Genomic DNA, 60,516 nt, shown 5'->3' on the forward strand with positions numbered 1-60,516 from the left:
TGAAGTATTACTCTACAAATCAGTGAAACATTAAAAACATATAAACTGAAATTTTAATACATTTAATATGCAGAGATTGATGACAATGATAAATCCTCATTAATACTATAAATAAAAATTATAATGACATGAAATAGTAAAATCTTATTAAAACAAAATTAAATCAAGCTTTGAAACTGTTTTCATTAAACTGAAATTATGTTATAAATTAAGATCAATTTTAAATAAACATTTAAAATTACAGAATATTAATCAATCAGGTTAACTTAATATTATAACAATAAGATTAATCTGATGATTTTGTTTAATATAATCAGACTAATATTTTATTATAATTTATTGTAACATGATTTATTATATCAGTTTTATAGTTTCAGTAACAAATAAATTATTAAAAATAATAATAATCCAGGATAAAAAATTTATTTAAAATATGCACAATTTGAAGACAAACAGAAATAATTTGAAATGTTCTTAGTTAATTGTGTTCCTTTGGTATGAAATGAATACAGTAAGAATACTAAAGTAGTTTTTATATTTGTCTTCAAATTGCATATATTTTTAAGATAGAAAAACATATCTGAAAGACATTTATTAATTTTTAATAAAGGAAAACAAATTCAATAATTTCATTTTAAAATTTCTTTTAATAATTCAAAATTTTGATTTAATTTTATTGATGAAATTATATAGTTAATTAATGATATAAATGTATCAATATAATATATATATATACCAGATACTGTACATACAATTTTCACTTGAATTTGAACTTAAGGAACATGATATATATTCACAGTTTCTATCATTAGCAAGTTGTTGATTAAATAAAAAGCTAGGAGAATAATATATCTGAAAAAAAGATATTTATTTATAAATTAATTCTAAGTCAAAGTTATTTAAACATTTTTTTAAATTGTACATACATATTACTGTAATAAATATAAAAATTTCTATACTGTAGTTTTAAAAAATGAGGCAAATAAACCAAAATTATAATGATGTTATCTTTAGTTTTGAGTAATTTTATTATTTACAAAAGTATGAAACATTTCATAGTTAAGCTATTGTTTTAAATGTACAGTACATGTGATAATCTGGGGCCAATACTGTTTGCTTAAATTGATTTTGGTTGTTAAAATTTTTAAATTTAATCAGTTTGTTTTGTTTGTAAAATTCAGATTATGAAACCAAACAAAAACTTTTTGTTTGTATTACAGTTATGAGTCAGAGAGAATTTCTTTCAATTTTGAAGGAAGTTCCTTCAAAATTGAAATGTTGACTTTGATATCAACTCAACAAGGAAGTTCCTTGTTGCTTCTCTCCTCAGGGACTGGAATTGTCCGAGACTATTAGACAACTAAGATTCTGTAAATAGGACCAAACACAAATGCCCAAAGCAAAGCGAACTGGAAACTGAACTCAAGAAAGTTCGTGTCTAAACTGAAAGAGTTTCCTGCCAAATGCAGGAAATCGAAGCCAGCCCCACTAATGATTCAGAAAAAAATAAGGAACCAAAATGAGGTATTATATTTAACTCAAATAAATAAACTCTGTCTCTCTCTCTTGTCAGAATAGACTTACGGGTTAGAATTAGATATCCTTCCATACTTGATTATCAAACCTAACCATTTTGTTCTTATAGTTTAAGATACTCCATTTAATGTATATATGATAGTTATGGTTTTGTATAATAAATATATAGTTATATCCTAAACTGTCATTTAGATTGATTTAATGCCTAACTCCATTGTCGGCCCACATATTTACGTAACTAACGAAATTAATGTTGTTAACATTTAAGGTAAACCCTCCTAAAATTCTGGTCAAGTTTAAATTATATCTTCAGCCACTCGGAAGATGAGATAATAGAATCACGAGTTGAGATGTAACATTTTCTTTTTTTTCAACTGGTGTCAGAACAGACAAAGAAAGATCTTACTGATATTCCTTTATCTTAATATTTCCATCCGGTAAGTGGAACAAAGTTGTACCAGAACTGCCCATTCTCACATACGTAATTATTTTTAGTCAAAATTCACTTTATAGCAGTGAGCAGCTTATGATGATGAAAATTATCATGTCATGCATCAAAGTTTTCAAAACTGATTTCATTATATAGGTAGAGGATAATTACTGGAAATTTATCAGCTTTGAAGATGCAAATTCAAGTAGGAATGTCTACTAATATCAATTATATCTTAGATTAAATATACAGAAAATTAATGGGAGAGAACTAAAGGAAAGTTATGCGTGTATGTTATGGACAATGTCTAAAGTCTAGCCAATTCATGAAATGGCTGGCCAAAGCCCAAAATATACAATAATTTACAATTAATTCAGGTTTTGGCTGGCCAAGATGGACTTAGTTGAAAAATTGGGAAAGTATTTCGGAGATTGTTATGAATAAAAATAATTTAGCTTTGTGAATGATATTTTTCTGTTAACTGGCAGTTTAAGTAATAAATGAGAAAAGGTTCAATGTCACAAAAAATTAATGTTTTAGTTTAAGCATATCTTTGAAAAATTGTATTATAATATTAAAATTGTTTTATTATAAGAGTAATACAAATATATTTATTATTAATTCATTAAAACTTGAAATTAGTAATAAAAAGATCATACCATTTGGCAATTGTTATCCTTTTCAAGTAATGGAACAATTACATTTTTATTAGTGTTATGAAGATCATGAATGAATATTGACTTCTGAAATGAAAATGCAAGAATAAAAATCATTTTTTTTAAATTCTTAAATTTTTTTAAATGCATATTTTTAATTTTCAGATATTAAAAATTATATGAAAAATACATCTACATTGAGATAAACTAAATTAATGTAAATATACATGTAGATAACTTAATAAGCATTATATATCATACATATAAACCATGCCATCATAAAATTCATTTCTTATATTACAAAAAAGACAACAATTTTAAAAATAAAACCAACTTTATTGGACCACAGTTTACAAAATTACAATCCAAAACACTATTGAATTTATGGATCCATCTTTGGAAACACACATGAAGTCAAAAGTTTAAAATACTGTATTTTCTCTATTTGTTTCTTTCTGAGGTCATGAGCTTGAAAATATGAGTCATGATGCTTTAACTATAAATGCCCATTGTGGGCCTAGTTAAACCACAATAAGTATGAAAAAACTGCCCTCTTTTACAATAGGGTGGAACAAATCCAAAAAGAAANTTGAAGTAAAAATTCAAAAAGATACATACAAGTCAAATGCAAAGGAGTTCATATCATCACACACATTGTTAGACTTACAAAGTGATGTAAAAATGGGGATAATAATACAGCAGGAAGATAATTAACATTTACTATAAGTTTTATTTTTTAGAATTCACTTTAAGTACATAAAAATATTAATTGATTTCAAATCAGAAATCTACAGAACTTAAAATAGTTTATACACTGTAAATCAATATGTAAATATTAATATTTTGTCACCTCCCTGCTGGTTTTAATAAATTCAGCAATACTACAAGGCATTGATTCTACTAATGGAATTCTGTCCCATTCTTCTGTCAGAAAGTTGAGCAGAAATCCTAAAGTCATTGATCAACTTCAAACAGAATTTGATGAATGTTCAGAGCTTCTGCTGACTCACTTTTCTCTTTAAATATTGCCAAATATTCTCAATTGGGTTTGTGTCATGGCTTCTAGCAGACCATGGCAGAATGTGAATGTGGTATCTTTGAAACTAAGCTTGTGTTACTTTGGCAACATGGTGAAAAAAACTGTCCTAGATGGGCTTTAAACAGTTTCAAGAATGTCAATATAGTTTTCAGTTATGATGGTGCTATTATAAAAATAATTTCCTGATGCCACTCACTGACATTACAACCCCAAATGCCAACAGAAGCAGCCTTTTGTACCATTTATGCAAAACAATCTGGGTAGTTACCTCATTTTACATTTGGATTACCTTATGCATAATATTTCCATACAAAATCTGTAAACATGATTTGTCTGACTATAAAATTTGTCCATATTTTTCACAAATAACTTTCTGATACCTTTTGTCCAAGCAAGACTACATTTGTTTACCACAGTAAGAAATGATTTTATTTAGCATGATAGAAACCATAGCTCATTCTTTTGATGTATCTCTGCATTGTATATACATGCACTGTTTTTCTGGCTCTGTTGTACCCCAATTTACCAAACTAGATGCAATTATATTCCTATTTTTATGAATGTACAAACACAATCTTCTACAGTCTATAAGATTGTGTTAGTACATTTTGTGCATAAATTTCCAGTATGTTTAATGTGTTGTACAATTGACTGAATTGTAGATTTCAGACATTTTAACTCTTTGGTTATTTGAGGTAACCTTTCCATGCTTCAGATGATTTGTCGTGTTATATCTTCATAAAGTGGCTTTCCTTAGGGCATTTTATCAAGTTAAGAATATTTTTTTGTTGTTTCTTTGCAGACACACTAAGGTGACATATATCAACACTTGGCAACTTATTGACTATTTATTCAGTTGGCAAACGTCCAGTCCCTACAGTAACCACTGGGCGGTGGACAGACCTGCGGTCCACTGCCCGGTGGTTACTGTAGGGACTGGACGTTTGCCAACTGAATAAATAGTCAATAAGTTGCCAAGTGTTGATATATGTCACCTTAGTGTGTCTGCAAAGAAACAGCTTAATAGTGTTGATATATGTCACCTTAGTGTGTCTGCAAAGAAACAGCTTAATAACAACAACACGGTTTCATCAGAATCAAAAAAAAAAAAATCAAGTTAAGAATATTTACATTACATTTATCTACTTGCAAACAACTATTACAGATTCTCAGTAGTCTTTCTTAAATAGATGATGTCCAGTGCAGTCCTGGACATTTGTGTGCCAGTATGAACTATTTCCCATATTGTAAACTTCAGCATCTCAAATTATTTGAGCTTTTTTCAGCAATTCTTGTTTGTTTTCTCATTACAGCTATGTGAATTATACTTTTAAACTCTTAGGAATCTTAAGTACAAACTCCTAGTAACATCTACCCAATGCAATATGAACCTAAGTGATTTAGGACCAGTGTACAAACTCCTTTGCACAATGGAAGAGTACACATTATTATAAATTTTGAGTTTAAATGTTGGAACATTTTAATTTTGAAACATTCAGTAAACCATTTAATTTGAAAGTACAGAACTTGAAGCAGGCCCATAAACTAGATCGAAAATGTTTGTTTCTAATACAGTATTGCTGGAAGACATAAGAAATGTGTGATATTGATTAATGTTAAGATAAGTTTTAGCTGTGAAAGACTCATTGCTCATATCTTTTAATCTTTAATTGCAAAAGACACTGTGGCCATTTGGCCTTTTTCATGTGTCACAAATATACAAAAAAACAAACAACAGAGGAACAAAAAGCATCTGAAAATCAGTAAAAAAAGAAAAAACACAAATGAAACAGCTAAGAAAAAAATTTTCACTGCGCTTAAACAAAAAAGCATAATTTATCCATTGAAGTCAAAATTCCTTTGGAAAATTTACTTCCCCCTCTTCCTACATTTTTTCCTCTTTTTTTTTTGGTGTATATCAATTATCTTATTTTTTCTTTTTTTTTTTAATTTTGAGTAGGCAGGAAAAAATCTTTGATCTGCAGAATTGTTGGTTTTTTTTCCAGTTAAAACGGTTTTTTACTTTAACGATCTGGCTGGGGGAATTTTTCTTATGTTTAAGTTGAATTTCTTCTTGTTAGTTATCTCTTGAAAATCTTTATATAACAAGTTCCAGTATTTTATCATTTGAAAGACTGGGCAGTTTGTCCAATTGAAAGTTTTGTTGAGTATTTTAAGAAGTTATGGTTTAGACAATAGCAATAGTTTTCTTTCCTGTGATGATTTTCAATATTGTTTAGGAGATAACTGTTGTGTTTTAAGCTTTATAAATTTAAAGGTGAGAAGTACAGTTTGCTTTGCATATAAAAATTTTATATGCATACATTTATATGTTGTCGATTTTTTCTTGTTGATAACAACTGGAAGTTGATTCATAGTACTTTAATTTGAAAATGGCTCTCATTAGATGATTGTTGTATTTGCAGATGGTTAGCGATATAGTTTTACACAGTTCTCCATATAGTTATACCGTATTGAATTTTTGTATATGATATAGATGTTTTATCATATTTACGTTTAGGAAATCCTGTATTTTTCTGATTATGCCAGTAAACTTAGTGACAGTTTTTGTTAAATTTTCAATGTGTCTGTTGTATCTGAGTTTATCATCTATTAAAACTCTGGGATATTTTATGCAGTTAATTCTTTCTATCTTCTTTTCATTTATTATTATTTGAAGTTGTTCCTTGCCAATGTTTTTATTTTTATTTACAAAGTAGAGATATTTTGTTTTGTTCTTGTTCAGTTTTAACATATCTGAGCTCATGTAATCAGTTAGTTTGTAGAGGATGCTATTTAATTCATATTGCACTACTTGGGGTTGTTGTTGGAATGTATTAGGACAATATCATCTGCATATGCTATTACTTTTGCTTCTGGCATCACTTCAAATAGGTGATTTAAGTAAATATTGAAGAGTAATAGTGCAAGTATTGATACTTGGGGATTCCAGTTTTCAGTGAGAAGCTCTTTTTGAATACTCATTGTTTACTTTTACTTGATATCTTCTGTTTAACAGATTTGACATTAACCATTGAAGAGGCACTCCTCTTAAGTCAGTATTAAAAAGTTTTTTCGAGAATCCAGAGATCTACGCTGTCAAAATCTTTTGATATGTCTAGAAACAAGGCTATTACTGAATGAGATTTGTCTAAATTGTTCATAACTTCCTGTTTGAAATGTAATAATGCATCTATTGTGGAGAAATTTTGCCTGTAGCATATTGATGACAGTGAATCACATTTAGATTGGCAATGTATTTCCAGAGTTTTTTATAAAAGATTTTCTCTATTATTTTTACTAGCACGGGGATGATGATAATCAGACAGTAATTTTCTATGTTGCTTTTAGACCCTTTATTTTTGTATATTGGTATAACCATATTATAATTTAATTTATTTGGGAAGGTTCCTATTTTGAAGGATTTGTTTATCAGAAAAGATAGAGGATTACCGATGATATCTACTATTGTTTTAATTATGTCCTGTTCCATGCGCTATTTAGATGTTCTGCGAAAATTTTGGTTATGATTTCGTTATTTTCAAGTAGATTTCCGTTAGCCTGTAATGATTTTATTTTAATATCATCCTTCTGTTTAGTTATATTAAAAGGCAGTTTTTTATATTTTTTCAAAAGTCTACCAGAGATTTGGTATTATGAAAAAGGTTATCATAATACATTGATTCTTCTGTATGAATGCTGATTCTTATTTGTTTTGACAAATTTTTGATTTCATATTCTATTTTAGTCCATTGTTCATAAGATAATTTCTTTATTAATTCTTTGAAAAGGAATTTTTTTTGTTTAATTTTCTTGAGAGTTTCATTAATAATGATTTTCTTTAAGGAAATTTTCTTTTTAAATGTATTAATTTCTAAATGTTTTTCTGGAAGGTATTTGTTAATGAATATTAATAACATAGACATTAGATAATATGTGAGTTCATCCACTGAAAGATCTCGTGTAATAATAATTCCAAGAGAAACAGGAAAGAAGAGCACCCTGTAATAATTTTATTGATGAGTTGTTTATTTTGCGTCATTTTATAAATCTTTTTCCTCCTTTCACTGTGTCTTTATCAGGAATAAAGACAAATAAAAGAATATCAATCAACAAAAGAAAAATAACATTTATGGAAAACTGCAAAGGTAATGATAATTGAACAAAAAATGATGAAAAATGTTAAGTGTGGATGTTAGAAATTTATTCTAACTCTTCATATCCTGTGAGCATTAAGAAAGTTTTTTAAAGAACGAAACATGGATTTGGCTATATCATAATGAAGTTACAAAGGTAGTCCAATATATTGGCCAAACATTTGTGAGAATTTCTGAAAATGTCTGGCTTGGATTCTCAGAATTGTAGATATACCTTTAACTGGAAAATATAATTAAAGATGAACAACAAAAATTTGTTAAATTCTTTACGATATATGCTTTGTAGCATCTTGTCATCTATTTGAATAAGTTTTCATTAGAATACAATGATCATTATGGTGCAAGACAAAGAGTTAAACATTATTATTGATGTGAGGGACGAATAGACCCTTAATAAAGTGTTATTTTAAATTTTAATTATTGAAACATTCCATCATCTAAATTCGAGCGTTAGGCTAAAAGCCATAAAAATTTATTTCCCATGGAGTTGGTTCCTTGTTGAGGAGGATCCAGCTAGTCAGCGATGTGTCACCCGGAACTTTCAATAAAGGACCCATATTGGACGCCAGACCATTAAAAACAACCACCTGACCTCATGGAAAAAACCCAAGAGGAATAACAAGAGAAAACAGAAAAAACACCCAAGGTCAGTCGTCTTCCAATGTCCGTCCACCAAAGTCGTCCTCCCGGATTAATACCATGACCAAGACTCCAGAATTAATTCCGTGCCTCTTTAAGGATATCATCCTGACTTCCGTGCCTTCACACCTCTGGGATCTTGTTAACGGACAAGACCCAGAATCATTCTATCGAACATTCCATTGGCGTCAACAGTGTCATCTGACCACAGATCTTTGACCCAAAAGAAAGGTATTTATCAACCCACGATTCGTTTGTAAACTCTCTCTCTCGAGTGGCTTAGTATAATTAGGGGCTATGACAGAAATCGAATATATCTGTATTTTCTTTAGTACTTATTAAAATTGTTATTTATTTGTTACTATGGAGTCCGAGTGAGTCACTTCCTTGTCTCTCTCCTCACCTCTACTTCGAATCCAACCGCTCACCTGCTACCGCTCGCTTGACATAACGTCGTGATTTCCGAGTCCTGCGAGACTCGGTGGTGTCACATCCTGACGTGATGTGACGTGATCCTATGGTCACATTATATTATTAGACAATATTATTCTACAAAATATAATGAGAGTTAGGCAGTTTGTGCAAATGCCAAAAATGTTTGGCATACATGATAGTTTATAACATATGTGACAAAGTACCAGTGGCGTACCGTGGGGAGGGCGGCAGGGGCGGCCCGCCCCGGGCGGCACTTTTTAGGGGGCGGCAAAATTACGTCTTAGGGGCGGCAAAGTGAAACCTGTTGACCTTTTTTTTTTTTTTTTACTTGTACAATTCATTCGTGTTAATATCCACCGCTAATATCCAATATAGCTATTTTGAACAGGTCGCTGCACTACCTCCGAAATTTTCATTGCTTGTTCTGTGACAAACTGAATTTTGGTCTTATAAATTGAAATACCTAAAGGGGCGCCGGAATTTTCCTCCGCCCCGGGCGGCTGACACCCACGGTACGCCACTGCAAAGTACAAAATAAGTAATGTGCAAATGGTAATTAAGTATATAAAAGGAAAAATATCTAAAGATAAGTAAGCAGAAGGAGAGAGAAATATAAAATATATTAATAAAAAAAGGGGGGAAAGAAAAAATTTGTTAGTTGGCTTAAGTCATTTTGCTATCTCTAAGTGTATCCTGATCTTTCTTTTACATAAGCAAAGTTGCTTTACTGTAATTTCCAGCAGTAGATTCAAATTTGCTTAAGCTAATTAATTCCAAAAAGTTCTTATCCTGATGATCCAACAGTTCTTGGTTTTACCAATCAATATTCAAGCCATTCATATGTTCAACATTATATGAAAGCATTTTCCTTTTTTTTGTTTCTTTTTCATTAACCAAAAAAGCAATATGTACTGTATCCATCTTGCCTAAATAGTCTGCTTTTGTTATCTCATACAACCATGTTGATTATTATGACAATACCAAAGATTTCCTTTTAATAACTTTAAAACATATAAACTTAAACTGGTCAACCAGTGATGACTAGCCAATATAAAATAAAGGAAATGAAATAAGAATGTGATAAAGAGAAGGAAAGACAAAGAAACACATAGTACTAAAATTACAAAAGCAAATAGATTTTATAGCAGGAGAAAGAGAGATAAATTTATTAATTATAAAATCAAAAAATGTAGGAAAATGCTGGAATTAAAAAATGTCTTTAGCAAATATTTTGATGTAAAATGTATATGAATTTCATTTATTTTTAATAATTCTGTAAATAATTTATCAACTATTTATACTCTTCTCTAACTGCACTTCATAAAAACAACTAAACTGGAGAGTGGGCAAAATATATTTATATTATGCCCACATGGAGAGCGGGCATAATATAAATATATTAGTAGGCAGAAGGGATGGTTTAAAGAAATAGGCACAATTGTGGCCTTTTTATGTTTGCAGTTATGTTACTTTATTTACGTATTTATTTATTTATTCATTCATTTATTATATTTGTATCTACCATATATTTCCTCAGATAAGATGATAGTTGAATCATAAAAAAAGGTCCTCAAAATTCAGGGTCATCTTATAGGACAGATACAAAAAAATTAGATTGAAATTTATATAAATTAAAATCATTACAAAAAAAGGAAAAACCATACTTACTTACTAGAAGAGAGTAGGTTGTGTCCACAAAATAGAATAGCCTATAGCCTATATGACGTTTTGTGAATAGTCAAGGTCATTACCTGAATGCCCAAATCATTGTGAATGTTTGCAACAATTGCAATGCTGCCAGATGCAAGAAAATAAAATTTGTTCATTTGAAAAATTACGAATAGGACATAATTCTGTACACGTTATACGGTATTATTATCCAGATGATGATCGCTGATCGAAACTAAATTCATAGGCCGTTGATAGTTTAGGGGTCGTCTTATGGGACAGATATATGCTAAAACTGTAAAACTTTGATGAAATTTATACCTTGTCTTATCTGAAGGTTGTCTTATCTGCAGAAATATATGGTACTTTATTTGTATATTTGTACGTGTTATTATTGCATATATATTGTAATTTTATATTTATGAGATTGCACACTAGAAAGTTCAATTTTAAAAATGTTCCAAAACAAAGTTCATTATATACAAATTGGAAGCATTTGGTTTTTGTTCTTGAAGAAAGTCATTAAAAATGATTGAAAGCATTCGAAGAGATAATAAAACAGCTGCATATTAAAAGGTTTTGTTTGAGATTTAGTTATTTCAACTATTTATATGTGAATCTTTAAAATGTTTCTTCAAATGAGCATAAAGAAGTCATATGACATTGAAAAAACATTTTTGACTAGAAACTGTTAAATCATTACAAATCATGTATGGCTGTTTAAAAATATTTTTTCATTCTAAAAGAAGTTATTAATTATTTTGAGAATGAATAAATGCACATTTGTATGAAATAAATTCCATTACAACAGTAAATATAAACTAGAAGAGGGAACTGTTCTTAATAAGAACATAAATAATTGTATAAAATATGTTTATTCTTATACAAAAAATTTTTTTGAAGTATTACTCTACAAATCAGTGAAACATTAAAAACATATAAACTGAAATTTTAATACATTTAATATGCAGAGATTGATGACAATGATAAATCCTCATTAATACTATAAATAAAAATTATGATGACATGAAATAGTAAAATCTTATTAAAACAAAATTAAATCAAGCTTTGAAACTGTTTTCATTAAACTGAAATTATGTTATAAATTAAGATCAATTTTAAATAAACATTTAAAATTACAGAATATTAATCAATCAGGTTAACTTAATATTATAACAATAACATTAATCTGATGATTTTGTTTAATATAATCAGACTAATATTTTATTATAATTTATTGTAACATGATTTATTATATCAGTTTTATAGTTTCAGTAACAAATAAATTATTAAAAATAATAATAATCCAGGATAAAAAATTTATTTAAAATATGCACAATTTGAAGACAAACAGAAATAATTTGAAATGTTCTTAGTTAATTGTGTTCCTTTGGTATGAAATGAATACAGTAAGAATACTAAAGTAGTTTTTATATTTGTCTTCAAATTGCATATATTTTTAAGATAGAAAAACATATCTGAAAGACATTTATTAATTTTTAATAAAGGAAAACAAATTCAATAATTTCATTTTAAAATTTCTTTTAATAATTCAAAATTTTGATTTAATTTTATTGATGAAATTATATAGTTAATTAATGATATAAATGTATCAATATAATATATATATATACCAGATACTGTACATACAATTTTCACTTGAATTTGAACTTAAGGAACATGATATATATTCACAGTTTCTATCATTAGCAAGTTGTTGATTAAATAAAAAGCTAGGAGAATAATATATCTGAAAAAAAGATATTTATTTATAAATTAATTCTAAGTCAAAGTTATTTAAACATTTTTTTAAATTGTACATACATATTACTGTAATAAATATAAAAATTTCTATACTGTAGTTTTAAAAAATGAGGCAAATAAACCAAAATTATAATGATGTTATCTTTAGTTTTGAGTAATTTTATTATTTACAAAAGTATGAAACATTTCATAGTTAAGCTATTGTTTTAAATGTACAGTACATGTGATAATCTGGGGCCAATACTGTTTGCTTAAATTGATTTTGGTTGTTAAAATTTTTAAATTTAATCAGTTTGTTTTGTTTGTAAAATTCAGATTATGAAACCAAACAAAAACTTTTTGTTTGTATTACAGTTATGAGTCAGAGAGAATTTCTTTCAATTTTGAAGGAAGTTCCTTCAAAATTGAAATGTTGACTTTGATATCAACTCAACAAGGAAGTTCCTTGTTGCTTCTCTCCTCAGGGACTGGAATTGTCCGAGACTATTAGACAACTAAGATTCTGTAAATAGGACCAAACACAAATGCCCAAAGCAAAGCGAACTGGAAACTGAACTCAAGAAAGTTCGTGTCTAAACTGAAAGAGTTTCCTGCCAAATGCAGGAAATCGAAGCCAGCCCCACTAATGATTCAGAAAAAAATAAGGAACCAAAATGAGGTATTATATTTAACTCAAATAAATAAACTCTGTCTCTCTCTCTTGTCAGAATAGACTTACGGGTTAGAATTAGATATCCTTCCATACTTGATTATCAAACCTAACCATTTTGTTCTTATAGTTTAAGATACTCCATTTAATGTATATATGATAGTTATGGTTTTGTATAATAAATATATAGTTATATCCTAAACTGTCATTTAGATTGATTTAATGCCTAACTCCATTGTCGGCCCACATATTTACGTAACTAACAAAATTAATGTTGTTAACATTTAAGGTAAACCCTCCTAAAATTCTGGTCAAGTTTAAATTATATCTTCAGCCACTCGGAAGATGAGATAATAGAATCACGAGTTGAGATGTAACATTTTCTTTTTTTTCAACTGGTGTCAGAACAGACAAAGAAAGATCTTACTGATATTCCTTTATCTTAATATTTCCATCCGGTAAGTGGAACAAAGTTGTACCAGAACTGCCCATTCTCACATACGTAATTATTTTTAGTCAAAATTCACTTTATAGCAGTGAGCAGCTTATGATGATGAAAATTATCATGTCATGCATCAAAGTTTTCAAAACTGATTTCATTATATAGGTAGAGGATAATTACTGGAAATTTATCAGCTTTGAAGATGCAAATTCAAGTAGGAATGTCTACTAATATCAATTATATCTTAGATTAAATATACAGAAAATTAATGGGAGAGAACTAAAGGAAAGTTATGCGTGTATGTTATGGACAATGTCTAAAGTCTAGCCAATTCATGAAATGGCTGGCCAAAGCCCAAAATATACAATAATTTACAATTAATTCAGGTTTTGGCTGGCCAAGATGGACTTAGTTGAAAAATTGGGAAAGTATTTCGGAGATTGTTATGAATAAAAATAATTTAGCTTTGTGAATGATATTTTTCTGTTAACTGGCAGTTTAAGTAATAAATGAGAAAAGGTTCAATGTCACAAAAAATTAATGTTTTAGTTTAAGCATATCTTTGAAAAATTGTATTATAATATTAAAATTGTTTTATTATAAGAGTAATACAAATATATTTATTATTAATTCATTAAAACTTGAAATTAGTAATAAAAAGATCATACCATTTGGCAATTGTTATCCTTTTCAAGTAATGGAACAATTACATTTTTATTAGTGTTATGAAGATCATGAATGAATATTGACTTCTGAAATGAAAATGCAAGAATAAAAATCATTTTTTTTAAATTCTTAAATTTTTTTAAATGCATATTTTTAATTTTCAGATATTAAAAATTATATGAAAAATACATCTACATTGAGATAAACTAAATTAATGTAAATATACATGTAGATAACTTAATAAGCATTATATATCATACATATAAACCATGCCATCATAAAATTCATTTCTTATATTACAAAAAAGACAACAATTTTAAAAATAAAACCAACTTTATTGGACCACAGTTTACAAAATTACAATCCAAAACACTATTGAATTTATGGATCCATCTTTGGAAACACACATGAAGTCAAAAGTTTAAAATACTGTATTTTCTCTATTTGTTTCTTTCTGAGGTCATGAGCTTGAAAATATGAGTCATGATGCTTTAACTATAAATGCCCATTGTGGGCCTAGTTAAACCACAATAAGTATGAAAAAACTGCCCTCTTTTACAATAGGGTGGAACAAATCCAAAAAGAAACTAAACTCAAAGTGAAACATTATGCTTATTTATAGTAAACTTTCTAAATATGTAGTTGATTTATTTCTGATTAAGACATCTTATTTTATGTAATAGTGGTTCATTTTGTACATATTTGAACTGTCACAAAAAGTATTGTCATAAACAACAATAATTTGGTAAGTTTCAGAAAATTTAAACAAAATTAAAATATTTAATGAGCACTTTCACTTGTTTCACTCAAACTTCACAGAACATTTAAATAAGAATAACAGAATTTCCTCTTTAAATTTTCTGATGAAGCTTGGGTGAAACAAACAAAAGCATGCATTAAATATTTTAATTTTTAGTTATATGAAATTTATGAAACTTACCTAGTCCTGATGAGTTTTAGCATCATTATATACTTACTAACAATAATTTGGTAATTATAATTAAAGAGATGTATACTAAACAAGATGGAAATTAGTTAGTTTATTATATTACTAAATGTATGAAATCTCAATATTTAAGCCTAAATAAAAGGTATTTAAAGTAGACAAAAATATTAGATTTGAATTTGTTAAAAATATATAGATTTTTTTGTTGTTTGAACATAACATAGATGTCAAGTTCAATAAACAGAAAGTGATATATATCATTTAAACACTGACTAGGACTCAGAAATGAAAATCTAGACAACTTGGACTTGCCAAGTCTCAAAATACCAAATTTTACAAAGTCCTACTTATATCCATCACAGTTCATTAAAGTTATTTTTTCTTTTTTCGCTATTATAATAATTATATCCTTCCAATTGCTCCTTGTATTAGTCTTAGAAGAGTTTTAGTAGGGGATAGACTGATAGACTCTTACACTATTTTTGAATAGTCAGAAGTACGTGCTATTCCTTTATCACACTTATTTGACAATTCAAATCTTTTATATAATGGAACATCTTTTAAATAGTTGATAATGCAGATTTGGTATTGTAATTTTATGCTTTAATAAGGCAAAATTTATTTTTGATAATGAAGATATTAGATCAATATATAAGCTACTAGTTAATTTGTAATACAGACAACTCATTCTTTTGTGCATAATAATTTGATACCCTTAAATCATTTACAACCAAATTTGGATTTCATTTTCAATACATTTTCAGTTGACAAACAAAAATTTTGTGCTGTTCTGCAAGGGTGCTTCCTATTAGTTTTTGTTTCAGTATCATAAAATATAGAAAACAGGCAAAAAAATTTTATTTTCAAAAATGATTTCTTCTTGAAAATAAAATTTTAGTGTCTGTTTTCTATATTTAATCTACGGTTTTAGCATTTTAAATGTTTTGTGCAATGTATGTTATTCACTATTAAAAACTAAATCTTTTTTCAATAAAAGCTTTTGTAATTTTTAGCTTCTTAGGAACAAAACACTTTTTTATAACAGTTAATCTAAAGNTCTGTTTTCTATATTTAATCTACGGTTTTAGCATTTTAAATGTTTTGTGCAATGTATGTTATTCACTATTAAAAACTAAATCTTTTTTCAATAAAAGCTTTTGTAATTTTTAGCTTCTTAGGAACAAAACACTTTTTTATAACAGTTAATCTAAAGTTAAAGACTATGTATATATCATAAAATGAAGTTAATGTGGCATATTTTTTTGAAATCTTCAAATTCAAGAAATTATCAATAAATCTTAAATAAAATACATAGGCTGTTTTTTTTCCTCCAATAGTCCATAAAACAAAGACTGGTTATCCAACTGGTTACCCAAATTATGGATTTAACCAGAGTGATCCTGATCAAACCCATAATAAATATAACAGTATTTTTTTCAGTTTGCAAGTATAAAAGAGCAGTAAATAAATAAATCTTTATTATAAAATTCAGATTCATTGATAACATGCCTCATTGAGATAAAAAAATTATCTTTTCAGTCCTAAAAATAAAAGCTTAATTGCAAATAAAGAAATTATTATTTATTGAGTATATAATACTATACAAAAATTTCTTACATTTAGATGTAATGTTTTGCAAAAGCAATTTTCTTCTTCAATTCTGCATTCAAAAGTATTATTTAGAATTTCAGCCCTAACCCTTTGATAAATACATAAATTGAATAAATTGCAATACAACTGAAGATCGACATTAAATCTATAAAGAAATATAAAAATTAGATAGAAACAAAATTCAATTTAATGTATAATTCATTTTATTTTAAATGCTTTTTCCTTTTGTTAAGGTTTATTTCTTAATAAGTTCATAAAATTTTGACTCTAAGCAGGAATATTTATAAGTAATTATTTAAAACAATTTTAAACATAACATCATACACATTTTTTGGTTGTACCCAAACAACAATCTTCCTTAATGTACATAAATTTCTTTCAGCATCTATGGAAAAAATAACAATATTTTAAAATTTTAATATTTTTTATCATCATTGTAAATTATGTTAAAATATTCAGTTTACAAAATTTACAGTAAAATCTGTATAAACCAAAACTGCATGGGACCAAATATTTTTTCTCTGGTAAGTTTTTATTTTGAACAGATTTCTTTTAATCTCTTAGAAAATTGTTCCATTCCAAAGAACTTTTTCGGTTTAGACAGGTTTCTGTCATATTCAGGTTCCATTTTGGAAAGGTTTTACCATATAAATTTTAAGCTTTTTTCTTCCTATTATGCAGTCACTAAAAGAATTTCATGCTCATCATGGATTTGGACAGGTCAGTAAATAGGCAGCTAAGTGGTAACAAATAAGGTCTGACATAGAATCAAACCAGTCATGAAAATTTCTGTCTGACCCAAACTCAAAGCCATGCTTCTCAGAACAGTTAGCTGATGCCTTTATTGTTTTGACCAACCAGCTATTAATAAATTATTATTATTATTATTATTATTGTGATTATTTAAAATTTTCATTACTTTGCCTTTATTAGTAATATTGTTTAAATTCCAATAATATAAAAATTTGAATTTTAAGCTTACTGACATATTAATAAATCTGGCTCTTAGATAACATATTACTTGTAAATTTGTGAATTTCTTGGGCAAATAACTTATTGAGAAAATAGGAAATGACATATTTAAAATTTATTGAAATGTTGCTATTGTTATTTCTGTTAACTAATTTATAATGTTATTTTATTCTTAATTTAGATTCATCTTTGAATATAAAAGATGTTTGATCTCTAAGTACAATACAGTTCTAAACATGATGATCTTGTATCTATGATTTAGTAACTATATTAATATATCTTAGTAAAAATATCAATTATCATTATTTGAAACAATGCAAAATGATAGTAATTGGTTTGAAATGATACGAGTGGACTTGTCAATAGAAAATTTAAAATCAATTAATTTATAAAATTATTTAATTTTATAAATTAATTCATAATTCATTAATTCATAATTTTATAAATTAATTCATATACAAAGTATATGAATTAATATCCATACATACCAATTAGAACCATGCATACCAATTAGAACCAACTGAAATAATTTAAGATCAATAGCTCTTCTACCTGTCTTAAGAAAATGTTTTACGGCAATCTTAGCAAAAAGATTTCACCGATGGCCCAGTGAAATGGACTTAGAATCCAAATTTCAATATGCATATGTAAGAAATAGAGGTACTGAATTTGCAATATTTTTGCTGCTATTAATAATTCAACTCCACTTGTCAAAAAAACATGAAAACCTATTTACAACTTTCATAGATATTGAAAAAGCTTTTGATACATTCTATGTACTACTTTTGGTTCAAAATTTGAGAGACAAAGGAACAGGCAAAAAGTTTTTGCAGACAGTGCCTAAATTATTTTCAGATTATAATACTAATATCATTCAAGGAAACAACAATCTCCTTTATTTAAATTATCTTATGGAATTCTACAGGGTGATCAGCTTTCTCCATACTTAACACACCACACTGGGATAAAGTTAATAATATACACTGAAGCAACAGCAGTTATTCTCTATACCTGTGTCTCTCAATTTTTAATAATTTATGATATTTGACTATAATAATAAAATTAATAATAATTATATCTTACTTGATAAAGGAGAAACTTTCCATGTGATATTCAGGTAATTTTTTGATTCATTTGATAAAAGTTGTATTGAATCAATTTTTGGAAATGATAAGATACTGAATTTATAAGAATAAAAATTATCTGAAAGATAGAAATCAATAAATATTTAACTTTACAGACAAATTCATAAATATATCTAATTATTTAAACTGAATAAAGTAAATTATATTTTATAATAATTATTTGTAAACATTGGAAAAGCAATAATGTAAGCAGAGCATACAGTTCCAAATTTTTCATGTTTTTATTCAATCTCATCTAAACAAACTCATTCGCATGAACTATAACTCACAGATTTGGCAGTCTCAAAATCAATCAGTCAAGCAAGCTCAACCGAGAAAAGAAATACATCATTCTTGCTAGACTAAGTAAATCATCAGACATTTAGGTTCATGGCTGCTAAAATTCAGGTAAAATGGATAAAATGCTAAAATGGAGGTATTTCTACATTGCAGTGATTATATTGTAGACTAAGTGATGCTGTTTAGGTGTGTGACCGAGCTGCAAGTCATTTTGGCATGTTTAAGGCATATTAAGCTTATTTTAGAAACTTTTTAGAATATGACTTTGTTCTATTCGATGATCATGCCATAAAAAGAAAGTTTATCTGAAACAACAATTGATCACCAGTTTATCTGAAACAACAACAGCACACTATTGTATAGTGTGACGAAACGTGCACTGGTAAAAGGCTTATAGATACGTGCATTTGAAACAAATTCGACAATACCAAATAAAAAACTTAAAATTGACAATGAACATTTATTTTTCAGTTTTTGCAATGATTTTGTAAGCCATGTTAAAAGTCTGTTTTGATTTGTACATAAAAAGTGTGAAGCATTTATATGAAAGAGCTGGAATTGAGTCAAGGAATACTTGAGTTTTATACAGTGTTGTTATCAGTGAGCCACCTTTTCAAAATTGCTGACCAGGTCATTTTAAAATTAAAATGTTATACCAAGGCATGTGCAATGTCACTTTACAGCCAAGAACTGAACAATGCGCATGCCAGTTTTAAACTAGTTAGGGACTTGTGTTGGAACAAACCTAATATTTACAAAATACTTGCAAATATTTTTATAAATTCATTTTGTTTCATCATAATTTCACAATTTCTACAAAAACCGGACAAATTAACAATTAATCCAGACCATGAATTTAAAAACCAGCCTGGTGGCAATACTAGTTATTATACAGTTGGCTGTATTTTTCAAGTTTTTTTTGTCCATTGCATTGTGTTGAATTCTTTATATGTAATGCAATGTATTCAGTTCTTTATATGATGAACGTTACTAAATTAAATTAGAAGAAAATTTGATTTAATTTATTAATTTTTTATAAAGCATAATAATGTGTAATGTTTAAAAATATAAAGTATAATTTAATGAAAAATAAAGCATAATGTTGATTGCCCTACTTATAGTTGAGGAGTTCTATGGAATAAAGTAGTTAAGTGCACTTACAGGTATAAGACAAAATAATAGGAACACCCCTTTCAAAATGTGTTGTATTTCGACTGTCCAACACAGCCCCACCACGTGTCACAACAGTCTGCCATCCAGTGGCAGTGAAAGGGAAGGTATCAGTCGAGCATTTGGCAGTGTGACAGTTGCATGAGAAAATTCTCTTCCCAGCAAAGTGCTATTATGTCTGACCTGTCCGACGTGCAAAGAGCAGCGGCGGCCTTATCCATTGCAAGGCTCTGGGCGGCAGATTTTTGCGAGGCCCTTGTCCTTTATGCAAAGTATGTGAATTGAAATAGTAGGCACTTATTAATATTAATACATACTGTACTATGAATTAAATTTATTTTATTGTTATAACTAATAGCCAAGGATAAAATAAAAAGTTTTAAATATCAACTTTTTTCTGCTTGGTTGTTGCGCGAGGCCCCGGGCGATTGCCCTTCTCGCCACCCCTTAAGGCCGCCACTGGCAAAGAGGCATGATTATTGGAGCTCGACTCACTGGAGCGTCAGTATCTAGAACAGCAACCTTATGGGTGTTTCAAGGTCCACTGTGTCAAGGGTTATGACAGCCTACACAAAACTGGGAATCGTGTCTTCTGCGAAGCAGAACAGTGGGCAAAAGTTGAAGTTGACCAACCGGGATAGACGAGTGTTGAAGAGGATAGTTGCCCAAAAACGTAAGACTACACTGCAGCAGATAACCTCTGAGATGAACACCCATCTCCAGAACCCTGTATCCACCAAAAGTATTCAACGAGAGCTGCATGCTGCGAGCATTCATAGCTGAGTAGCCATTCCAAAGCCGTTAGTGTTGCCACAGAATGCTATGAAGCGACAACAGTGGTGCCAAGACCACAAAAACTGGACACAACAGCAATGAGAACAGGTCATCTGGAACAGGACTTTCCCCTTGCTATAATAAGCACTTTATTCACATGTATTTAACATTTATATTTTTATCACTTCACAACAAACCTCATGCAAAAAGAACAGTTTTTTGAGAATTCCTGAAAACATCAAAATTTAACTTACCTTTTACCAAAGAATTCTTCAATTAACATCCTCTATTATTGTTTGTTAGTAATCTTGCCAACTCCTGAAGAGTTGATTCCATTTATAGGAGTGAAAAATTTTGGGAGATTTGAAGTTTTTTACTCTCAGCAATATCAAAACACTATTATTTAGTTGTTTTAATAATACCTAAAAGTTGATTGTATTTTCATGTAAATATGGGAATAGGCCTTAATTGAAGAGTCTGACAATTTAAAGATTTTTGCAAAATTTTGGGAGTCTCCCACTGAGTTATCAACTAGTACCATAAATAACATAAATCATTTTTGAATGTGAAAAGTGAAATTACATTATTGAAATTTAATAACAAAAATGGTTGACAATAATATTCATATACTCACTTGGTGAAAAATCATAACACAAACTTTCTTTTGTTTGACAGAATTTTGTATTGAATTCATTCTGTAAAGAATTAACAATAAAGATAATTATTGCATGTAAATTAATAATTAAATTTACGTTTAGATAAAATACAAAAAGTCTTAAAATTAAAATTACATATAAGATGATAAAGTGTATGACAATTTTAATATCTTATTTCAAATGTTATCAATTAAGGATAATTTAAGAAGTGTTTATTCATTTCTGTATTTGTTACACAATTATTTATAAATTTATTCATATTTATTTTACAATATTTAATATATTAAAAATATTTTGTTTTTTTCTGCAAATGTAGAAGATGCAAAATCTTGTTTCCTACTTAGTTCTCAACAATTTATATTTGAAATATGAAAGGATGGACTTCATACTTTATGAATTATGATTATTGTGTCAATGATGATGATAATACAAAGGTATTGATTAAAGCATTCAATTTTTTCCACATGAATATCATTTGCAAAATACATTAAAAATAGTGGCATACTATAAATATTGGCATTAGAGTAATATCTCAATGGTAAACTCAATGGATGATGATTTGAACAGGGATCTGACACAGTGTAGTTTCTACTGAAAATGTTTAATAATATATGACAATTTACTTTGGGCAATTATAATGAGGAAGTTTTTGAATTCTGTCTTATAGCAATCAACAGGGCAACTGCTAGCAACTGTGGGACCTGGGTCAACTAAGAAATGCAGGCCCCCTTCTAAAATATACATTATTTAACTTTTACTTTCCTAGCTGTTACATATAACAGAAGGAAAGTATGGTGATCGGTCAAAAATTGATCCCTCAAGATATTAATATTTTTTGGACTCAGGACACCTTGAAATGTCGAGAAATCCAGAAAAATTTGGGGTTTTTTCTGTGTGTGTGTGGGGGGGACACTTTGTTCACCCTGTTTGAAGTTTAATAACTCGTGTGCTTCTTGTCTAAAATTTCTGAAATTTTTCGGGGAGGTTTGTTTATTAGGGGAATTGATGCTATTAAAGGTTGAGGGGGTAGGGAGATAAAGGGGATCGTGTATATCTCTAGTAGGGTGAAACTTAATGAGGATTTTACTTATTAGCATTTACAAATTTTTTAAATAAAATCCATCCATATCCTCAAAATTAAGCTTTTTGCCATTTTATAATAGTTAAAAATATAAAAAGTTTTAAAAATAAAATATGATAACAGATGGCGCTACCAAATGTTGCTGGAAAAGCAACTCGTTGAATTTTTATAATTTTTTGCAAAAAAGAACATCTAAAGTAAAAACAAACATATTTCATTAATCTAAGTATACAAAAGATGCAATAATAAAATTACGTAGATTATATAATTTAAAATGCCATATTACAAAAGTTGTAAAAAAAATTTAGAGACAAAAATGAAGAAAATTACAATAATGCAATTTTTAATCTCTTCTTCCTGTTAGAATGTGACTAAATATTCTCGATTATTAGTTAATTATAAATTATCCAATTAAGTATTTAGAATTTGTTTAGACTTAATTAAATTAGAAATTATTTTAAAAAGTATTTTGTTTAATTTAGTAATTTGTGCACTGTATTTCCTCGGATTCTTAGGGACTTCCATAAATTACGTTACGCAGATATGGATGTATGGGTGGGGGGAGATGCAGGTAATCGTTACTCCTCTTCCTTTGTAATGTATCGTATTTACAGAAACGTTACATAATGCTGGGTCTTTAAATCGACTGGTGTTGTTAAATATGTAAGAATTAAACTACCGGTAGTTTTTCGCAAAATGGCGACAACGTACCCCGTGCTTTGTATTATTCTTTAATACAATTAAGGGGTTTATCGAGGATACGCGTTACGTAATTTCGGGGGGTAAGTATATTGGACAGCGTTAGGGATCGTTACGGAAGGTATAGGATGGCAGTTGAAAAGTATAAATATAGCGACATAAATCGATGTAAAGTGCCGTAATTTATGGATGACACCTTATTAATCTTTTATGTTTTTCTATTTACTTTTGTCTATTTCTTATCGGTGTTCTACGTTAACGTCGTTGTGATAACGGAGAAAAAACACTCGAGTGCTTCCTATGAGTCATGGGGAAACACATTTTATTTTTACGTGTCCCAACGTAAAAGAATTTTGTAATTGTTTACACGTATTCTCATAGTAAACGGATGAAGAGTTTTGTATTAACCCAAAAACGTCTGAGCTAGAGACATACTAGGTACTAAAATTCAACAACGGTAATTCCGGATCACTTGAATTTTCTAGCCTTAACCTTATTCTAATTCCCTACCCTTAATAATCATTAAAGATATAACATACGGAACAATTATTTACAACAGACTTCGATAAAATTAAATTTTCTTAACTCTAATTTTATTTTATTTTGGATCAATCAGTACCGGATTTACCTTCGAAGGAGCCCAAACAATTTAAATTTTTCGCTCTTGCAACTAAAAAAAAAAAAAAAAAAAAAAAGGAAGCCAGAAGAAAGGCAGAAACTGAAAGAAGAATTAAACTCATTTATTACTAACACACAGCTTATTACTTTATCGTGTATATTACAACTTCTGACTCTTCTCAGCCAAACTGCTCAAATCACATCATCAAAAGTCAATTTCTGCAATTTATCATTCTCAATAAACATAAGGCTTACATCTGACAGTTTAAAACATTTATTTTCGTACACCATTGTACGCAAATAATTTTTTCACATGTTTCAGTGTGTTGAAGGATCTTTCACCTGAACAGTTTGTTATTGGTAATGTTAAAAATATTTGCATGATGCTTTTCAACAAAAATTTGATCTATGTTTTCTTCATAACTCAACAAGAAAACTTAGAAAAAAAATAAAGGAGAGAGGGTTCCTGACAAGGCAGCTCTCAGCAGGTTCCCCAAGTAGATACTTGCTTTGTTTCCTGATAATTATGTTGAGGTACATGATTTTGATTTACACAAATCAGAAAAAAATTTCATTCCCTTCTAACATGATTTGTTTTTATCTAACATGATTGATCCAAATTCTAAAAATATTTATTTTGTATTACAATGCATTGATGCATGCTTCACATTATTCACCTTTATGCTGTTGTTTTTTGTTTCAATTGGAAAAGAAATTTCTGAGAAATGCCCTTAATTATATATATCACTTCAATCTTTTTTACACATGTTCTTCAGGAACATAACTATTGTGTAAAAACAGAATTAGATGTATATAAAATTTAGTTTTATATTTTTATTATAAGTCTAAAATGTTTCTAGTTTACTAAAAAGAAATACACATANCTTACTTACTAGAAGAGAGTAGGTTGTGTCCACAAAATAGAATAGCCTATAGCCTATATGACGTTTTGTGAATAGTCAAGGTCATTACCTGAATGCCCAAATCAGTGTGAATGTTTGCAACAATTGCAATGCTGCCAGATGCAAGAAAATAAAATTTGTTCATTTGAAAAATTACAAATAGGACATAATTCTGTACACGCTATACGGTATTATTATCCAGATGATGATCGCTGATCGAAACTAAATTCATAGGCCGTTGATAGTTTAGGAGTCGTCTTATGGGACAGATATATGCTAAAACTGTAAAACTTTGATGAAATTTATACCTTGTCTTATCTGAAGGTTGTCTTATCTGCAGAAATATACGGTACTTTATTTGTATATTTGTACGTGTTATTATTGCATATATATTGTAATTTTATATTTATGAGATTGCACACTAGAAAGTTTAATTTTAAAAATGTTCCAAAACAAAGTTCATTATATACAAATTGGAAGCATTTGGTTTTTGTTCTTGAAGAAAGTCATTAAAAATGATTGAAAGCATTCGAAGAGATAATAAAACAGCTGCATATTAAAAGGTTTTGTTTGAGATTTAGTTATTTCAACTATTTATATGTGAATCTTTAAAATGTTTCTTCAAATGAGCATAAAGAAGTCATATGACATTGAAAAAACATTTTTGACTAGAAACTGTTAAATCATTACAAATCATGTATGGTTGATTAAAAAATATTTTTTCATTCTAAAAGAAGTTATTAATTATTTTGAGAATGAATAAATGCACATTTGTATGAAATAAATTCCATTACAACAGTAAATATAAACTAGAAGAGGGAACTGTTCTTAATAAGAACATAAATAATTGTATAAAATATGTTTATTCTTATACAAAAAAATTTTGTGAAGTATTACTCTACAAATCAGTGAAACATTAAAAACATATAAACTGAAATTNCTGTCTTCCTCAATCAGTAGATCGCGGTCCCTAGAGTAATGCAATCGGGTATCTGGATAAAGACGAGCATTTTAATTATGAAAGCAGATGCCGGCTAAAGAAAAGATTGCAAAACATTACTTTAGATAAATTAATCTATTAATTATAATTTTAAGAGTGATCAAATGCGCATTTCTCCGATTTATATCCATAAATATAATAGGAAAAATGCACTTAGAATAACTAAACTTGAAGATATATTAAATAAATTTGAATTATAAACGTTTATATTTAAAATTATATAAATTACTTGCTAAAAATGTATATATATTTCCAAATTTTTGACTGTTACAAATTATCGATTTGATTTACATCCAGCATATTCTCTAAACAATTCCAAAAATGGACAGTTTCAATTTCTCAACATAAATAGCCACAAGTAAAGGAAGATATATTACCAACTTCACTTCATCTTTTTGGTTTTTGTACTGGAAACGAATATATTTCATTCTTTGTATATCCGTAACACAAAAATATTATAAATACTCCACAGCATCCCTAAGAGCAATGGTTTCCAGGAGACAAAAACCATTTTGAAAAATTAGTTCAAAAAAGAAGACACGCACACTTTTTAATTATTAAAATTTAAAGGATATCTTCTATTAAATAAAATTAATTAAAAAAGAAAACAATAAATCTACTTTATATAATTATTTAAATAATTTATACTCACGACGTTTTATTTTTGGATGAGATGAATACTAAGAAGTGGATATAAAATATTTCTGAGTTTACAAATGTAACTTCTTAGTACGTGAGGGATTAGAAAGCGGGTTCTGTTGAATAAACAAAGATTTAAAGAAGTAGAGAATCAGCGAATTTACAGGTTTGCAGTTTGCTTGACCTCGTACTGTATTTAGCAGAAATGAATGGTGGCTATTAATGTCACTACAGGATGAAATAAGTAGCAAACGTGGATAGAAAAGAAAGTTTCATTCCATAAAAATTATTTTTTAACGATATTTTTCGCTTTTTAAAAAATATAGTATAGATATACGGATATTTTATTTTAAACATGTTATTAAGTTAGTAAGTGAAAGAAAAAAACATGTACTGTATGTAAAAGTTTTAAATAATTAATTAAAGCAGAATTTCTACATTAATGTAGACCTTTGTAAAGTAGTTCGTTGAAAATCGATAATTTTCATAATATAGTGATGTTGGATTGAGTAAGTTTGCGTGTTGGACTCACAGACACACGAATTACAACTTCTACAGAAAGAGGTAGTTACTAATGAACGTGTAAATCATTTCAGAAAGAAGAGTCTTTTTCCCCATTTTACTTTTAAGAAATGGAAGGGAGGGACGAAGTACACGACACATCAATACCGTTGTTATCTCTGTCATTCTTGTAGAGTAGAACTGATGGAATAAATTTAGAATAAAGACATGCAGATAGGAATAAAAAAAAAAGAATGAGTGAGAAAAGAAAAGTAGGAAACACCCATTTTATATCACTTGACTGGATGACAAGCTTCATGACACATTTACTTACGTTTTTGTGTTTCCATTTCCACTCCCTTTCATCCTACTATGTGAAATTACCTTCTTTAGAGTAAGATAAGTTACCTTTAGTTTCATTAATTGGCAGAGAAGCTACGAGAAGTGAAGCACAATTTAAAATATATTTCTACAATCATTTATTAAATAGAAAGTTTGATAATTAGACGAATGTAAATTGTAGTTATAGACAAATATTTCGTTAATTTTTTTTACTGCAATTTTTAAAATGTATAAAAAATTTAAAGTTTTCGAATGACTTTTTGAATTTGTTACAATTTTATTTGTTAAAAATTTCAACATAAAAATGTAATAAAGTGTGTTTATATTTGACAAAAGCTGATTAAAGAGTGTTGGAACTAAATCCATAAAGTGAAGACAAACTGTTAAACAGTTTTGAAAACCACTTGACAAACACCAATATATCAAGTGAAAATATGGCTAAGAATGTAAGCTCTCCAAGTTTATATTCAAAAGCTACAGTTTCAAATATCACAATTTATCACCGGCAGCATAAGAGGTCACTTATCCACCAGCAATTTTGGCTCCTTCTATTTTCTCGAATGTTTTTGATGTGATTTACTCCGCGCGCACACATTCTCTCTCTCTCTCTCTCTTTCTCTAGGCAATAGAATTCAACATTTGCAAAGTAATTTGTGATTAGAACTAACGACATGGAGAGGTAGATCTACAGAATTACAGGTGAAACCAGCCTATCTAATGATAAAATCAATACTGAGTCAGTCTTTATTTTAGCACCAGTATATAGCTGACTCCTATCCATTATTAAAGTCATTACTCTAAATGATGACACGGCCATAGAACAAACCCTCATTGTAAAGAGGTTTCACACTTAATCGCTTTAATATGACTTCTTTATTCTTAACTGCCGTTAATTCTACTTCATTCATCAATCCATACACAAATAATCTTAAAACATTAATATCGAAACTACAAGCATTAACATTTTGTAAGCTATTAAAACCACTCGCTTTTATCCAACTCCAAGTTGTTGGAAGAAGATAAATTAATACCAATTTGAAAAAAAATGAGTCTGGTGTGAATCACTCTTAATCGGGTTTAAAGTATCCTGTTGGTTCATTTGCATAACTCACACCGATTTCGAAGATAAATTACTTTAAGTGTTGAGAACCGACTCCTTTTTTTTACGATTCTGTTCCTGTAATTTTTATACTTTATTATTACAAAATGAAAAATTTCGAACGTTAAATTAGTAGAGTTGATAATATTTTGCAAAATTTATAAGAGGAATGGCTAACGAGAGGGAGAGAGAGCGAGGAGAAAAGTTTGTATAAGCTTTCGCATCAACTACCGACTTATTCGATGGTGGGTACGGTACTAACTAAATGACGTCATAGTCCCGGGGGAAATAGTTAGGTATCCGTTCTGCGATGTGCGGTCTCCCGGGATACACGAATTGATCAAAAATGAGAAAACTGTTGCGCTGTAGTTGGATGAGGCTGTCACGAAGCCATTTTCGATCTGCTGACTCATTAATTCTTGTTTTAATAGACTCCAAACCGAAATGATGATATTTATACAGAAATGTAGTTTAAATTTTCAAATCCTAGCAGTTTCCTAACGTTTGTCAATTACTAATGCCATTTTTATATACGCGGACAACTCCGAGTATTGTTGAATCGTTTCGTTTTTTATTTTACTGTAAAAAAATTAATAACGAAGCGAATAATTGTATTATTTATTTTAAAGAAAAGAAGAAAACATTTCGTTATTTTTACAAACTTCCAGAAAATGTAATCATATCGATTTTTTTTTAAAATTCGGTATGAAATATTTCTTCGTGTTTCTTTGACTGAAAGGCGAAGTGGATCTGTAACATATTTTCTTCTCCCTCTTCTTTTTTCTCCTTTTTTTTTTATAAATTCGGTTTGGTTCATGTTTCTCTCTGCCTATAAATATTCGTTTGTGTTTCGGATCACGTCCTACGTATTTCCTTTGCTCCTCATCCTCTAACATTCCGTGAAAGCATCCTCTACTGCTTTCTACATTAAAAAATAATAAAGTAAAAAAATTATTTACTTCTCTTTACAATTATTTCAAGTATTGATAAGATTTTCATCCCCGGATACTTTTTTTGTCTTCAAATTTTACAACTTTACATTAAACGAATGCCTACGTAAACCTAACCCTTTACTTAATTTGGTATTTTTATTTTTCTATTTTCTCATTTTATTAAAGTAATTATCGCCATCATTTTCGTTTCGGTTTTTAAAGAAACAAATATACCTAAATGTGATGACTAAATGGATTTTTCTAGTAAGCAAATTGACTGAGTTCTTTTCTTCCTCTTCTTTTTTCCATTTAAATAAATGGATACCGCTTTAACATCTTTGAAATTTAATTCCTTCTTTGAAAATAGTTGTCTTTAATCTTTTAAAACATTTTTCTTTATCGATATAAGTTAAGAATTTGAATTTTAAAAATGTCTTAATTTGATAAAGTTTACTATATTTTTTTGAAATAATTTTTTACTAGTTTACGTATAGAAAATATAAAGGGAAGAAACATTATTAACACTTCGTATCTTTCTACTTTCCAATTTTTCATATTGAGTTCTTTATATTTCAGTCTACATGTAGAAAGTATAAAGGTATGAAGCATTAATAACGCTTTATACTTTTATATTTCTCTTTATAGGTAAACTGGAATATGGAGAATTGTTTAATATGTTATATTTTCTATATATCAACTAGAAAATATAAAGACGTGAAGCTTTAACCTTGATTAAACCTTCATATCTTTAGACTATATGTAAAGTGTAGTGTGTATAACTCTATTTAAAAAGCTCTAGATCCTATATAAAGAACTGAATAATATTATATAAAGGTATGAAACGTTAACTTATATTTTCTAACTTTATTCTAGTTTTATCTCCTTATTAATGAAAAGGAGAACTAAAAATATTACCATAAAAATCGAGAGAAAGATCGAAATAAGTTAATTTAATTTATAAATTTTATTTAAAAAAGAGGGAACTAAATTTTGCATCATCTGTAGTATTTTTTAAATGATCAGTTATATACTTTATTGAGCTTTTTTTCCTTCCTTTCTTGAGGCGTTTCTTTTGTGACTCTTATGGTCTAGCGCACATTCTAAAAATGATTCTCTTTCAACTATATCAAACCAAATTCTTTGGTCTGAATGCGGAAAATTTCTCTTCAGAAAAAATTTAAAAGAAAAAAGAAAGAAAGAAAGAGCAAAGCCTTTCTGAAAAAAGAAATCCGAAAATGCATCCATAACAATCTTTCCTTTAACAATACTAGAAGGAAAGGGAATTTTAATAGAAGATGTTTAATGCGATTTGTAAAATCGAAAATAAAATTTTATTCGAATTCGAAAGAAATAATTAACTACGACTGTATTTTAAATGTTTGAAAAGTCAATTCAATTTCAAGTGGAAGAATAGAAATTATAGGAGAAAAGAGGAGGATGAAGGAGGGGGGATGGAAAAATCAATATTATTTGTCTTGCTATAATGATTGTCCATTATCTAGAGTTGTAACTAATGGAGAATCATTTGGACAGGTAACACTCCCTGCTATTATGGTTGATGACAATTGTCGATTGGATTGGTCCGAAATCATTTCTAAACCGAAGTTTGTTGAAGATTCGGAACTTTTTTTTAAAAGATATTGTCAAAAATGATGCGAATGACAATATTTCTAAATGGATAAAAGCTACTGACGCACTCCATTTTGCTTTCTTTTTCTTGACAAGGATATAAGAAGAAGAAGAGAAAAAAATCTTTGGTTCAAAATCCGTGGCTTTTCTTAATACGACTAAAGTAACCTTCCGATGTAATTTTTGTAGAATTCGGTCAAGATAGACTTAAAGTAGGATTAAAACGAAGAGAAAAAATGTGTACGATGCTGTAAAACACTCGGAATTCCAACATTTTTCTTTTAAAAAAAACACTCCCTAATGCACACTGTTAAATCCTCAGAATAGAAAAATTCTTTTAAAAAGTAATTTTTCGTTACTTTAAGAACGTGTATGATAAATTTGTACCACCCAACAATTTATTTATTATTATTTTAGAAATATAACATGAAATGGTAGCGTGAATTTAACCTGTCACGATTAATAATTAAAGTAGCGAGAATAGAAGTTTATGATTTAATTTTGGAACATGAATTTTCGATTGGTAGAAGTAGCGAAGGCGCCCTAAAGACTGATAACAAACATCAAAAGCCAGTCTGTGACTGACGAATATTGATTAAAAGCAAGACACGCAAATTAACGTAGACACGAAGTAGGATTTACTAAGGTCCAAAAGCGAAGATTTGATAATGTTGAGGAAGGTCGAAAGCATTATTTGTCACCTTGACTAAATAGCTTTGAGTTGCCGACTTTAGCTTAATACCTGACATTGAATAAAAGGAAGACTTCATGGTTGTAAGAGGATACCAAAGTGGAAACGAGCTCTGCCAAGGATAATACGATCACAAAACGAAATTGGAGGAGGAATTTCTCACAAAAGGATAATATTACCATTAAATAAATGACCGGCAGAAAGATGATCACATTTTACTCTAAATGGCCGTGTCTAGATTATAATTAAAGTTTCGATTCTACTCAATAACAAACGACTTGACTGTTATTGCAAAGTTTTACTTTTTACTATTTACGGAATCCAGCCAATTTTGTAACAATAACAAAGTAATCTTTATTATATAGATCAAAACTTTTTAATTTTTACTACTACTCAAAATTACGGAGTCAATTTGCTAATGCATGTTTTACACTAAACGAAACACTGCCTTATGAAAAGATCATACTTTTTTAGTATTTAATGTACAGTACCGGTACTTATTTTTATCTTAATACTAATATTAAAAAGACCAATTTTTTGTACTTTTGTCGAACTATATCTTTACAATTTTTGTTGCATTATACAAAAATACATCAGAAATTGTGCAATAAAGGCACAGTTTTGTTGTAATTAGTCAGAGGACTGTGCTTGCAGTAAAGGCTTACTTTTTTAAATTTCTTTCACTTATAGAACTACTTATAAGGTAAAAATCGGTAATGTGGTGATACTCTTTTCACAAAGAATCGCCAGATTATTAGAGATACTGTAACAAGCTAAGATTTGTACCACTGATAGCGGAAATTTTCCCGCCATCAGTGGTACAAATCGTAACTTAGTAGGTGTAGTGTAACACTTTCATACCAATAAAGTATTATCTACTTTAACAAACATTTATTGTTTATATTTACGTTTATAAAAAATAAAAGTCTTGTATGGTTTTGAAATAGAAGTTTTGAGCTGTAAGAGACCCCAAACAGAGTGGATTCGAATGCCTATGTCTGTATCATACGATACTTGATATTGTACAAAGTGTAGATCCTAATTAGTACCCTATTCGAGTACTGGGCAAGACAGTAGGCTACAGACAAGTATATATTTATGCGTATCGAGGCCCGTAAGTCCTAGACAAAAGTTTCGATTGTCTATACCAAAGCAGATATTGTCGCAATAACAATGGATTTCGTGTAGCAACAATAATCATAGTTTTTTAGTATTTACAATATCGAACAAATTTTTCACATCAATAACAAAGATTCTCCGTTATAACAAAGCCGTACATTTCAATAGTTTTGTACTAATAACAAAGAAATCTATGCCACAGTGTTTGCTATATCTAACCAATTTTGTGCCTATAACAAAAGACTTTTTGTTATAGGCACAAATACTAAAAGGTTATACCTTTTAGTATTTACGGTATCAAAGAATTTAGTACCAAAATGGTCAATAACCTTAGAAATATCGATCGGATCAGGACCGAGTCTGAATCGAAAAATAGTTTAGTAAACAAGCGTTATTACGAAATTACGTGATAAACAGTGCTTTGAATACAAAATGAAGAAGTAAAGTAAATAGCCTTTTCCTGGAAATTTTCATCCGGAAATTGAAGGAATCTGTGCGTGATCTGTCAATAAAAAATAAAAATAAAAAAATACAAAAAACTTTCGGGATGAACCTTTGTTTGGGATTTAAAAAAATAATATTGGACAAACAAACTTTCCATTTTTCTTTNATTATTTAGAATTTCAGCCCTAACCCTTTGATAAATACATAAATTGAATAAATTGCAATACAACTGAAGATCGACATTAAATCTATAAAGAAATATAAAAATTAAAAATTAGATAGAAACAAAATTCAATTTAATGCATAATTCATTTTATTTTAAATGCTTTTTCCTTTTGTTAAGGTTTATTTCTTAATAAGTTCATAAAATTTTGACTCTAAGCAGGAATATTTATAAGTAATTATTTAAAACAATTTTAAACATAACATCATACACATTTTTTGGTTGTACCCAGACAACAATCTTCCTTAATGTACATAAATTTCTTTCAGCATCTATGGAAAAAATAACAATATTTTAAAATTTTAATATTTTTTATCATCATTGTAAATTATGTTAAAATATTCAGTTTACAAAATTTATAGTAAAATCTGTATAAACCAAAACTGCATGGGACCAAATATTTTTTCTCTGGTAAGTTTTTATTTTGAACAGATTTCTTTTAATGTAGAAAATTGTTCCATTCCAAAGAACTTTTTCGGTTTAGACAGGTTTCTGTCATATTCAGGTTCCATTTTGGAAAGGTTTTACCATATAAATTTTAAGCTTTTTTCTTCCTATTATGCAGTCACTAAAAGAATTTCATGCTCATCATGGATTTGGACAGGTCAGTAAATAGGCAGCTAAGTGGTAACAAATAAGGTCTGACATAGAATCAAACCAGTCATGAAAATTTCTGTCTGACCCAAACTCAAAGCCATGCTTCTCAGAACAGTTAGCTGATGCCTTTATTGTTTTGACCAACCAGCTATTAATAAATTATTATTATTATTATTGTGATTATTTAAAATTTTCATTACTTTGCCTTTATTAGTAATATTGTTTAAATNCTGTCTTCCTCAATCAGTAGATCGCGGTCCCTAGAGTAATGCAATCGGGTATCTGGATAAAGACGAGCATTTTAATTATGAAAGCAGATGCCGGCTAAAGAAAAGATTGCAAAACATTACTTTAGATAAATTAATCTATTAATTATAATTTTAAGAGTGATCAAATGCGCATTTCTCCGATTTATATCCATAAATATAATAGGAAAAATGCACTTAGAATAACTAAACTTGAAGATATATTAAATAAATTTGAATTATAAACGTTTATATTTAAAATTATATAAATTACTTGCTAAAAATGTATATATATTTCCAAATTTTTGACTGTTACAAATTATCGATTTGATTTACATCCAGCATATTCTCTAAACAATTCCAAAAATGGACAGTTTCAATTTCTCAACATAAATAGCCACAAGTAAAGGAAGATATATTACCAACTTCACTTCATCTTTTTGGTTTTTGTACTGGAAACGAATATATTTCATTCTTTGTATATCCGTAACACAAAAATATTATAAATACTCCACAGCATCCCTAAGAGCAATGGTTTCCAGGAGACAAAAACCATTTTGAAAAATTAGTTCAAAAAAGAAGACACGCACACTTTTTAATTATTAAAATTTAAAGGATATCTTCTATTAAATAAAATTAATTAAAAAAGAAAACAATAAATCTACTTTATATAATTATTTAAATAATTTATACTCACGACGTTTTATTTTTGGATGAGATGAATACTAAGAAGTGGATATAAAATATTTCTGAGTTTACAAATGTAACTTCTTAGTACGTGAGGGATTAGAAAGCGGGTTCTGTTGAATAAACAAAGATTTAAAGAAGTAGAGAATCAGCGAATTTACAGGTTTGCAGTTTGCTTGACCTCGTACTGTATTTAGCAGAAATGAATGGTGGCTATTAATGTCACTACAGGATGAAATAAGTAGCAAACGTGGATAGAAAAGAAAGTTTCATTCCATAAAAATTATTTTTTAACGATATTTTTCGCTTTTTAAAAAATATAGTATAGATATACGGATATTTTATTTTAAACATGTTATTAAGTTAGTAAGTGAAAGAAAAAAACATGTACTGTATGTAAAAGTTTTAAATAATTAATTAAATACAATTTTTATTTAGATAAATGGCTATAATTTTAGCATGTTATTATTATAATAAATGAAGGGGTGAAGGTAAATGATTTACATTCTTTTCACATTGATTCTTTATTAACGTATACAGTGCAATGAAGACAATACAGGTCTAAGAAATACATTAAAGATGGCAATAAACTTCTGAACTTCATCACAACAAAATTAAAGACCGCATAAATTTACATTAAAAGCACCTAAAACAAACAATATTAGAAGTTGGGAAAGAACCTTTGGTAATATACAGCACTGTTAACACATTTTTCTGTTTACCGTACTTGTCCTATGGCCGAAACAATGGTTATATTAAAGAATAGAAAAGCAATTTATTTCTAATTAGCGGTTTAAAAAGTTAATTTAAATATCGAGCAAACTGAAAAAAGAATTATTTCTTTTAATTCAATATGTCTTATATTAAGCTATTTTTATTAGGTTAAAGTTTCAATAAGGATATATTAGGTTTTTGTTGGGATATATATTAGGGGTTTTCATTGAAGTGTATATAGATTAGAGAGCATTTCACTTTGGGATATATTAGTGAATTTAATTAGGGTATATATATAATTTTTCTCATTTACTTATCAATATATATAGATTAAGGAAGCTTTCATTATTAAGCCTATATATATACAGTATATATGCTAGGGAAGTTTTATTAGGGTATATATTAAAGAAGTTTTGCATTTGAGAATTTTTCATTAGGATGTATGTTAAGGAATTACATGGAATTACTTTTATTACAGTATAAAATTTAACTTTTAGAAAGTTTTAATATTTTGAGTCACAATTTTTTAGATTTAAGTAACTCGGTGAATAAATAAGCTTTGCAATGAAGAGATATTGAGCATAATAAGAGAACAGAGAATAGAAAATGTTTGAAATTTGTATAATTAGAAATATATTCGTCATTCGGAGAGTCATTAACATCAACATCACGAATCAGGATTTATTCATTTAGAAAAAAAGAAATAAGTAAAACTTCATAATGAGCCCTTGGTAATACGTGTAAACATGTAACAATTGCGATTAAATTTTAATTGCGGAGCAATTTTTCTGCAACTAATCGTTTAATAATCTTTAAATAAGATAATAATCTCAAACATGCATTCAATACCTCTCTCAAAATTAGTCACGTGGAAGCATCATCCATAATAACAATGATTAGTTTCATGTTAGAATCGCAGAAATGATTTACGCGAAGCATTAGCATATTGCTTAATTGGCATCGGAACTTCATCACCATAATCGAACTTAGGAAACTGTTTTGATGAAGTAAATTTGTTATTAATATCTTTAGAAATTATATCTTCTAAGCTACACATGTGATTATTTTTGTATTTAAAATAAACAATGTCTTGTTATTATACATAATATACAAGATAAGCTCTATTATTGGAGAGACTATTTTGAATATTATAAATATATTACTTATACAAACAATGGCAAAATGTCGTTGTTTATCTTATACAAGAAACCGACATTATTGCAGGTACTTTACGCACAGAAACGTTCTTGTTTAAAAAAAATCTGCGCAATACACTCCATTATTAAAATATAACATATAAAACTCTTATTTGAAAACAGGGAATATAAAAATCATTATTTATACGTACTCTGTCCTTGTTGATCCTGTACAATACAACCAATACTATAGATTTTATTATTGATATAAAATTTATGAACAATTTCTTAGATAAGAGCTTTATACAGTAGATTTTATTATAACAAATACAAACTCTATTTGAGCTATCCCTCTACACTACTTGAATACTATAGACCCAAACCGTATTATTTATAGAGTCATAAAATGCAAATATTCTTGCTAATCCTACAGAAATTAGTAGTGTATATAATCCTTATTACTAATACACGAATCACTTATCTAAAAGAAGAAAAGCTTAAGAATAAATATTAACACAAAATATCCTACTTGAATGCCAGGAATACTATCAACACTATAATTTATAATACAAGCAAACTCTCCTTGTTGACCCTATTCAAACTGACAGCAGTATTGGCATAATAATGTAACAAATAGAGCCACTACACACGACATATGCAAAATTTCCCTTATATACCCTATTATTACTCACATCACATACGCAAATTTCCCCTACTTAAAAAGCAGTAATTATACTTATTATTGTACAAATCCATAGATTAAATATAGAAATATAAGTGGAATAAATCTGTAAAAAGAACAAATTAAACAACAGAGAGGAAAATCAATACGGTTACCATTTGGCAAAGTAATAGGATAATAACGAATGAAATCTACACATTGCACATTATCTGTATAGCCGATTAGAGAAGAAGAAAAGTTTAGTAGAGAGATTTTCTTCTTCGCTTATTATCGACGTAACGCGTACATTAATGGATTAAAGAAAGGTAGTAACTTTCTATGTCGCTTCTTCTGCCCGTTGAATCGGGTGATGGAGATCGAACTTTATACAGTCAACCTTAACAGAACTGTTGAATGCGGTCGATGCAACTTAGAAATCATCCAGCTTTCTAACACTTTTTTTTTTTAAGTAAAAGAAACAAAAATCCTATTTTCCATTTCATCGATACTTTTTTTTAGAGGATTTAATCCATTTGAAATTTTAAAATCATTTAAGACAATGTTGTTGAATTTTCGGACCGTAACTAATGTCAATGTTCTCGAAAAGAATTTAGAAATCGTCTACTTTTTTTAGGAGGTTGAAACAAAGACCGTTAGTGGTAACATTTGTCAAATATTTTGACATTTATTTTAGATAAATAGTAGAACTCGAATGAGCCATCAACTCTGTCGAAGAAGAGACAACTTTGACTGGTTTTCTTTTCCAAATGGACGAATTGTAGCTATAATGGAGAGACTGTAACGAAATGCTACTCTTGAAGGATGGCATCTTCTTCTTTTTCAACAAGAGCATAAAAAAATATTGTCGTCTAACTTCTCATCGTATATTCCTTAAAGAAAAAAAAATACATTTTCTATCTTTTTGATTGATTAAATGTTATTTTTCACAATTTTTATTGATAAAAAATAATTTTTAATGAAATTTTTTAGAAATGCCAATATTAATTGANAAATTCCAATAATATAAAAATTTGAATTTTAAGCTTACTGACATATTAATAAATCTGGCTCTTAGATAACATATTACTTGTAAATTTGTGAATTTCTTGGGCAAATAACTTATTGAGAAAATAGGAAATGACATATTTAAAATTTATTGAAATGTTGCTATTGTTATTTCTGTTAACTAATTTATAATGTTATTTTATTCTTAATTTAGATTCATCTTTGAATATAAAAGATGTTTGATCTCTAAGTACAATACAGTTCTAAACATGATGATCTTGTATCTATGATTTAGTAACTATATTAATATATCTTAGTAAAAATATCAATTATCATTATTTGAAACAATGCAAAATGATAGTAATTGGTTTGAAATGATACGAGTGGACTTGTCAATAGAAAATTTAAAATCAATTAATTTATAAAATTATTTAATTTTATAAATTAATTCATAATTCATTAATTCATAATTTTATAAATTAATTCATATACAAAGTATATGAATTAATATCCATACATACCAATTAGAACCATGCATACCAATTAGAACCAACTGAAATAATTTAAGATCAATAGCTCTTCTACCTGTCTTAAGAAAATGTTTTACGGCAATCTTAGCAAAAAGATTTCACCGATGGCCCAGTGAAATGGACTTAGAATCCAAATTTCAATATGCATATGTAAGAAATAGAGGTACTGAATTTGCAATATTTTTGCTGCTATTAATAATTCAACTCCACTTGTCAAAAAAACATGAAAACCTATTTACAACTTTCATAGATATTGAAAAAGCTTTTGATACATTCTATGTACTACTTTTGGTTCAAAATTTGAGAGACAAAGGAACAGGCAAAAAGTTTTTGCAGACAGTGCCTAAATTATTTTCAGATTATAATACTAATATCATTCAAGGAAACAACAATCTCCTTTATTTAAATTATCTTATGGAATTCTACAGGGTGATCAGCTTTCTCCATACTTAACACACCACACTGGGATAAAGTTAATAATATACACTGAAGCAACAGCAGTTATTCTCTATACCTGTGTCTCTCAATTTTTAATAATTTATGATATTTGACTATAATAATAAAATTAATAATAATTATATNTGCACATGTATTTATTACAATTCATTTTTTTTTATATAATAGAAGGAGAAGCTTTAAACTAATGATTATTGTTGAGTATAACGATATCATTTTTCAAATAATTATTGGTGTGTGCCGTTTTTTAATACGAGAAGAGCGATCCAATCAAAACCACCGTTCTAATTTCCTTCTCAGATAAGCAACCTCAACATCCACTACTTCTTTGGCATCTTTTAACATCCCAACTCGTTATCAGCTAGTGCAGCTTTTGGCCTATCTCCCCTCAATCCTAATGCATTTTTGGACCCTTCTGTCTGCTCAGGTTCTTCAGCAAACCAGACATATTCGCCCACTTCACCAATCAATAAGTTCACTGACAGAAGAGAGGACGGTTGCATAACTCGTAGTCTGCTGTGAATGCTCTAGCAACACATGATCACTCTCCCTACCTATCCGTATCTCCTACCCCAACTGTTGCTGAATCTCCGACATGGAAGGGAAATGATGGAGAAATGAAGTACCTAAAGTACCACGCTGTTGATACTTTGACCTCGTGCAACACATTTCAAATACATATTTTAGTTAAATAAATATTTAAAATACTGAATTTTAGCAATTGAAAAACTAATTATATTAATTATTTATTCTACTAAATATCTTTATTCTTTCTGAAACCAGTGATATTTGCATTTTTATAACCGTAATGGCCGATCAGGTTACTGAATTTTGTAATTGAAATGTAATAATATATCATTGGATGTTATGGTAAAAAATCATCATATAAATGACATTATTATGTAAAATATACAAATGCAACTGGAACCATTGAAAATCTCTTGAATTTCTTTACTTTTTCAGAAATTGAAGACATTGTAAATAATTTTTTGCAGCAAATTTACTTTAATATGCTTCAGCCTTTAATGCCGTATAAAATTAACTGTTCTTTAAAGTAATAATATTAATAATTATTTTACAGTATTTATTGATATTTTTTAAACTTCAGAATTATTATTTCATGAAAAATAATTCGGAATCTAAGATACTTTTCGCTCATTACGTGAAAATATTTTTATAGAAACATTGAAAATACGATCGAGGTGGTAATTAAATACCGATCTATCATAAGTTGAGGGGAAAAAAAGCATCGCATTCATTTGCATTTCCACCAATTTGAGGTGTCATTTCTTGGTTTTTCATCCTCATTAAGTATCTTTCGATTTTTGTGAAGATTCAATTAATATAAGAAAATTAGAAAGTTTTGTGAGTTTTTATGTTTTCATCAGACATAATGAACACATCTAAATGAGAAATGTTTGCATCACAGATGGGAATAGGGGTACTCTTTTCTTCATTAAAAGGCTTAAAATTTCTTCACAAGAGCTATCTAATCGTTAAAAATTATATGAAGATTACTATATTATACTATGCCACATTATTTACATGTGATGTTCTTCGTAACATTCTAAGACAATTTTAAGTATTACAACTACGTTTATCTAATATCTAATCATCTAATCTATAAGAAAACACCTCCTAAAATAGTTATAAAAAGTGAGGAATAATCATACGTAGCCTAATTATAATCTTAACGGTTTCCCTTATGATTGATGCGTTAATGTACAAGAAAATATGTTAAAATCTAGATGAATTATAATTTACTGTATAATAAGTCATATGTTGAAAAAACATGAATTCTTTTAGAAGAACATATAAAATACAGTATCTATAAGTACAGCATTTGAACTTTTGTAATCATCTACATCAAAGATTTCCTAAATCGAAAATTGCAGCCTAATTGGTTTGGAAGATTATCGTTCACATTAAGGATCGCAGTTTGATCAATTCAGAAAATTATCATCTATATTGAAAATTACACTTAATTGGTTTGGAAAATTATCATCCACGCTGAAGATCACAACCAGATCATTTTAGAATATTGAAATTACAATTAAGTCTGTGATATTTATAATAATAATTTGAGAAGGAAGAGAAGAAGTAAAGTAATTTTACACGATATTGTGTATTAAAATCTAATAAAAATAATCAATATTAATTGAATAAATGAAGCGGAATCTTCTCCGAAACATTCAGGAAATCTATTTGAGATGAAAATTTCAGTCGAATCTGTTTTCAAAACACGAAAACTCGATTCGGAACAACTTTTAACCCATTAAAACCATGTCGGAGGAAAGTAAATGAAAATTTGATGTTGACTTAAGGTTTCCTCTTAGATACGGAGTAGTAAATTTACGGTCAAGAAAAACAACTTTGCTTTTTTACAGCCCTAGGGACGATCACTTCTGTTACCATAGTAACAGGACATAATGTCAACAAGTGTCTTCCTCTTTAGACAAGAGAAACCCAAGTTAATCTAATATATGTTTTTGCTTGTCATAAAGAAATAATATTTTATATATTGTTGAATAAACAATATTTTTAATGTAAACGACCATCAATCAGACTCCTCTACAAGTATTCATCATTATGATCCTTTCTTTTTTTGTTAGATGAAACAATTTATAAAANAAAAAAAAAATGGAAAGCCAGAAGAAAGGCAAAAATTGAAAGAACAATTAAACTCAATTATCATTACAGTTTATCATGTATATTACTTCTTCCCACTCTTCTCATCTGCAAACTGCTCAATCACAAACGAAAAGACAATTTCTGCAATTTATCAATTGTCTTGAAGTGAGATTATGCATTTCAATTCTGAATTTCAAACTGACATCAAAATACGATAAATTTCACGCTACAAAATTTTATGAATAAAAACTAGATACGATTAAGAAATGTATAAACGCATATTTCTTTTCCCCTCGAAGGGAGTCCCCCTAATAAGGGTCCTGGAAAGAACATCCTAATCATTTTGTAGGTCTACTAATAGGCCTATACCAATGTTTCAAGGAATTTCGATAATTCTAATGCATATTTGATTTTCAATTTAAATATTAAATAAAGTAAACAATTTTAAATACGACAGAGTTTGTTTTCTATTTATTAAGCAAAAACTTGTCTACGTTGTCTTCATAACTCAACGAGATTATTATTATTTTTTTAATAAAGAGAGAGGGTTCTCGATGGGGCCAAGCAGTTGCTTGTTTTGCTTCCTGGAATATCCGCATTGGAGTCGATACCGACCTAAATGGGAAGCCCTGGACCAAACATTCATATTCTATAAATTTCACTGAAGTTTAGATTGCTTGTTGACATTCCATCTCTATCTGACCGTTTTTTCAACAAGGACAGAATTTTGGAAAGTTTCAATGAACTACAGAATCAAATTGAATAGAAAATAAAGCCGGAATATCCAGATTCTGAAAAGTGTGTGCTGAAGCAATTTGTGTAGCATAGAGACGATATTATTTCTGTCGATGAAAAAATTCTTACAGAAAAAATTGAACAAGTAAAAACTTCTTTAAACTGTGTACAGTAGACGAACAAGAAATTTTTAAAAGATGTTAGATTGGGCACTTGGTGTGATAAACCCTTACGTAAGATAACCTTTGTAGTTATATAAACCAAATACTATGACATAACAAATATTAAAACGAAAACTATATAAAGAGTTTAGTTATTTTAGCCTACCATTGTCATGTTCATCGCAATACTCGGATGGTGTGAAATGTCACAATTTCATTGGTCAGACTGGTAACCTCGTATTATGTAATTTTCCTATTCGAATGCCACCATACCGATGGGTCCGATAGGAAGGACTATGCAGACGGAGGTTGAAGTTAATTCGACCAAAAGTAGTAGTAGTCCTCCTGCTGGGAGTGAAGATGGTCAACGACTACTACTTAATACTGGTCTACTATTAATATTTGAAAAGTGATCCGTGTTGGATAGGTTGTGATGGTCCGCAAATGATCGAGTTGTTAACCTTAACGTCCGAAACACTTCATATAAAATTTGTTTAAAAAAATCTTGTAAAAATGCGAGAATGCTTTTTGTGATCCCATAAAAAAAACTGGTGAAACCGGGAGGAAAAAGTAAAGCTCAGCAAAAACATCTAAGTAAAGGAAATTTTTGAAAGTTGTAGCATAAGAATAGTGGAAGCAGATTTGACATTAAAGACTTAACATGTGGATAAAGTGCACATAGACTACAACTAAAGGAAATTCGAATGAAGCAATGTCGCCATGATAATGAATAGGAAAAATAAACATCGGCACAGAAAAAGACTTTGTGCCTTAGAATGGTTGCACGTACATAAATTTGGCTGAACGTTAGAATATCTTAAGCAGTATCAGTGAAAGAAGTTTGAGGCAATGGAATTATGAGTTACTAAGGGAAGATGAAATCAGGGGAGGAAGAAAGATGTCCAGGTTTCCTGATAGTTAAGCGTGTCCTCGTAAATATCGCGTTTATAGAAAAATTATTAGAATTGGTTTGGTTACGCAACACGACACGTGGACGATCTGTCAAGGAGGATGCATCCCGGGAAGACTTGTGTAAAGCTGGCTCTAATTTAAGTGTTACTAAAACGATGAAAACCCAGAAAACTCCACGTGGCCATGCGCGAACCCAAGGCCGACTACTGGTGTTCGGTGGTTTTATCCACGATTACTGAGCGATATTTATTGGGCTGCAATTTTAAAAAATTGTAGACCTATAAATTCCCACTATCTGTCCTCCATTAATCTCGAGAACGGAGTTAGATAGATGAAAGTCGAGACCAGACATGGAAATCGTAAGAGAAAGAGAACTAGATTAACTATATATCAACTTCCGATTTGTACCGCAAGTTACATTATTTTAATTCAAAAAATTTCCCCGAACGGAGTTAGATACATAACCGGTATGACTCTATTGCTAACAGGAAAAGTATGATGTACAGGGCAAAATACTACTACATTCCACGCAGGCAAGTGCGTTGTGCTACCTGTCGCAGTAATTCAGTGAATATAAAATATTTTTTAAAATTATATTTAGTTAATTAGTTTGTTAAACTTTTTCCAATAGATGGTGCTATGTGTAAAGCCGGCAATAAAATGTAGACAGAAATTAATCGATATGTAAAAATCCAATCTATAATCTGGTGTGGGATTTACGACATTATGTGAGTTAGAAGTATTTGAACGTAACTACCGAGTTTCGTAGCAATTGGTCGAACTGCCTAGGAGTGTATAACGAATAAAGAAGCAAACATTCCCGTTTATATATATATATAGATAGATAGATAAAATAGTATATAATGCTATTATCCTAAATCAGGGGAGGCAACGTGGCGCCCGAGGTACCTTTCAGATTTGCCCTCTCACAAACGCAAATATTTACACTTGTAATTTTATTTAATTTGATTTTGTGTTATTTTAAGTACATACAGTACTTTTAATTTTCATTTTTTAACTTTTTCGTTAACCTAACCAGTTACTTAAATTTTAGGGCTTATCATACCAGTGAATATGATATTACAAAAAATTTCTTTAGTTGTAAACTTAGATATAAAAAACAATAAATAAATAAAATAAAGAAATTTTACAATGATTGAACCTAAAACATATACAATACACCAAAGTGTGTATGGGGCTGTCCATATATGACATCCATACTGGAAGGAAGGGAGGGAGTTAAGATAATGCTAGTTGTTAGTGTAGTTGTGCAATTTTTAGTTTTTCATTGGTGACATGCCTTCTAAAACCAGTTCAGGTAGATATTGTGCAGTGGTTGCCTACCATAATGGTTAGTGTGTTCTTTATAAGTGGTTTGAAGCTGTATGCGATGTACACGAAAACATGATGCATCGAGATTGTCCATGTATTCAACCGTTCCAGTTACATTCAATTCCACGTGATAAAAATTTAAGAGAATGGTTAACCAGCCAGGCATGTATATCTAGATAAATACTTTGCCATCATAAGACACAAGTCCATACAGAATAACTTTCAGATAGGGTTTGTGATGGCTCTACATTTGTCTTAAGGACACAAAGTGTTTTGTGACAATTTATTAATTAATTGAAATTTCACCTACTTTACCACTTGAAAAATAATTATAACAGTCAAGACCCCTATAATTAAGCATTTCTTGATAATCAAAGACTTTACTTTTAATAAGATATTCAAATATAGCTGGATATTCCAAAGGTGGTATTCTCTCTTGTCATTATTCCACGATTTTACAGTACTAATTGATGAACATAAATTAGAAAATACAAGTTTGTAGAAGAAACTATGCAAAAATCCGAAAATTTTGCATTATACTTAATTCTATGATATCCTGTGAATATTTTGATTATGAATTAAACGGCGAAATAAATATTTCCTGATAGATAATAACAGTGGAATGTTAGTAAAATTACAGAAGCCAATTTTGCCACTTACTTTTTATAAACAAACGAGAATTTATTGTGACATCGTCACAATGCTGGGATACAAATTTTTAAGCATATTTTTAATTTATTTAATTTAAATATAAAGAATTTCCTAAATTTTCCTTCAAAGCATGTTTTCAGATTTATGATTCATCATTTACTTTTATCATCATATGACTTAAGTGTTGAAATGTAATTTAGAAGATACACTCAAATTAGTACGTCTTTCATAATTAATAAACGATATAAATTAGTCGACAGTCTATAAACTGAGAAATAAATGAAATTTTAAAAGTTTATTTCACTATGTTCAATATTTCTTAACTATCAATGCCGAAGGAATTATACATGTAAGTTACACATAAATACGTAGTACAATGTATGACTTACCTCGCACTGATAGGAATCAATGTAAGGGTTAACGGATGATGAGTCAATACAAAGGTAAAAAGAAAGATGTAACATTACAAATAACATTATTTTAGTTAACATTGTTACAAAATTAGCTCTAAAAACCGATCTCTAACCCATTGAATACATCAACAATCAAATCCATCCGTTAAAATACGTCACAAAACTACTTATATTAACAGATAATAGTGAAGATTACATTGATAACAGTTTTGATAAAGCGTACAAGTCTATAATAATAATATTTAAAATAAATATGTTATTTTAAAAAATAATTTAAAAATTTTAGTTAGCAAAAGTTTAAAAAAAAAGGAGAACAATAGAACTATCATTTAAAAATATAAAATAAAATTGCATCACTACAGAAATTTTATTCCGTTAAATTTTTAATACACTCTATCCATTTAGAAATTCTAAATGGATAGAGTGTATTAAAATCATACACTCTATCCATTCATATTATTCAAAATTTCAATTATGATTCTGTTGTTTTTGTTTGAATTGTTTGCTTTTGTACTCTTCAAGGATGAATCTATAAATTTTGATTAATGACTTTTATTATGATTAAGTCGAGAAATCTTTTATCAAACAACAGCGAGTAAAATTACAAAAAATTAGAAATGCCAAAATGCTAACAGAAGAAAAATATCATTATGTAAATAAGAGATATTTATATTAACATTCTTAAATTTATATAAAATACATTAAAATCCTATTTTTACATTATATTGTAATTTGTTTTTAAAAACCGGTCGTATTTATCATAATAATATCTTAAATTGAGATTACGTTCCTGGATATGGTTTTAATTACAGAATACACACAGAAATGATAAACTAAAACACATAAATTCTGGCTGTCATTATAGGAATTTATACCAGTCGCAAAAACAGGGAGTTATAGAGCATTTCCCATTAGGTCTACTCAGCTCTAAAGGCGCAAAAATTCAAAATAAAGAATAAGGGAAAAATAATTTTATGATTATTATTAAAAAGTTAAATAGGAGCAAAATAAGACGTTAGTTGAGTAGCATTAATTTATGAATATACAGCATGAACAAAATATTAATGATGTAGTTTCAATAGCAGGGCCCTTTGCATATTTAAAAATCTGTAAAATTATAATTATTGCAGAATTAAAATTATAAAACAGGATCATTTACTACAAAAGTGACATTATTACTTTTAGGAGGGCCTGCGTATTGTGGGTCTAGGAGTGCCATATTTCTAAATGCACCACGGAAGTGAGGGTATCTCTGAAATCCCTGGATGTTCAACTCTTATTTTTGACTTGATTTTACAAGAGGTAAATGCGATAACTAATATTATATTATATTGAAAGTTCTAATCGAATAAAACAACATCTAAACTTCGAAATTAAATAAAAGTTTGAAGTTAGAAACAGAGTTGGAAGTTAAAGAAAAAATTATAATGATGCGATTTTGCGCTAATTATCAGGTTATGCGTGAATAAAATGAAACGAAAATACCAATCAAAATACACGAGCATACTTCAATCTTTTTATTTAGTTTTAAAGAGTTTTCTAAATTTTATAACAAATAATACTTTATGGCTGTCCTTTGAGAAACAGTTCCAAATTGTAATCTAGATAGAATTCAAGGCACAAACTGACAGATTTATTAAATTTAAAAGGGGGATGAAATGCAATCAAATCAGGAGAGAAAATGATTAGAAATATAAAAATTCTTATTTTACGTGCTATATTTAATTACAATATACCCCACTTTACGACCGTTCGCTCTCTTTACAGCCTCACTTTTACGACTGGTATAAAATTTCAATTATGATTCTGTTGTTTTTGTTGACCACTCTATTAAAACTTACTTTCAAGAACATAAATCTCTTTATAATATAAAGTCTACTGAAAATAGAACTGTTCGCTTGACGACGATTTTCTAAGGACTAATTTGGTTGTAACAAACGGGAAGATAGTTTACTGTATTAGTTTTTTTAAAGATTAATTTATGTTTTATCGCTATCATCGATACGTTAGAAAGTTTAAGTTTTCAAAGAAAAGTTTAAATAACTGAATGGCTGATAAAATTATAAATCATTCATTTTTTTAATATATTTTCTTCTTCTGATATAATATTTAAGTTCTTTTATTTAATAAATAAAACCGTTGCTTAGCATCTCTTAAATCTGTAATTTTATCAACAAAACTCATAAATTAAAATATTTGTTTCTGACACCTTCTTTATTTCAGAAATTTCATTTAATTTTAAAAATAAAAATGTATTTATAAATTTAACAAATTCTTAAAAAATACAGTAAATTAAGTATGAGATATATTTACAAATTTATATTTTAACATGATTACATATTATAATATTAATTATTATCTTAAACAATGTTAAGAAAATCTTTAAAGACTTTCTTTACATTATTTACTGTTTTAAAAAACCTGCTTTAACTAGAGGATTTAGAATCAAAATTATGAACTGTTCTATAAGTTTGTCAAAGAATTTGATTAATTAATTGAATGCTTTTGAATGAAGAGAATGACGTATTAAACAAATATCCACATTAAATAAACTTAATTAAAGGCTAGTTTTCTGATAAAAGTGATACTTTAACAGTATATAAGATAAAGAAAAAGAATCTTAATTAAATTCTGTACTTCTCTCCTTTATAATATTTAATAGAATGTTACCTTTCATTTGTATAATTTTATTTTGTTTTTCTCAACAAATTTTTTTATTTATTTTTAGTTTTGTAGAATACGATCGTATAGTTAATACGCCACTTTTACAGTTCAAAGTCTATGTTTGTATGGTAAACACTTGTTGATAAGGAAAAAATTCGAAATCACCTTTCTTATGAGGTATTTACACGACAATTTCTTTTGTAAAAGTGCTATTTTGTTCATTATAATAGAAAAAGTTCAGTATATTTCATTAACAAATCATTTGCATATATTTATTTTGTTATTCATTTTAATGTGTTTAAATGTATTAAAATCCTTACTACAAAATTCATGTTTGAGTAATATCCGATTTTTAATTTAGAAAGCAAATTTCTTCATTAAAAATATGGGAAAAAAATGAGATAAACAGATAGAAAATTGAACTTTTTAAAAAATTCTGACATTTTAATAGCTTTAGAACCGTTTGGATTCATTTATTATCGTGCATAAGACTAGTAATTATCATCCAAAGACTTTTCATACTTTTTTTTTATAAACCATTCAATGCTAAGGTAATAATTCCAAATTAATGACTCACGTGACAAATTCTCAAAGTAATTAAGATATTTTCGACCACGTTATCATTCGCTGCAATCTGCTGCCACCTGGTTGCGAAAATTACAAAATTCGAAAAATCATATATTTCTAATAAAAATTTGAAATAATTAATGTTTGATTAAATGTGTGTTAAGAATATTGATTCAATACAAAATGTAAATTAAAATGGTAAATTATCATCATAAAAGCTAAGTAATTTTTAGTCATTTAATCATAAATGAAAAAAAGGTAATTGATAATTTAGTTGAATTGTTTGGAATGTGATATTTTCTTTTTTTATCTTCAAATTTGAAACAACTTATTTTTCTGCTATATTCAGATTATAAAANAATAATTATTTGTAAACATTGGAAAAGCAATAATGTAAGCAGAGCATACAGTTCCAAATTTTTCATGTTTTTATTCAATCTCATCTAAACAAACTCATTCGCATGAACTATAACTCACAGATTTGGCAGTCTCAAAATCAATCAGTCAAGCAAGCTCAACCGAGAAAAGAAATACATCATTCTTGCTAGACTAAGTAAATCATCAGACATTTAGGTTCATGGCTGCTAAAATTCAGGTAAAATGGATAAAATGCTAAAATGGAGGTATTTCTACATTGCAGTGATTATATTGTAGACTAAGTGATGCTGTTTAGGTGTGTGACCGAGCTGCAAGTCATTTTGGCATGTTTAAGGCATATTAAGCTTATTTTAGAAACTTTTTAGAATATGACTTTGTTCTATTCGATGATCATGCCATAAAAAGAAAGTTTATCTGAAACAACAATTGATCACCAGTTTATCTGAAACAACAACAGCACACTATTGTATAGTGTGACGAAACGTGCACTGGTAAAAGGCTTATAGATACGTGCATTTGAAACAAATTCGACAATACCAAATAAAAAACTTAAAATTGACAATGAACATTTATTTTTCAGTTTTTGCAATGATTTTGTAAGCCATGTTAAAAGTCTGTTTTGATTTGTACATAAAAAGTGTGAAGCATTTATATGAAAGAGCTGGAATTGAGTCAAGGAATACTTGAGTTTTATACAGTGTTGTTATCAGTGAGCCACCTTTTCAAAATTGCTGACCAGGTCATTTTAAAATTAAAATGTTATACCAAGGCATGTGCAATGTCACTTTACAGCCAAGAACTGAACAATGCGCATGCCAGTTTTAAACTAGTTAGGGACTTGTGTTGGAACAAACCTAATATTTACAAAATACTTGCAAATATTTTTATAAATTCATTTTGTTTCATCATAATTTCACAATTTCTACAAAAACCGGACAAATTAACAATTAATCCAGACCATGAATTTAAAAACCAGCCTGGTGGCAATACTAGTTATTATACAGTTGGCTGTATTTTTCAAGTTTTTTTTGTCCATTGCATTGTGTTGAATTCTTTATATGTAATGCAATGTATTCAGTTCTTTATATGATGAACGTTACTAAATTAAATTAGAAGAAAATTTGATTTAATTTATTAATTTTTTATAAAGCATAATAATGTGTAATGTTTAAAAATATAAAGTATAATTTAATGAAAAATAAAGCATAATGTTGATTGCCCTACTTATAGTTGAGGAGTTCTATGGAATAAAGTAGTTAAGTGCACTTACAGGTATAAGACAAAATAATAGGAACACCCCTTTCAAAATGTGTTGTATTTCGACTGTCCAACACAGCCCCACCACGTGTCACAACAGTCTGCCATCCAGTGGCAGTGAAAGGGAAGGTATCAGTCGAGCATTTGGCAGTGTGACAGTTGCATGAGAAAATTCTCTTCCCAGCAAAGTGCTATTATGTCTGACCTGTCCGACGTGCAAAGAGCAGCGGCGGCCTTATCCATTGCAAGGCTCTGGGCGGCAGATTTTTGCGAGGCCCTTGTCCTTTATGCAAAGTATGTGAATTGAAATAGTAGGCACTTATTAATATTAATACATACTGTACTATGAATTAAATTTATTTTATTGTTATAACTAATAGCCAAGGATAAAATAAAAAGTTTTAAATATCAACTTTTTTCTGCTTGGTTGTTGCGCGAGGCCCCGGGCGATTGCCCTTCTCGCCACCCCTTAAGGCCGCCACTGGCAAAGAGGCATGATTATTGGAGCTCGACTCACTGGAGCGTCAGTATCTAGAACAGCAACCTTATGGGTGTTTCAAGGTCCACTGTGTCAAGGGTTATGACAGCCTACACAAAACTGGGAATCGTGTCTTCTGCGAAGCAGAACAGTGGGCAAAAGTTGAAGTTGACCAACCGGGATAGACGAGTGTTGAAGAGGATAGTTGCCCAAAAACGTAAGACTACACTGCAGCAGATAACCTCTGAGATGAACACCCATCTCCAGAACCCTGTATCCACCAAAAGTATTCAACGAGAGCTGCATGCTGCGAGCATTCATAGCTGAGTAGCCATTCCAAAGCCGTTAGTGTTGCCACAGAATGCTATGAAGCGACAACAGTGGTGCCAAGACCACAAAAACTGGACACAACAGCAATGAGAACAGGTCATCTGGAACAGGACTTTCCCCTTGCTATAATAAGCACTTTATTCACATGTATTTAACATTTATATTTTTATCACTTCATAACAAACCTCATGCAAAAAGAACAGTTTTTTGAGAATTCCTGAAAACATCAAAATTTAACTTACCTTTTACCAAAGAATTCTTCAATTAACATCCTCTATTATTGTTTGTTAGTAATCTTGCCAACTCCTGAAGAGTTGATTCCATTTATAGGAGTGAAAAATTTTGGGAGATTTGAAGTTTTTTACTCTCAGCAATATCAAAACACTATTATTTAGTTGTTTTAATAATACCTAAAAGTTGATTGTATTTTCATGTAAATATGGGAATAGGCCTTAATTGAAGAGTCTGACAATTTAAAGATTTTTGCAAAATTTTGGGAGTCTCCCACTGAGTTATCAACTAGTACCATAAATAACATAAATCATTTTTGAATGTGAAAAGTGAAATTACATTATTGAAATTTAATAACAAAAATGGTTGACAATAATATTCATATACTCACTTGGTGAAAAATCATAACACAAACTTTCTTTTGTTTGACAGAATTTTGTATTGAATTCATTCTGTAAAGAATTAACAATAAAGATAATTATTGCATGTAAATTAATAATTAAATTTACGTTTAGATAAAATACAAAAAGTCTTAAAATTAAAATTACATATAAGATGATAAAGTGTATGACAATTTTAATATCTTATTTCAAATGTTATCAATTAAGGATAATTTAAGAAGTGTTTATTCATTTCTGTATTTGTTACACAATTATTTATAAATTTATTCATATTTATTTTACAATATTTAATATATTAAAAATATTTTGTTTTTTTCTGCAAATGTAGAAGATGCAAAATCTTGTTTCCTACTTAGTTCTCAACAATTTATATTTGAAATATGAAAGGATGGACTTCATACTTTATGAATTATGATTATTGTGTCAATGATGATGATAATACAAAGGTATTGATTAAAGCATTCAATTTTTTCCACATGAATATCATTTGCAAAATACATTAAAAATAGTGGCATACTATAAATATTGGCATTAGAGTAATATCTCAATGGTAAACTCAATGGATGATGATTTGAACAGGGATCTGACACAGTGTAGTTTCTACTGAAAATGTTTAATAATATATGACAATTTACTTTGGGGCATTATAATGAGGAAGTTTTTGAATTCTGTCTTATAGCAATCAACAGGGCAACTGCTAGCAACTGTGGGACCTGGGTCAACTAAGAAATGCAGGCCCCCTTCTAAAATATACATTATTTAACTTTTACTTTCCTAGCTGTTACATATAACAGAAGGAAAGTATGGTGATCGGTCAAAAATTGATCCCTCAAGATATTAATATTTTTTGGACTCAGGACACCTTGAAATGTCGAGAAATCCAGAAAAATTTGGGGTTTTTTCTGTATGTGTGTGGGGGGCACACTTTGTTCACCCTGTTTGAAGTTTAATAACTCGTGTGCTTCTTGTCTAAAATTTCTGAAATTTTTCGGGGAGGTTTGTTTATTAGGGGAATTGATGCTATTAAAGGTTGAGGGAGAGGGGAGATAAAGGGGGTCGTGTATATCTCTAGTAGGGTGAAACTTAATGAGGNTAATCTAATATATGTTTTTGCTTGTCATAAAGAAATAATATTTTATATATTGTTGAATAAACAATATTTTTAATGTAAACGACCATCAATCAGACTCCTCTACAAGTATTCATCATTATGATCCTTTCTTTTTTTGTTAGATGAAACAATTTATAAAAAAAAAAACAAAAAAGATAAAACAAGAACTAAGTTTAATTTAACAAAATATTAATTTAATAAAACTACTTTTATATATTTCCAATTTCTAAATGCGCAATTTCTCAATAGGTGCTTCAGGGCAATATTCTTTAAATTTTATTTTTAAATAATTTAATTATTTATAAAGTTAATTTAAGAAAAATAATGAAATTTGCATTCATTTTCAACCATCAAAACGCTTTCATTAATAAGAAATTAAGCAACACAAACTGATTTAATTTCAACATCTTTTTAATTATTTTCTTTTCTTCTTTTTAAAGAATGGTTCCTTTTACATAATTTATGTTAATTGCTACCAAATTAATCTTGTTTATTAATCTTTAAACAACAAATTTATGCAAATTTTATTTGATATTTTCATAACTTGTAATTTCATCTTAAAAGAAAATTTATATTGGATATAAGAATTTGCAATATCTTCATAAACATTGCTATTCTTTAATCATTAAAGTAAAACTTTTAAAAATATACAGTATAAATCACTTTAAAACACTTTTATTGCATATATTTATATTTTCAGACCTTTTCATAGAAGGCCATTTGGCTCAGGCCATATATTTTTAGGAACCACTAAAAATCTGTTACAAATTATTCATTCCATTGTGTATTAAGAAAGAAATACTTTTTAAATTAAATTTTATTTTTTAAAATAGAGTACAATTGTTCTGTTTTTTAATATAATGGAGGCCTCAAAATAAGTGGTTAGAGCTTCTCTGGAACACTGAGAGGCCCTAATCACTTATTCTTATCTTTACATTTCTTTAAATTTAAAAATATATTATATATTATATATTTTTTTGAATATTTAAAAACAAAATAAAAATCAATTTTTAAATTCAAACATTTAAATAATTTATTTCTTGTTGAATGAAAGTAAACATGTATGTATGACATTTTTCGATGCTTATTCTTATATAGGCATACGTTACGGTAAAAGTGATTAATCCGGTAATTTATACATAATCGCCGGCTATTATGCATAATCCATAACGATCTTGATAAATGTGATAAATTTCTTTCATATGTTGCAAATTAATCTCATTTACCAGTACACACTATCCAGTTCGTAGTGGTAAATATAATAAATCATAATTTATCAAATTTATTGACCTTATGCATAATCGCTAGTCTAGGATGATTAATTTGATGTCAAGTGTACTTCATTGATATGCAGTCTTACTCCAACATTGTAAGTTTATACTTGTATATCAAGACCACTTAAGAAAGTTTGTTTGTTTGTCCCTTGAAAATTAAACGTGCAGAGAAAGTGGCCCGTGTGTTGATAGATACTTTCACAATTTTCGGGGTTCCTAGCGTGTTACAAAGTGACAATAGTCGTGAATTCTATAACCAAGTTATAGAAGGAGCGTACGCAATGTGAACTGAGCTGAAAATCGACACGGTAAATCGAGACAGTCAGTCTGTATGTTAGGGTAGGTTAGGTTGAACGTGCACACCAGGACGTTGAGAACATGCCAAGCTCATATATAGTAAGCAATCAAACCTAACACCTGATGAGGGATTACAATTTGTGCAGTTAATAAAGAATAAATTATATTATCAAGGCATTAAGTGTAGGCCTTATGAAGTCATGTTTGATTCACTCTTAAAAGTTGGGCTGAAAACATCCTTTCCTAATTATGCTGTATCAGATGCTCGCACCAAAAAGTAACATAAACCGTAACATAAATATATATTATAGACTACTTATATACTAGAATAAATAGGCTATAGGCTATATAAAAATGTCACACAATAGAAAAACTTTGCCGAAAATTTACAGCAGTTCTATGAGAATTATAATTATTAGTTATATAAGTAACAAAAATATAAAAGGTAATAATATGCCTACATTTAAATAAAATTATGCTGATTGTTTATAGGATGGTGATAAGTTATTTTTCTGAATTCTTTTGAAATTGCATTTGAATATTACTCAAATTTCGTGTTAGGTAGAAATTAAGTTGCAACATAAATTAGACACAAAAGGAATAAGAAAACTGATGAGTCAATTTTGTGTAAAATATGAAATTTGTTATTTTGCTTTATTGCTATATTATCATATTTGATTATTAAAGAACTGAATGTGTTTATAGTTTTCTAACAGAAAATACAAACGTAGACAACATCGTTATACATTTAAATTATTTTCTGTGAATTTTACACTTTTATATTTCTGTAAATTATTTACAGTACCGAACAATACACGGTAACTTGCAAGAAACAATAAATATACTCCACACTTCATTAAATTGACAGAAAAGCAATGAGTCGCAACTGGAATTAAATGCATAAAAGATATTTAATTTTTTTTACTTTTTACTATTTGCCTTGCAGACACTACGGGGGGGGTAAGAGGGCCTTTTAGTCATACTTATCGTGGATTCGATCAGGCCTACAATGAAACCAGATGGTGAGAAACAGAGCCGACAGATCGCGGTTTGTCCTTCATCCAGGTTCGGTTTCCTGTTTACAAGTTATATAATAAATAAATAAATGAATATAAGCGATTTTCTTTTCGCTGTTTTTTTATTTTTTGTGATTCCGTAATCAAACAGTGAACTAATAAGTACACATGCAAAACTTTTTTCTCTCATTATAACAATGATAAATCATTATTTTAAGTGTTTAAATATTTTACATTTAGTTATCGTAATTATATTTCAACATATTTTGAGAGTATATGATGTCTATAAACATTTTAAAATATTATAATAAAATGTACATTTATGCTTTTTAAATCAGGGCCGAATTTATGGCATTGAGCTTTCACTTCTATTCAATAGTATATGTAAAGTTATTATTAATAGTATTTGTAGTTTGTTCACTACCGACTCTTACTTACGAGTACGGTATAAACTGTCCAAAACGTTACCCAAATAAAACGGAAACCTGTCTAAACGGAAAAAATTCTTCGAAACGGGGCAATTTTCTATATTTAAGAAAGAAAAACCTGTTCTAAACGGAAACCAGCCTAAACGGTAAGAGTATTCGTTACCGTACGATTCCGTTTTATACAGGTTTACTGTAGATTTAATTTTGCGTTTTATAAACTATTTAATCTATATAATCATTAAACCTTTCTAAAAGTCACTATCATATATATTTATATGGAAAATTAAATAATACTATATTTATATGATGTATGATAGTCGAAGGCTGTCGTATTTTGTAAATGTATACAGAAAAGCAGAAAACACACGTAATATACGGTATTTGATATTAAATGATTTACAAAGCATAGTACTAACAATCTTAAATAGAATATATTACAGATTATGGGAAAATTACACAGTAAACCTCGATTTAACGAATTAATTCGGGCGAGGATGGTGTCCGTTAAATCGAGGTTTTACTGTTTATAATTTTGGTTAACTCTAAAATTAAGTTAATTTAAATTTAAATATAATTTTGTCTTAAAAATGTAGAGTCTACTTACTTTCTGATGATTACTACTTCAATTTTTTAATTAAACAATGAATTAAACATAGTAAAACATAAGTTAGGATCTAGTACTTTATAGGTATTTAAACTACTAGACGTCAGGTATAATGTAAAAGATTAATAATAAGAAATACGCTGATGTTTCATGCATTCATTATATTGAATGATGTAACAAATGCAGTTGTACAACTTCTAGAATTATTTTATCAATTGTTTTAATTTCATAAATTATATTAAAAGTGCATTTAAACATTTTATTTACGTGAAATAATCAATTGACAAAGTTATCAATTCGTAGTCTTACATAATGAAACAGTATAATAGAGTTATTTAGTGAAGTTTTCTAATTCAAAACTATAAAAGTAATAATATTTGAGGATGCTCAGTTTATTAAGAAATTAAAGAATTTCAAAGCCATATTTATTTTATTTTATACAACTTTATAAACACGACAAATGTAAAAATTTATACGAAGCTAATTTGCATGCTTTACACGAGCTCTTTATTTTTCATTACGTAGAAATGAAAATACATTTTTACCCTTCACGGTTATTACATATAACAGAGAAAGAATATGGCGATTTACCAAAGAATTCTTAACTGTATCTATAATCTTCAACAAATTTATTAAAATAATTTCGGTTTAAACGATGAAAATTGCATCTTATTACCGATCCAACAATTATTCTTTCTAAATGAAAAAATGGTCTTGTATGTGATAGTTGTATACACCATCTTCATGCATTCCCAATCAACCGTTAAATANAGTGCTATTTTGTTCATTATAACAGAAAAAGTTGTAAATACAGTATATTTAATTAACAAATCATCATTTCCATATATTTATTTTGTTATTCATTTTAATGTGTTTAAATGTATTAAAATCCTTACTACAAAATTCATGTTTGAGTAATATCCGATTTTTAATTTAGAAAGCAAATTTCTTCATTAAAAATATGAGAAAAAAATGAGATAAACCGATAGAAAATTGAACTTTTTAAAAAATTCTGACATTTTAATAGCTTTAGAACCGTTTGGATTCATTTATTATCGTGCATAAGACTAGTAATTATCATCCAAAGACTTTTCATACTTTTTTTTTATAAACCATTCAATGCTAAGGTAATAATTCCAAATTAATGACTCACATGACAAATTCTCAAAGTAATTAAGATATTTTCGACCACGTTATCATTCGCTGCAATCTGCTGCCACCTGGTTGCGAAAATTACAAAATTCGAAAAATCATATATTTCTAATAAAAAAATTTTCAGAAATATTTATAATTTTAAATATGCCGTACTTATAATTTGATTTCGTTTTATTAATAATAAAATGTAGTTATTTTAATTAATTTTATCCGCAAGATTTGCTTAAAAAAAGAAAACACGCTTTAAAATCAATCAAGTGGCTCCATCTGTTAAGTAATCATGTCTCTATATGTGCACTAAAATTTTTTTTATAATGAAAATAATATAAAAATATAAAATAAATGCTTTTACTTTAAAACATTATATAAATTAATATAATATTTTTAGATTAATAAATATTTATATAGCTGCTAAATGCTCGTGTATAATAAAACAGAAAAATGATTAGAAGCACGTTATTTTCTGACATATAATAGCCCGAATTGTATATAAAGAAATAGTTTCAGTGTGTATAACACCTAAATAATTTTAAAGATGACAATTTTCTTTTAATAAAAACACAGTATAAGTCGAAATCGGGTATTCCGCAAGAGTATAGTAGAAGAATAGAATGTGTACTAAATCCGCTACGTGGACGGTAATCATAAAATATTTAAGTTTTCAATTGGCAAAGCCGTATTTTTCCAAAAGTATATACGAGAGACATCAATACAAAACAATAACGTAACAGGTGAAAAGGCTTTACTAGTGGCACACGCCGTTGTGGAGGGATTTGAAATCTCCCAAGACCAGCTTCGGTTAATGCCGTAATATTCCCTTGAAAGCTACCTCATCTGTTCTATCCCCTCCCTTATATTTCCTAAGTAACAAGTGGAAAGATGCCCGCTACAACACTAGAACTCCCACTGAATCTCGATCGACCGTTTTGTCTGCAAGGCTTCATGTTAGACCTTTAAGTGTGGCATGTTGGGATCGTGGGATGAATTTAGGTGACAACATCATACCGCTGCGGAATGGAAATTCGTTTACTCTGTCTTTTGGATGGATGTTACACACATCCCCCTTCTTTCTTGTTTTTCAACTTTAATACAATTTAGAAAAAAAATTGGATTAATTTTTTTTTCCTGTCTTTCGGTTATACCTTTGAATTTTTCTTCTGTTCTCTTCTAGGATTTTACTTGGCTGCTTTATAAATATGATATAAAATATGTCATTTTATGTCATATTTTATTATTATCATATAGTAAAGTATTATATATAAATCCTTCTAGGATATATTACATAAAATATATGTATTTTATATAACAATTTATTATTATTATTATATATATTTTATGATATAGAGTATTGGATAAACCATTAAATAAAATGCATGTTATTTGACGTAACGCTTTAATATTATTTAATTTATAATAAATTTATTACATAAAATATTACATTTATTCTTATGTAGAATATCATATAAAATACATATAATTTTATATAATAATTTAATATTATTATATATATTTGTTATGTCACGTATTACACAAATCCTTACATAAAATATTTCCTAAATCAAAACTAAATTATATCTTACTATAAAATTATTTTTTATATTTGAGGGTAGAATATAACAATAATATTTTATTGCACTATATAATTGTATAATATTTTAAGTAATATAACTGTAAGTTTTGTTTTATTATGATATAAAATTTTAATCGTTTTAGTAAGGTTTACTAAAAATTTTAAATATTTTATTAAATTTAATTTAACCTTTTAAAAATTATATTTATATAAATGTAATTATATACGTATAATACATAAAATATACAATATATTTAATTATTTATATTAAATCATATTTATCATTTAAATAATTTATTTCTTGTTGAATGAAAGTAAACATCTGTTCATTTCCAT

At 28.4% G+C, this 60,516-nt stretch overlaps 1 protein-coding gene across 1 annotated transcript; it reads right to left on the minus strand.

Annotated features, from left to right (window-relative positions):
* Positions 1-12,153: 12,153 nt before the first annotated feature.
* On the minus strand, positions 12,154-46,514 carry LOC111635949. The gene is made up of 7 exons (XM_023381099.1): positions 46,396-46,514; positions 21,613-21,673; positions 18,694-18,813; positions 16,963-17,023; positions 16,645-16,783; positions 14,084-14,167; positions 12,154-12,310 (listed from the first exon to the last, which is right to left on the minus strand). Exons 1-7 carry the CDS (start codon positions 46,495-46,497, stop codon positions 12,173-12,175), a joined length of 705 nt encoding a protein of 234 aa, XP_023236867.1. The 5' UTR covers positions 46,498-46,514; the 3' UTR covers positions 12,154-12,172.
* Between the last annotated feature and the right edge of the window lie 14,002 nt (positions 46,515-60,516).

This window comes from Centruroides sculpturatus, unplaced genomic scaffold, assembly GCF_000671375.1.
Source record: "Centruroides sculpturatus isolate CEXI.00-Female unplaced genomic scaffold, Cexi_2.0 scaffold37, whole genome shotgun sequence".
Taxonomy (NCBI): Eukaryota; Metazoa; Arthropoda; class Arachnida; order Scorpiones; family Buthidae; genus Centruroides; species Centruroides sculpturatus.

Excerpts from the sequence above, each read along its gene's own strand:
- LOC111635949 (XM_023381099.1), bottom strand. The coding sequence starts at position 46,497 with ATGTTAACTAAAATAATGTTATTTGTAATGTTACATCTTTCTTTTTAC. Across the intron at positions 14,168-16,644 it reads GCAAAACATTACATCTAAAT|AAGTCAATATTCATTCATGA; the intron begins GTAAGAAATTTT and ends TTTTCATTTCAG. Across the intron at positions 12,311-14,083 it reads AGGATAACAATTGCCAAATG|ATATATTATTCTCCTAGCTT; the intron begins GTATGATCTTTT and ends TCTTTTTTTCAG.